Source organism: Chrysemys picta, chromosome 22 (genome assembly GCF_011386835.1).
Source record: "Chrysemys picta bellii isolate R12L10 chromosome 22, ASM1138683v2, whole genome shotgun sequence".
NCBI lineage: Eukaryota > Metazoa > Chordata > Testudines > Emydidae > Chrysemys > Chrysemys picta.
The window spans coordinates 13,920,566-13,990,745 of NC_088812.1; the positions used below are offsets into that span (position 1 = coordinate 13,920,566).

At 54.3% G+C, this 70,180-nt stretch overlaps 2 protein-coding genes and 1 long non-coding RNA gene across 3 annotated transcripts in view; 2 read left to right on the forward strand and 1 right to left on the reverse strand.

Moving 5' to 3' along the window:
* Nucleotides 1–1,211: 1,211 nt before the first annotated feature.
* On the reverse strand, nt 1,212–11,776 carry LOC135977209 (uncharacterized). The gene is made up of 2 exons (XR_010594533.1): nt 8,190–11,776; nt 1,212–3,948 (listed from the first exon to the last, which is right to left on the reverse strand). It is a non-coding gene; the product is annotated as an uncharacterized LOC135977209 (long non-coding RNA).
* A 33,913-nt stretch (nt 11,777–45,689) lies between these two features.
* INHBC (inhibin subunit beta C) lies at nt 45,690–53,414 on the forward strand. Its single transcript, XM_065576616.1, has 2 exons — nt 45,690–46,170; nt 51,672–53,414. Exons 1-2 carry the CDS (start codon nt 45,843–45,845, stop codon nt 52,412–52,414), a joined length of 1,071 nt encoding a protein of 356 aa, XP_065432688.1. The 5' UTR covers nt 45,690–45,842; the 3' UTR covers nt 52,415–53,414.
* A 13,639-nt stretch (nt 53,415–67,053) lies between these two features.
* Nucleotides 67,054–70,180, forward strand: part of LOC101948434 (inhibin beta C chain-like) — a 4,900-nt gene continuing 1,773 nt past the window's right edge. Inside the window, exons 1-2 of the mRNA XM_005282731.5 lie at nt 67,054–68,316; nt 70,024–70,180. The exon at nt 70,024–70,180 is cut by the window's right edge and continues 1,773 nt beyond it. Of these exons, the coding sequence (XP_005282788.3) occupies nt 67,929–68,316; nt 70,024–70,180 (545 nt within the window). The 5' untranslated portion in view covers nt 67,054–67,928. The remainder of the gene's footprint in view (nt 68,317–70,023) is intronic.

Here is a 70,180-nt window from a genome sequence, read left to right on the forward strand (position 1 = left end):
GGGGAGGTTTAGGTTGGATATTAAGAAAAACGTTTTCACTAGGAGAGTGGTGAAGCACTGGAATGGGTTACCTAGGGAGGGGGTGGAATCTCCTTCCTTAGAGGTTTTTAAGGTCAGGCTTGACAAAGCCCTGGCTGGGATGATTTAGTTGGGGATTGGTCCTGCTTTGAGCAGGGGGTTGGACTAGATGATCTCCTGAGGTCCCTTCTAACCCTGAGATTCTATGATTCTAAGTCAAGGGAGAGAATTCTTCCAGGAGTGGGTGGGTCAGGTTTTGTGGCCCGCATCATGCGGGAGGTCAGACTAGATGATCATAATGGTCCCTTCTGACCTTAGAGTCTATGAGTCTATGATTACTTGTTCTGTTCATTCCCTCTGGGGCACGTGGCATTGGCCACTGTTGGAAGACAGGACACTGGGCTAGATGGACCTTTGGTCTGACCCAGTATGGCCGTTCTTATGTGCTTATATTCCAACATACTTGAAGTGGGATGATGAATGACTGTCTTGAGCTACAAAGAAATCTTTTTAAGTAGGTGTTTAAATTTAAGCACATGCTTAAAGCCCCATGCAACTTAAGATGTTTAAAGTGCTTTCCTGAATCAGCACCTTATGGTACGTCTACACTGCAGTTAAAGACCCACGACCGTGTCGCTCAGAGCCCAAGTCAACTGACTCAGGTTCACAGGGCTTGGACTGTGGGCCTCAAACCAGCAGTGTTGATATTCTGTTGGAGTCCGGTCTCTGAAACCCAGCAATGAGGGATGGGGTCTCAAAGTCCTGGCTCCAGCATGAGCCCAAACGTCTACACAGCAATTTGTTAGCCCCACAGCCAGAGTCAACTGACCCGGACTCTGAGACTTGGGGCCACGGGTTTTTCTCTGCAGTGTTGACGTACCTCAGAGCCCACGTGAACAACACCTGAATATTCTTGACCAGCCATTCTTCCCTCTAAAACCTTTCGAGATGTTGGTAATTATAAATAGTCTCCTCACACTCTGCCCGAGGAAACATTTACATCAGAAGCTGCAAAATGGAAAGACACGGATCCATAGAGTATGAGTCCCTTAAATCCACCCCACCCCAATCATTTCAAGACTTTCCCCCATGCCTGACAAGCAACACTGAAGACCAAATGACTTGCTCACATTCACACAGGGAGTCTGAAGCGGAGCAGGGAAATGAATCCCAGCTCTTCTGAAACGGGACCCTTTGCGTAGGCTTGGAAGGATTCGATTTTCATCCATGAATGTCAATGTCATCGTACACACACAAACCAACAACAAAAAATATTTCCACCCAGGATCATCAAAACTTACAGGTAGGCAAAGTAAGAAAAATGCTGCTTGAGAACTCTTCTTAGAGTTTGCTTTAAGGATATTTACTTTGTCCATTCTGATATGTGATGTCGACACCTTTGTGTTTTAAATGGTTATAAATCTTAACTTTTTGAATCTCCACATCTATTGTCATTAAATAATTACTGTCCGACACCCCCCTCATTGTCTGATCCCCCCAGAACTTCCCACAACTGTGAAAATGTCAAATTGACAGAAAGTGGAGAAAAAATGCTTGAAAATAAATATCGATATTCTCAGTCCAAGTTATCATTCTGCCAAGCCTACCCATGTGCCTGGAGTGTGCACTGCCTGCCTAACGTGGGCCCTGATCCTGCGAACGCCCCAGGGAATAACTCGATACACACACCGTCCCCTTGAACTGAATGGACTGGAATTCCTCCTTGAGAAACCAGGGCCTGGGGCTGCACGACTGCGCGGCAGGGGCTGTATATTTCTCTCTGGACTAGAGCCGGTCTCAGCAAAGCTGTGAGGAGTCCGAAGCTAAGGGAGGCGGTGACTGGCTGGCTCTGCAGCAGCGCTCTGCGCAGCTCACCACTAAGCTAGTCTGGCGGTACATGCTCAGTGGCAGAGAGCGTGTGCTCAGAGTGACTCCTGTGGCAACCGAACCCAGCTGAGCCGCAGGGCTCTCGGTGATTAGCCCCAGAACTCACCATCATTTTTTTTTTTTAACTCCCTGGATCTGGGGTTAACCCTGGAGCTCTCCACTCTGGTCCCCTTGCTCCCAGGCAGCATCTTTTGCTCTTCAGGCCAGCAGGACTTCACAGGGCTGCACAGGGTCCAGATTCTTAAGCTGCTCCATGCATGGAGTAGCTACAGAATTGGACAAAGGATTAAGTACTGGGAAAAGTACCAGCAAGCCTTGCGTGTGCCAGGGAGCTTAGCCCAGCACAGAGAAGACCCAGCTAACTGGCCCATCACGCACTCTGCAGGCTTAAGGCTCCTTTGCCATTCCAATGAGTCTCTCCAACCCGTCCCCTCTCTGGCTCAGGGTAGCTTAGCGCAGCCCCTGGCATACCGCAGCTTGTGCAGCATCAAAATTAGCAGTGGGGTAAAAGGAAATCCCTAGCACGCCTCCAGCCCCTCCTGTGCTACCTGGCCTTCCTACCCTCAAGGAACCGCATGCTTCAGAGGGTGTGACCAGGCCTGGCACATGTCCAAGAAAGCTGCAGGGGCCCTTTGGTTTAAACACCACAGCTGGTTATTAAGCCAGACTTAAAGCAGAGAGGAAAGTGCTGCAGACCCTGACCAGCGCCACTTCCTCTCTCAGCACAGCCACCTGCAGGAGGAGAGTCCACAGCCTGCATGTGCTTCTCCCCCGGGACCTTTCAGAGCGCTGCCCTGGGAGGAAGGGGTGCAGATCAGTACAGGCTCATCAGGCCTTTTAAAGATGGCAGCCTAAATACACGCCTCGTTTTCGAGCCAGCAGCGTTTCCCCTTCACGAAACGAACGTGTGTGAGGCTTTCCTCGGCTGCGCCTGTCCCCCAGCTGGGAGGCAGCAAATCCTGGTTGGGAGGAAAAGACAGGGAATCAGCCCCCCTACCCCAGACAGTCTGGATTGCAGCAGGGGGCCGGGTAGGCCCCACATGGAACTTGCCCAGCTCCTGCTTTTCACAGCTGAGCGCCGTTTGCTCAGACCCAGGGTGCGCGCCATGAAATCTAGGTCAGAGACATGGAAGCGCAGGAGAGATGCTGAAGCAAAGGGCATTGTTTGTGCTCTAGACTTGCAAGGAGGCTGCTGGCACGTTGCATGGGAATACGGGGGAACAAGCCAGCAGCATAGGTGCAAAGAGCACCCCCAGGCATGAAGCTTCCCTCCCATGCAAATGCAGATGAAGCCCTTGCAGCCCTCCCCGCTTGTGGCCGAAGGGGTCACCTGGTTATTGACCGTATCCCAAGAGCTGCAATACAAGGTGTTCCCTGGGGTACAGTTTCTAGCTTCGTTTGCACTAGAGAGCACGAAGTTCACACGTCCTGGCACTGAACCGGTGAGACGGCACTGATGCAAACCCCGTTTGGGCAGCCGCGTCCACCCAGCGTGAAGCTGCCGCAGCACGGTGGGTCTGTACGTACGAGGCTAGCTCGGCCCACTGAAACCCTGCAGGAGCTGGGGTGAGGGGCAGTGCTCAGCTATTGATTTCAATGTATTTAAAGGGCACCTTGTGTGACAGTTACTAATCAGCCCTTCCCCCTCCAGCCCAGAAAAGGGCTGGGAACCACGATCCACTGGGGCTCCGAGTTCCAGAGTTGAGGGCCCCTTGCTGACAGCACTCCAGCTGCCAGGTCCCTCCCATCTCGCGTGAGCATCTCAGCTACTCCAGCGTCATGCGAGGAGAGGCAGAGTCCTATGCAGGCAGCACCGTACCTGTGTAAGGACGCTTGGGTTGAAACCAGCTCCTGCAATGCACTGGAAGCCAGCGTAAATCTCAGTGTGCCAGGAGAAGGTGCTCCTGGCACGAACACTGCTCAGCCAGGGGGCGAGCGGAGTCTGCCCGGCAGCACGTCGTATATTCCCGATGGGGCCGAACGGAGCGAGGTGAACAGGAACAGGGCGCCAGACTCGCTAGATCTCCTTTGCAACCTCAGGCCCTGGACACAGAGACATGGATCAGTGTAGCAAAGAGTGAGGTGGTGGGGGAGGGAATAGCCACGTGGGCCAGAGGGCTGGCGGAGGGAGGGGGTCATCAGATCCACACTTACATCGATGCAGTGACACCCCTCCCCGCCCCATGGCAGGTACGGGGGAGCTGTGGTGGTTACTCCAGCCCTATGCCTGCATGAGGAATTCTGTCCCTCAATCTCTTTAGTTCCCTGTGGTTTCTCGGGCTTTGAATGGGGAAGGCGGACCCATGGCCCGCACTTACTTGATCAGACACCTGCCCCACACTGCGGTCTCACTCCTGATCAAGGTAGTTTTCTTCCATAGCGTCAATAAAGGGAAGCAAACATGATCCAAGCAGGAAGCAGCCTCTCCTGTACTGTGGGTTCCCAATGGCAGGTGTATCTTGGGCCCCTGTTGCCGTTGGACCAAAAGCCCATGGATTTGCCATCAGCAGGGATCTAGGAAATCTCCCTGGCGAGATTGTGCTGCTAACTGGGTGAGGTGCTTTAGATAAACATCTCACTTGATACCCCAGAGTCCTGGTGGGGAACACCCGTGGATGCTGGGGAATTGCACTAACTGCTGAACAACCTGCGGCCTGTGCTGTCTTGGCCATTGCCAGCCACGTTCCGATTGCAGCAAACGTATGACCAGCGGGAGGGAAAGAGACAGAGGGGGCAGCGGGACTCCAGGCAGCATGTAGCTACACTGGGATTTGCCCCAATTCCAGCCCTGGGGGTAGGTGCCCCTGTGCAAACGGGCAAAGCCATTATTTGCACTGGGAGAGATTTACTGGACTTCACGCCAGGGACAGCAGCAGCAGCGCGAACTGCAGCGTATCCCTGTTTACAACGATCTACTCCAAGTGGTTATCCAGGTACCGTGACCCTGACGGGGCAAATCTCCAGGGAGGGAGGGGGCCAACACCCTGAGGCCTGGAATCTAGCAGAATTCAAGCAGCCCCTTCCAGCTAGGCTGGGAACGGTGCAGAGGGAGCTGCCTCCAGCTGTCCTTAGCCAGGAAAACCAGGGTGCAGGCATGTGACGGAGTCCCCCACAAACCAGTGTGCCTGTGCCAATGCCACTTGCCGGCCTGCTGCGTGCTTCCAGGACACACGAGAACAGGGACAAAGCCCCAAGCAGGAGCCACATGGGGTGCATGGGAAATTTGAGGGTTCCAAATATCGGGGCCATCCAGGACTCCAGCTCAACAACCTTCGCCTGCACTACCATAAACCGGGAGTTTGATTTGCAGCTGCCCTCAGCTCACCCCCGCCACCAGGAAACACCGGGCCACTGTTGTGCTGCACAAATCCAGAACAAGCGGCAAGCCTCCCTCGCCACCTCTGCGGCGCAAGGCAGCTCAGGGCAATGCCGGGACAGGGCTAGAACCAGAACACCGTATCGCAGCTATCAAATGTAAGCCGGCTCGAGGGAGGCTGGGTTGGCCACGGAGAGTGGGAGAGGAGAATTCTCAAATTAGGTCATAGCGAGAATTAGCACTTTGCTCGTTGGGATCCTATAGGAAAGTGTTTTGCCCTAGATTTGCGTTCCAGTGAACAGAAGTATCAGCTCACCGTGAATCACAGAAGCACTGCAAGGCATCACGTTTGTCTGCTACTCAGAGACTTGATATTAACGGCAGGCTGCGCACGCCGCATTTTGGCAGTGTGCTGCCGGTTATCTTGCTTAACTATTAATGGGGCTGGCCTGCTCTTTCAGCTCACCCCCCCCCCCCCCCCCGCCTCTCTGCTCCCCACCAAGATTTCCAAGGCATAACGACGACGGGAGTGCCGCTAGCGATCAAGCACCCTGGTAGGGACGTGCCTGGCCCATGCCAACGAGAACACGATGCTAAGCAGCCTTCTGGTTCGTAACCGTTTCTGGGTGGACTCCCAGCGGTAGAGGCGGGGTCCAATCTCGGCCTGACACCGAGGACTGGTGCAAATGAAGGGGCTGCCCTGGTTTTCCATTACTGACTACACCCACAATCCACGACACGCCTTAGGGGATGGATCCTGCACCATTAGAGCCAGTGGGGTCTTTCCCTTGGCCTGGAACAGCTCACAGATTTATCCCCCGGAGCACACCTCATACAGAGGGAACGCTGCACTTGATGCATGTTCTCCCTCCACTGCACTACACTCATCTTCTACCTTTTCCTCCGACTCCAGGCCATGTGGCACCTAACAGGGGATTAGACTCACTGTGGAAATCCCAGCTTTCCCTGAAGCGCTGCTTGCCCTTGCTCAGTAGGCTTCTCTCCATGAATTCATCTAGTTCTTTTTTGAACCCTGTTATGGTCTTGGCCTTCACAACATCCTCTGGCAAGGAGTTCCACAGGTTGACTGTGCATTGTGTGAAGATATACTTCCTTTTATTTGTTTTAAACCTGCTGCCTATTAATTTCATTTGGTGACCCATAGTTCTTGTGTTATGAGACGTAGTAAACAACACTTCCTTATCTACTTTCTCCACACCGGTCATGATTTTATAGACCTCAGTCATATCTCCCCTTAGCCGTCTCTTTTCCAAGCTGAAAAGTCCCAGTTTTATTAATCTCTCCTCATACGGAAGCCGTTCCATACCCCTAGTCATTTTTGTTGCCCTTTTCTGAACCTTTTCCAATTCCAATAGATCTTTTTTGAGAAGGGGCGACCACATCTGCACACAGTATTCAAGATGTGGGCGTACCATGGATTTATATAGAGGCAACAGGATATTTTCTGTCCTATTCTCTATCCCTTTCTTAATGATTCCCAGCATTCTGTTCGCTTTTTTGACTGCGGCTGCACATGGAGTGGATGTTTTCAGAGAGCTATCCACAGTGACTCCAAGATCTCCTTCTTGAGTGGTAACAGCTAGGGAGGAGCAAGGCAGGGGCTGCATGCAGCACCAAGGTTACGAAATACTCCTGGCGGACAACCCTGCAGCTGGGACCCCACCTGTGTGCAGCGGCTTCTCTTGCACGCAGTTCCAACCAGCAGCACAGCGCAGTCACTGCCCCTGCTGGGGACGCGGGGAGGAAGGACAGCTGCTGCTGTCTCTCCTCCTCCACCAACGCCTCCCCTAGCAGAGGAGAGAACCTGTGCAGCTCCTTCCCTGCCACTAAGGGACTAACGCAGCAGCATGGACAACCCCCTGCCACCTTGCGGGAGAGGCCAGAAGAAAATAAGAAGGCATGGGGGAGAAGAGAGCATGATAAAAGGAAGCCAACCCCAGCAGGGAATAGGTGCAGAAGGAGGGTACGGGGACAGGAGGAGGAGAAGAGACAGAAGGAGAGGAAATGAAGTGGTGAGAGACGCTCAGGGAAAGAGGGCAGAGGAACTGATCAATTTCAGCAGGTAGCTGGAAAAATCCCTCAGAAATAAAGTCCTTCCCATCCACTCCTTTTAAACACTGACATCCCTTCTCCTTTGGATAAGGGTCTGTATTTGGGGAAGAGGGGAAATATAGAGAAAAAACTGCCGCCCCCCCCAAAAAAACCCAAATGAAATCACACACACACACCAAGGACCCCAAAGCAAGCTTTAGCCGTCACACCCATCTGCATCCCCAACGCAGTGGGGTACTTGACCAAGGGAGAGGCTCCTGGTTCTCCCTCCCTCCCTGAGCTGCAGCCAGAGCAAAGGGCAAGTTGTCAGCAGTCAAAACAGTGAAACTGAACTCCACTGTGAAGGCAAGCCAGAGCCTAGGGCAGCACAGCCGTTCTCCCCTCCCTGCCGCCCTGGCAAAGCCGATACTAACTACAAAAAATCTGAATGATCCCCCGTTAGCACAGGTCGTGGCCAAACTCCCATCATCCCGTGCGGCCCCTTCCGAGCCGGGGCTAGCGTGATTTGACGTGAACCAAATCTGTCAGCGGCTCAAGACAGACACGTGGGCCCCAGCGAGCAGTGGAAAGAACGTACTGCTCCATTCAGCTCCAAACAATGATAAATAATTCAGGAAGAGAAATGCCGCAATAGAGTGCAGCAGGGTTTAAAAATAGAACATACGCCGAAGTCAGGGGAACGGGGAGGAGGGAAAGAGAGAGACAGAGAAAAGATGAGCAGAAAACGGAGCTGCACCGCCGAGACACTGCAGCCAAGCCACCCAAAACTCTGCTTATTGATTGATTAGGAACTCAACAATACAATCGTGATTTGGATTGTGGTAGCATCTAAGAACCAGAGTCCTGGACCAGGACTGTGTGTTGCTACTTAAAAAGGCATCAACATTTGTCCTACCTTTTTCAGAAGAAGGACTGCATTGGCCAGGCAAGTATATCCAAGGGGGGCAGGGGGAGACACCTGAAAGCAAAACGTCTTTTCTTGTTACCTTTTTAGCTAGCCCCATGCTCGCACACGTGGCTGTTACTCAAAAGTGACCCAATAACTAACACGTCCATCTGTGTGTTGGAGGGAACGAGACGGTCAGTAAACATTTCGTTTTCCCAAATATCCCAGGGTTTAGTACAAAAAGTGAGATTTTAAAAATTACGAGGGAAGGGAACTTAACAGGCCACTCAGTGGAAGTGAAAAAAGTCCACTTCTCAGAAATTCAATATTAGTGGAACTCTCCATTGCAACCCAGCCCGCTGCATCTCTTGTTTGCAATGGGCTCCTCTTTGCTAGCTTGCTCAACCGTTAATGCAGTTCTAATGGAAAAAATCACATTCTTAACCTGGCACGTGAACTGCTAATGTAGGGAAGATGTTAAATAAAGAAAAAATACATACACAAATACATGGAACGGTGTTACAATTGACAGGCCCGCGGTTCCATCAATATTTCATTTTGAAATGCCCTCGTGATCTTAGGAAAATCGACTTGTTCTTGAAAAGCTCATGTGTAACAAAACACCCTCGGCTGTCTCCTGCCTGCCAAACTGCCCCTGTGGCGCAGAGCAGCAAGAGAGCCAGGGGGGTTGTATATTTCAGTGCCAGAGCAGCAAGGCTGAGCAAAAGGGACGTTGGGATGCAGGCTCATCCGCAGGCAAACCAAAACACAGCTGCTGAGTGTCTAATTTTAGGTCTTTCCCCGCTTGGCCTCAACCAGACCAGGGATTTTCATGGTATTGTTTACATCTCCTATGACCAGGGGCTACCCATGGCAAGCACTGGGCTGCTATCTGACACCACAGTGTGAAGAAGATATAAAAGCCAAGCACAGAGTGAAGGTGAATTATCTATAGTGATGCTGATGGCGCTTGGCTGCCAGCTGCTATTTCAGGCTTGCAAGTAACATTACTGTAGCAGAAGCAGAGATTACGGAAATAACCCGAGTCCAGTGAACTGGGGTGTTTCTTTCTTTCTTTCTTTTTTTTTTTAATTATTTATTGGAATTTTAAAGAATGAAACATTAATGAGAACAGCCCCCAAATTTTCCAAACGTAACAAAGAGACCAAGCTGTACTGTAAATATCTGTTGAAAGCACATAGTGGGCATCTACAGTTATGAACAAGGATGTTTGCCTATAGATTCATCCTCTAATGGATTCTCTCCTGTTAAAAAGCCAGGTGGATCTCCATCCCTGATTTGAGTAATTCTCTTGCAGATACTCAATGAAGGGAGACAAATCTGAGGGAACTGGACTTATTTAGTCTGCAGAAGAGAAGAGTGAGGGGGGATTTGATAGCAGCCTTCAGCTATCTGAAGGGGGGTTCCAAAGACGATGGATCTAGACCAGTGGTTCCCAAACTGAGGTTCGTGACCCCCTGGGGGTTCGTGAAATGTTACAGGGGGTTCTTGGGAAAAAATCCCCTAATGGTGGACAGAGCTGTCCCTAGGAACTCTGGGCAGCATGGGGTCAGCAGCCCGGAGCCTCTGGACTTCCAAGAGCTAAGCAGATCAAAGCAAGCCTATCTATCACACTGAGGAGATTTAAACTTCAGTGGAAAGGGCGGTGGATATTTTTTGCTGTTTTTAAAATGAAATAGGCAGCTAGCATTGTTTTTAAAATTATTATGAAGAACAAGTTTAAGCTTTGTTGTAACATGTGGTGTTGGCCTGGACTGCTCAAGATCTGAATGCTTGTGTAGGAGGAACTCTTTGAGTTGGCTTCTTAAATACCTTCATACTGTTTCACATCTGATACTCCTTGATGAAACATAGGAGTCTTGTCTTATAACAGGCTTATTCAAATTGATACAAGCTATGAAAGTGAGTTCTTGGAAGAGTGTTGCCATTTTAATAATGTAATAAAAATACTGTTATGATAAATAATTAATAATAAATAGTGTGTAATAAGCATATCATAAAAACAAATTTTATATTTCCCAGATCACGGCTTTTATAATTTATACTCAGGTAAAGCAGAAAATCCCTGGAAATAGTCATTTTTAGGAGGGGGTTCGCGAGACTTGACATTTTAGTGAAAGGGGTTCACAGGTTGTTAAAGTTTGGGAACCACTGATCTAGACTGTTCTCAGTGGTGGCAGATGACAGAACAAGGAGCAATGGTCTCAAGTTGCAGTGGGGGAGGTTTAGGTTGGATATTTGGAAAAACTTTTTCACTAGGAGGGTGGTGAAGCACTGGAATGGGTTACCTAGGGAGGTGGTGGAATCTCCATCCTTAGAGGTTTTTAAGGTCGGGCTTGACAAAGTCCTGGCTGGGATGATTTAGGTGGGGGCTGGTCCTGCTTTAAGCAGGGGGTTGGACTAGATACCTCCTGAGGTCCCTTAAAACCCTGATATTCTAGGAGTCTATGAAATCTAATTGCCAGCAGCCTCTCTTCTTTGCTTTATAGATGGTAGCCTTTTAATCTTGAGTCTCTATCACCATATCTAAACCTATGATCCCCCTGTCAGTTGTTCTAGAAGTCTCCCTAGTAAGATCATTCTGTGTTTTGTAAGCAGAGACACTAGATGTACAAAATGTGCCGAATAAATATAAAATAAATAAATAAATAAATGGAGATATCCTATCTCCTAGAACTGGAAGGGACCTTGAAAGGTCATCGAGTCCAGCCCCCTGTCTTCACTAGCAGGACCAAGTACTGATTTTGCCCCAGATCCCTAAGTGGCCCCCTCAAGGATTGAACTCACAACCCTGGGTTTAGCAGGCCAATGCTCAAACCACTGAGCTATCCCGCCCCCCTATATCTAAAATTACAACAGACAGTAACTGTAGAAAACAGACCTTGGGTTTCCTGGGAGCGATGTGGATTGCATTACTACAGAGATACGTTTTACAGATAAGTTTTACCACTCCATTCCACTAGCTTTTTAACTTTAGGCATGGCTCAACACGTGGAATAAGTGTCTACATGGGGAAATTGTTCTGGAATAAGGTAGATTGGGAATTTAAAGCACAACAGCTATTCTGCAATAACTCCCTGTGTGGACACTCAATCTGGAATAAGAGTGCCTGTTTTCCAGTTTAGCTTAATCCACTTTGGAATCCCCATGGCAGAATAGATATTCCGGTCAATTTCCTCGTGTAAACAAGCCCAAATCTCCTTTCTGGGAATTCCACCCTCGGCAATTTAGGGTTAGGCCTGATTGGAACATGGGGAGCTTGTACTGAGTAGGACCCATTCAGAGCAGAATATTAAAGGTCCCAAACTGGGGTGATCTCTGCTAGGTACCAAGATAGTATGTGTCAGCTTTGAATGCCATGGAGCCTTCATTGGAGAGTCTTCATTATTTAGATTCAAATAATTAGCAAAGACATTCTAGGAAGCCTAACAATCAGGCTCACCGTCAGTGAACAGTGACCACTGTAGAATCGCATCCTGCCTTTGGAATATCCCTGGATACAGACAGGGCCGGCTCCACGGTTTTTGCTGCACCAAGTGGCGGAAAAAAAAAAAAAAGCCGCGATCGCGATCGGCTGTAGCTCCACCGCGCCGCTTTCTTCTTCGGCAGCAGGTCCTTCCCTCCGAGAGGGACCCGCCACCGAATTGCCGCCGAAGAGGCCGACGTGCCGCCCCTTCCCCTTGGCCGCCCCAAGCACCTGCTTGCTCAGCTGGTGCCTGGAGCCGGCCCTGGCTACAGACCCACAAATGCTTGCAGTCCTGCGGGAGAGACAGACTGCCTCTCTATAGGGCTGCAGAAAGGAGGACGCACCTGCCTCAACTGGGCTTTGGCATTACATGAGCCACAATGACCTAGGAGGATTAAGCCAGGCTGGGGAGCAGTTTAAATGCAAAGATGGGTTAAAAAGCCACTCAGCCAAGTGCAATAACCCCCCCTCACCCTCCACAGAAATGAACCAGAGACGCAACCCCTCCCTGGGACAGGTAGCCCAGCTGGTACGCTCTGGTAAGTCTCACACAATGCCAGCTCTGCAACCAAGAACATGGTGCAGTGAAAATGCACTGCCAGAGGTCGAGGTCTCAGAGAAGGACCTGGCGTCACTAAGGCTACGTCTACACTACAGAGCCTCTGCCGGCATAACCTGCTAGAGCAGATGCAGCTCACACTGAGAAGGAATTTTTCTGCTGGTATAGGAACACCCCCTCCCTAAACAACACTAGCCACGCCGACACAAGCACTCGTCTGTCGGCGTAGCTGCTTCCATGCTGGGGGGTTTGCCAGCATAGCTAGGTCACTAGGGCTGTGTTTTTTCACATCCCTGACGGACATCACAGATATCATCATAGGTATCATGGAATCATAAGACTGGAAGAGACTTTGAGAGGTCTTCTAGTCCAGGCCCTTGCACTCAAGGCAGGACTACGTATTTTCTAGACCACAGTATTATCTAGACATAGCTATGCCAATATGTTTTAAGTGCAGACCAGGCCCAACAGAAAACGCTGTAAAACTAGGCCTCCCAGGTGAAATACTAAATATCACACACAACATGCGCTCAGCGGAGAACACTATGGGCCCATTCATTGTACTGGTTGGTTTCTGTGTTCCGAGCCGGTTTACCGCATCCTTCACCCTTCTGGCTAAGGAGGAGGGGATTACTTCTGTCCCCTAATGGGATAAGCCGCATTTGGGACAGGGAGTTTTTGCCAGTGTAATAGGCGGTGTGGTCAGAAAGAACAGGATTAATGACTTCTCAATGTGAACCACACCAGGAAAGTGGAAAAAGCCATAAAAGTGAGTAATTAGCCACTCAAGCGTCAGTCATTCGTGCCAACTGAGCTTGTATTCCTGACGTTTAGCCAAAATCTTAAGGCCTCTTCCCAGCTAAATTTCATGACGCTTCCCCATCAATCTCCATGAAATTCAAATGAGTCAGTCTCACAAAAGTTAAAATATTGGTTGCTTCTGCCAGATGTTAATATATTATAGCCACAGCAGATGTTATTTACAAACAATATTCAGCATCTCCCAGCCCAATGAGTGCGAGTGCGTCAGTGTAGTCTGTCTTTCAACCTTGACTCTGAGATCTAATGACTGAAAGCAGGAGACTGAAACCCAGGACTCCTGGGTTCTTTATTCCAAGCCATGGACGAGGAGTGAGAAAAGGGAACCAGGGAGTCAAGATTTCTGGGTTCTGTTCCACTGACTTGTATGTGACATTTGTCCAAGTCAGTTCATTGTTCTGTGCCTCGGTTTCCCCGTCTTTAAAACATGGACACCACCAGTCATCTTTGTAAAGGGCTCTGAGATGTTCAGACAAAAGGGGCTAGAGAAGAATAAGCCGTTGTTATTCTCTGGCTGATAAACTTTATCCTCATGCCTGGCTTGAGTCCCATAATCAAAGAACCCATGTGACAGTCCTACCACTTCTATTAAAACAAAAGACTTGACACGAGCCAACAAACTGTAACTCATGCTGCTCTAGACAATAGCTAAATGTCTTGAAATGCCTCTGGGGCAGATCTGTGTCAACCGATCCATTGATTTTAAGGCTAGAAGGGACCATTATCATCATTTAATCTGACCTCCTGCCTCACACAGGCCAGAGGCCCTCAGCCAAGACTAATCTGTGCACCAAGCCCATAACTTCTGTTTGAGCGAGAGCAGATCTTTTAGAAAACCCAGTCTGGATTTACAGACTTTAAGTGAGGGAGGATCCATCACATCCCTCCCTAAATTGTTCCAATGGCTAATTAACCTGACGTTCAGAAGATAAGAACAGCCATACTGGGTCAGACCAATGGTCCACCTAGCCCAGTATCCTGTCTTCCGAGAGCGGCCAAAGCCAGGTGTTTCAGAGGGAATGAACGGAACAGGGATTCATCAAGTGATCCATCCCGTCACCCATTCCCAGCTTCTGGCAAACAGAGGCTAGGGACACTTCCAAGCATGGTTTTGCATCCCTGCCCATCCTGGCTAATAGCTATTGATGGACCTATCCTCCATGAACTTATCTAGTTCTTTTTTGAACCCTGTTATAGTCTTGGCCTTCACAATGTCCTTGGGCAAAGAGTTCCACAGGCTGACTGTGCGTTGTGTGAAGAAAACAACCCAAAACCCTGTGCCTTACTTCTAACGAGTTCCCCACCAGCCACAAATCCAGTTCAAGTCTCAAGAGGCTTTAGGAGGTGGGAGGAGCTAGAGCGTCTACCAGAGAAGCAAGTGACGTGGGATACTGGTTTATAACAATAGCAAGTTTCAGTTTTAAACAGGAAAAATAGCAACTCACTTTAATTTGAAAGTGTGACACAACCCCACCCCCCATCGTTTTATTTAAACAGTTAAATTTGCCAGTAGCAGTAACACGCAATTAACCTGACCACCCCTCCCACGGAGCTGTAAAACAAATTTATTAGGTGGAAGAACAGCACTTAACTGGCAACTCAAAAGGCAGCATGATTTTATAAGGTGAGGCAAGAGAGGGGCACCTTTACCCGCCTGGCTGAACAGACGGCCAAAGTACTTCTGCACAAGAGAACTACCCTTTGGTGCACAGCAAAACAGGAAATCCTTCCACCACCCCCAGCCAGCTGGCTGCCAAAGCTGCTGCAAACATGCTCATGTCCAGGCCCCACTGCATCCCCTAAACTATTGCCATCCCCAAGTGTTCAAAAATCATACGCTCACCCAAAAAATTACGAGTGGCTTAAAAATCATGGAGATTAAAATAAACTAAGAGGAATGAATTTTGGTTCTGTTTATTTGCCTTCTAGTTCTGGAGACTTTAGGGTTGGTCTTTTCAAGCTTTTCTCTGCAGCCACAAGGGCTAGACACTTTCTTTTTTTCCCCCTTAAAGGAAGTTGAAATTCTCCCATCATCACCCGACTTCAGGAGCAGGGGCTTTAAGAATATTATAAGCTACTGCAAGAGTTGGCAACTAAGACGACAGACTTTGGCTTGGAGAGGAGCCGAGTGTTTCACAGAGCAGCTCCACTGCATCCATGTCATAATGGCACTGACATGGAGAGAGTTCAGCGACCGAGCTAAACCGACTTCAGACTTGATCGTGGCCACAGGGGTTCACATGTGTTCACACGCGTTCTCCCTGGGAGTCAACATTTTCTCTGCTTGGCTCAGCCCATTGGTATGGCCAGATTTGAGGCCTTTAGCTGTTTGAGTTTTGACAGAGACTGGAGAAACAAAACGTTAAACTAAAAAGACGGGCAGCCTTTCTCTATGGGGGAAGGGGTGCTCATCACTAACTTTGGGGGGATGAAAACTGCTCTACAACAGTGGTTCTCAAACTAGGGCCACCGCTTGTTCAGGGAAAGCCCCGGGAGGGCTGGGCCGGTTTGTTTACCTGCCGCATCCGCAGGTTCGGCCGATCACGGCTCCCACTGGCTGCGGTTCGCCGCTCCAGGCCAACGGGGGCTGCAGGAAGCGGCATGGGCCGAGGGACAGCGGCCCTAGTTTGAGAACCACTGCTCTATAACATTTGAATTGTCAAGTTTGGGGGGGGGGGGGGGGGGAAGGGGGGATGATGATAAACGTCCTGCTTTCAAAGACCCTGAGCACCCTTTTCTCCCATTGACCAACTGGAGCTGGGGTTGCTCAGCATTTCTAAAAGACAGGTCACAAAGTGAGAGCTGCTAACGAACTGGGATAATTCTCTGCTCTGTTCAGAAAGGTTGGGGTGGTGGTTACAGCAGTCTGAGATTCTGGGTTCAATTCCTGGGTCATCACTTACCCTCTCTGTGTCTCAGATCCCCATCTGTAAAACAGGGATAACAGCGCTGCTCTAATTAGGGTGTTGTGAGGCTAAATGCATTAAAGATTGTGAGGTGTTACAGTGATGGGGGAATATAGATTAGTTGGAGATCCTTCTTTTCCTTCATCCTTTCTCTGTCTTGCCGAATAATGCTGCAAGCTCTTTGGGGCAGGGACCATCTCGGGTGTCTGTGTAGTGCCCGGCACAATGGGACCTCGCTCCTGCTTGGTGCCTCCAACTGCTACCATAATACAAACCAAACAACACCACCATTGCCTTTGGGATCTGAGCACACGAAGCCCGTGTTCGATGCATGGACCCATCTCTTTGGGAAAATCCTATGCTCAGATGAGTCAGAGGAGGTGCGGGGGAAAAAGCTGGGTATATTTAGCCAGACGCTGGAGTTGCATCGTTAAGGGACAGAAGCAGAGCAAAGACACATTATCCATGGGGAAGCAGCAACAGCGATAGTTTCCCACCACTGTAACTGACCCATTTCTCTAGCTGAGCCTGTTTCAAATTGATTTGCAAACTTCTAGAAATAGCCAGGCTTTAAATCGAGGCCAGGAAGATGCTGATGGTACTTTTTGGTTTGAGCTTTCGCTTCTCCCATTTTCCATCCAGATTCACTACATCAAGGCCACAACAGGGCAGCCTTCTGTCAAACATGAAGATCAAGGGCCACCGGTGACAGAGGTGGTAGGAAAAATGGGTCCTGGCCCTTGTAAAGAGTTCGAGCATCACAATGTTGCCGGACAGCCAGCAAAGGCGGAGAATACTATGAAGGAAACCACCTTGAGCCTCCTTTGCAAAGAACATGAGATCGTTCGAGACCACAATTAAGGGAGAAATCATAAGAATGGCCATACTGAGTCAGACCAGTGGTCCATCTAGTCCAGTATCCTGTCTTCCGACAGTGGCCAGTACCAGGTGCCCCAGAAGAATGAAAAGAACAGGGCAATTATCAAGTGATCCCTGCCCTGTCACTTATTCCCAGTTTCTGGCAGTCAGAGGTTTAGGGACACCCAGAGCATGGGGTTGCATGGCTGACCATCTTGGCTAATAGCCATTGATGGACCTAGCCTCCGTGAACTGATCATATTCTTTATTGAACCCAGTTCTACTTTTGGCCTTCATGTCGTCACCTGGCAACAAGTTCCATAAGTTGACTGTATGTTGTGTGAAGAAGTACGTCCGTTTGTTTGTTTTAAACCTGCTGCCCATTCCTTTCATTGGCTGACCCCTGGTTCTTGTATCATGTGAAGGAGTAAATAACACTTCCTTATTCACTTTCTCCACACCAGTCATGATTTTATGGACCTCAGTCATATCCTCCCTTAGTCGTCTCTTTTCCAAGCCAAACAGTCCATGTCTATTTAATCTCTCCTCATATGAAAGTTGTTATATACCCCTAATTAGCCCTTCTCTGTACTTTTTCCAACTCCAATATATCTTATTTGAGATGAGGCGACCAGAACTGCACACAGTATTCAAGATATAGGCAAACCACGGATTTATATAGTAGCACTTATGATATTTTCTGTCTTAATATCTATCCCTTTCCTCATGGTTCCTAACATTGTTAGCTTTTTTGACTGCCCACCACACACTGAGCATATGTTTTCAGAGAACTATTCGCAGTTACTCCAAGATCTCTTTCTTGAGTGGTAACAACTAATTCAGACCCCATCATTTTGTATGGGTAGTTGGGATAATATTCTCCAATGTGCATTACTTTGCATATATCAACATTGAATTTCATCTGCTGTTTTTTGCCCACTCACCCAGTTTTAGGAGATAGCTTGTAACTTTTTGCAGTCGGCTTTGGACCGAATTACCTTGAGTAATTGTGTATTGTCTGCAACTTTGCCACCTCAGTGTTTACGCCTTTTCCCAGATCATTTGTTAATATGTTGAACAGCACTGGTCCCAGTACAGATCCTTGGGGGACCCTGCTACTTACCTCTCTCCACTGTGAAAACTGATCATTTATTCTTACTCTTTGTTTCCTAGCTTTTAACCAGTTACTAATCCACGTGAGGACCGCCCCTCTTATCCCATGATTCCTTACTTTGCTTAAGAGCCTTTGGGGAGGGACCTTGTCAAAGGCTTTCTGAAAGTCCAAGTACTCTATATCCATTGGCTCACCCTTTCCCGCATGTTATTTCACACCCTCAAACAATTCCTATAGGTAGGTGAGGCATGAGTTCCCTTTACAAAAGCCATATTGGCTCTTCCTCAACAGATCACGTTCATCTGCGTGTCAGATAATTCTGTTCTTTATTGTAGTTTCAACCAATATGACTGGTACTGAAGAGAGTCTTACCTGCCTGTAATTGCCAGGATAACCTCTGGAGCCTTTTTTAAAAATCAGCATTACTTTAACTATCCTACAGTCAGCTGGTACAGAGGCTCATTTAAGCGATAAGTCACATAGCACCATCTCTATCCATGGAAATCCAGCCAGAAATTATTCAAAGGCAAGGTGCGACTCCGAAAACATCAATGCCCTGAGGTGCAGCAAAAGCAGAAAGCAGGCCAGATATCCAAATCAATGCTACCTTGGCGTCATTTAGGAAGCACTACCCAGTTATTAGCAAATGCACAGACATAGACCACAAGGGACATACCAGTCTGATCCTAGTGGATGATCTGTGTTCAGTGCCCCACTGCAAAGTGGGGAGAAGAAACCAAAGACCACGCCACAGTTTCACTGATTTTGGCAGGGGAGACACGAAGATAGGCGTGGGCCCCAAAACACCTCATGTTTTTAAAATGACTAGATTTCAAGTTGACGGCAGCCCTTTAAACGTTTGGAAAAGGCTACAGAACCGCTGCTGCTGCTAGATACATACACACATGACCCAACTGAGGTTTGACACAGAGTATTCCAGTCGCGACCCTCCCTTTCGGGAGCCCTGGGATTTTTCACTGTTTTCTTGTGTGTTATTGTATACTGGCTCCAGTCTGCTTTTAAGGATCAAACTGGCAAATCCAGTCACTCCTGAGACACAGCGCATCTACTCCATCTAGTCCTTCCAGCAGTTCAAGCCACAGACTGAGACCTATCTTTCAGGCATGAGTATCCTGCAGCATGTGACACAATACAGCTGAGTATATTTAATCTCAAGGCAATTGTTTAATGTTTAGCTGTGAGTTTAGAAACCCTGATATTGGGAGCACCCCTCTTTTCAACAATGCAGGAAGAACCAGGGAACCACTGTATGAGAATGGAGAGACTACTCTTCCGTACCCGAAAACAGGAGATAACAGCAGCCGTTCAGTTATAACCCCCACCACGCTCCTGCATTGCCAACCCATCTTGAAAGGCACTACAGGATGGCCTGACCTAACTGAGCTTAACCTTCGATTGCACTGAGAGGGACAACTGACAATTTAAATACAACAAAAATCACCAGTGGCCCATGTTGTGGGGGGAGGGGTTCAAGGTTTGTGCCTTGGGGGACGGGTCCTTTTTTTGTGCTACTGCAATTTTAAAATAGTCTCCTATTTTACATGAAAAAGTTGGGGCTTTTTTTGGCAAGTCATTAAAAAAAAGAAAGATGTTAAGAGGGAACAGTGATACATTTCACCGGCAGAGCTGTGCCGGGGGAGACGCCTGGCTTGTTCAGAGCCCTGGAGAATTGCTATATATAAAGTAATGAAATATGTATTATGTCTATAGCATTGCTGGGCATTTTGCAGACAAGCCCAGGAGGAAGCCAATACCCCTGCCCTGAAGAGAGGATGGCTGCCAAGCCAGGAAACCTGAACTAAACTAAGGTGCCACAAGGACTCCTCGTTGTTTAAACTCAGAACGTTTTCCCCTCACTTGCTTTACCGTTTAAATAAGACGGGTTCCTTCGGCAGCACAAGACAGCCCCATTCACTAGGCCTGGGAACATTCAGCCATTCTAGCAATCCAAGCGGCTCAGCATCCTTAAATGCTTTACAATAACCACGAGATGCCCCTGGAAGACCTACAGATAAGGCAAGAACCAGCGTTTGTTTCGGGGGAGGGGTTATTTTACAAATCCACCTGTCCACAACCCCAGACAACTAATTACATTGGGCTGTGGAAGTGGGAAAATGCCTCTAGTTGCCTGCAGGACAAGCCTTAAAGATTCTGACCAAGGTTTCCTTTGCATTCCCCACAACCATTATGTCTACAGCATTCATTTTATGACATGTCGAATAGGAAGGAGGGTCTTACAGCAGCTTCCAAACAAGAGCCTCAAAGCACTTTAAAGGCTGCCTACAAACATTTTTTTGATCTGGTATAGGATGACCAGACAGCAAGTGTGAAAAAACAGGACAGGGGGTGGGGAGTAATAGGAGTCTATATAAGAAAAAGACCCACAAATCGGGACTGTTCCTATAAAATCGGGACATCTGGTCACCCTAACCTGGTATAACTAGAACAGTGAGGGGTATGAATTTTTACCAAGATACTGTGGACGCAATTATGCACAGCTTTTGCTGCGTAGACACAGCCTTACAAGGGCCAGCGAGTTTGTCCTGCAATGCCAAATCATTCTGGATGTTGCCAGGTTTGATACAAAGACAACAAGCCACACTTTCAAGCAGGATCAGAAGCACAAAGTCTTCCAAACCAGGTCAGTTTCCGAGCCACAAGGAGATATCTCCCCTAAGAAAGGGGCTCTGGGTCTAAACTCGGCTCAGGAGAAAGGAGGCTCTCAAAGAAAAGGATGTCAAAGCAATCGAAAGATTTTAAAACTTCATTAAAAAATATATAAGAGGGCTGGTCTAATGAGTAGGTGCATCTGCCCACACTCAATAATCAGGAGGGGGAATTCAATGGGAGTGACTCAGTCTGCAGTGCACAAACCCAGTATGCGCTCCCAATACATAATGAAATTGGGCTGTCTACAGAAGAAGACATCAGCATGTGCCCTATTGACAAGCCGCATACACGGGAATCCCAGCATTCTGACACTGCAACCCTCTTGGAAATCTGATCAATGCTTCTGCGGCTGCGACCCACACTCAGGTTCAGCAGGAGAAATCCTCACTTTTGCTTACGAACTCAAAAGCCAGAAGTAGGTCAGGTTGTCTTTTAATCGGGTTCACTAGGGCTTAGAGAACAGGAGAAGGTGCAGGGGATTGAGAAAACGGACATTCTGAACCAAGACAAGAGATTTCCCCCCACACCTTTCTCGGGCACAGTCAGAGAAGCCAGGTCACAGATGGGAGGTTTCCAAAGAGAATGCGGAGTTGCTTATGATAAACAGCAACCCCAACATCACTTTGAAAGGCATCTGACATGGTTCCTTTCCTCCAGATAGAGGAAGAAACCTTCCTTAGCCAATATTCAAAGGGAGAGCTACCCGAGACACTGTCGGGAGTGCTCTAATTTGGGGGAGGTTCTGCGTTAAGTCCCTCACCAGGACTTCTGCCCCAGACACACTGCAGTGGCCTAAGAGGTGCCATTCTGCCAATAAGGCGCCACCCCGAGGGCCTACCTGCTTTTCTCCGGCTGCTCCTGTCTAGGGAAGGAGCTAAAGATGCGTTACAGAGGGAGTTACTTTCATTTACACCTTCTTAGATGTCACATAGATCTACTGCCACAAAACCCCACAGGCAAGTTCTTCAGGAGCATAGTGAGGTGCCTGTCTCCCACTGTCCGGGGTGTCTCTCTCTCTCTCTGTTTTTGATGTTACTGAACCAGGTGCTAACGATTGGGAAATCTCAAGTTCTATCTAGGAATTTATAGGCCCCTCCCCTCCCCATTCACTGCAGCATCTAAGCACCTTACAAACATTAACAAGTCCAACATTCCCCTGAGATGAGTCAGTAGCATGTTCCCACTTATGCAGATGAGGAAATGAGCAAAGAGAGGGGAAGTGATTTGCCCAAGGACATAGAATCATAGAAATGTCCAGCTGGAAGGGACCTCGAGAGTTTATCCAGTCCAGCCCCCTGTGCTGAGGCAGGACCAAGTAAACCTAGATAAGTCCTGACAGGTGTTTCTCCAACCTGCTCTTAAAAACCTCCAACAATGGGGATCTCACAACCTCCCTCGGAAGCCTGTTCCAGTACTTAACTACCCTTAGAGTTAGCAAGTTTTTCCTAATCTCCCTTGCTGCAGATGAAACCCACCATGTCTTGTCCCACCTTCAGTGGACACTGAGAACAACTGATCATCGTCCTCTTTATAATAGCCCTGAACATATTTGAAGACTTATCACGTCACCTGCTCAGTCTTCTTTTCTCAAGATTTTAGCCTTTCCTCATTGGCCAGGTTTTCTCAACCTTTGACAATTTTTGTTGCTCTCTTCTGGAATCTCTCCAATTTGTCTGCATCTTTCCTAAAGGTCATCTAGGGCAGAGCTGGGAATTGGATCTAGACTTCCTGATTCCCAGGCTGGGGATAAACACACAAAACCCATCCGTCCTGAAAGCCAGAAGTCTAAGGTGAGGTTCTGACAACCACACACACCTTAGATTACAGGCAGAGAAACATATATATTTTTTAAATCACCATCAGATTAAAGTCTTGTTTTTAAAAAATAAGTTTCCTTACCAACATAATCTTAGCGCATTGAAACTGGACAAGTTTTGTTTTCTGCACCTCCCTCGGCTTAGACAATGAAACTAGACTAGTCGTTATTAATAGCCATCATGTTTATTACGATGGTGCCTAAGGACCAACCGAGAATAGGGCCCCATTTTATCATGTGTGTGTCGGATAAGCACTGTGCACATTACAACACTGCAGAAATAAATAATTCCTCTTTTAATTAGTGCTTAAAGTGTGTGAGAGGAAGTGGCCAGAGACCCACTCAGAGAAACAGAATTCAAAAGCGAGGCACACACTTTAAGCACTGGTTACCAAAGCTGCTGCTCCCAGATTCTGATAGCCCCCCATCCTCTCAGAAACACTTTTTTTCAGACCACTTTAAAGCCGTGCCTATAATAGTTCATTTCACTAGGGCTACAATGTTTGGGCTGAAATTGCCAGAGGAGAATGGGTACAGCCAAACAGCAACAACTTTTCACTGAGAACTTTAAAAGTTCATGCAGACACTTGTATTTATCTTAGGTTTTATAATCACTTACCTCTACATTCTAATCCAACCGACACGACATTGTCCCTTTAAATGCCACACTGGGGGGAAGGAAAGTGTCTATTCCACCCCCTGCTCTACGGCAGAAAACTAAACCTATGCATGTCTCTATTAAACTGCTACCTACCAAGGACGGATTAATCATGTTTCCAGCATAACACTTCATGGAGACTGTCTATAACCGATGTAATTCCCCGCCACCCAAACACAGCAGGAAATTGCCAAGTAGGGATTTGCTACAGATTGCATTGTTCGCTCCCATACCTGGGCTTTCATTTCACTTACTGAACATGAAGTTCCTTCAACTCAAAGTTTTAACCACGGCCTCGAGTTTGGGGTTCTCAACTTCTGACACCCCAAGGCTGGCTCTCAGAGGTGCTGAGCGCCCCCAAACTCCAGTGGATGGTCGTGGGAACGGTGGGTGCTCAGCAATTCTGAAAAAATTAGGCCCCCAAGGGCACCTCAAACTGGGTTCCTGGAATCAGAGGCCACTTTGGCACATTTGGTAGCAACTTTTCTAGTTGCAGCCACCTCCTTCAGGCTGGCAACGCTTCGGCTCGGCACCGGGCATCAGCCTGTCAGGGAGAAGCCGGGCACCTGGGTTCCATCCACAGCCTCACTGCGTGACCTTGGGCAGGCCACTTCCCCTCTCTGTGCCTCAGATTATCCACCTGTAAAACAGGGATAACGCTCACCTATTACAGTGGGGGTAGGAGGATTAGTACATTAATGCTGCAAAAGCCCTTTTCAAATCCTTCAGTGAAAGGTGCCAGAAAAGAGGAAAGTATTATCATTATTCCCCACCACAGCCACTGCACCACGGGCCGCTCTGACTCATGCTGGTTCCCCAGCTCCAAGTTTTAGTGCTTTAAAACCAGCTTCGCCCATCAAGACCCAGCCGAGGGCTTCAGCATTCCTAGGGTTCAGAGAGCTACCTGCCGCACTGCACAAAACAGGAACTCCCTCGGAGCAGCGGAGCTGCCTGAAAACAACGAGCTTTCTAAGGCTTTGGCTACATGGGAATGTTAGACCTGTTATCCAGGTATGACCTCCCACCCACACCCCCCACATGGACACACTTATTCCAGTATAAGAATGTCCATAGGGGTGTTTATACTTGTATAACTGATAAAAAATATTCCCCATGTACAGAATACTGTGAGCCCTTTGGGGCAGAAACAGTCTTTTCATCCTGTGTTTATACAGCACCTAGCATCACAGAGTCCTGACCCACAGCTGGGGCTGCTAGGTAACAGACAAGGCCTAATTCACTGCTGTACAGACTGTGCAACGTATAAAAACATAACAACGGCCGTACTGGGTCAGACCAAAGATCCATCCAGCCCAGTATCCTGTCTGCCGACAGTGGCCAATGCCACGTGCCCCAGAGGGAGTGAACCTAACAGGTAATGATCAAGTGATCTCTCTCCTGGCATCCATCTCCACCCTCTGACAGACAGAGGCTAGGGACACCATTCCTTACCCATCCTGGCTACTAGCCATTAATGGACTTAACCTCCATGAATTTATCCAGTTCTCTTTTAAACCCTGTTATAGTCCTAGCCTTCACAACCTCCTCAGGCAAGGAGTTCCACAGGTTGACTGTGCACTGTGTGAAGAACATCCTTTTATTAGTTTTAAACCTGCTGCACATTAATTTAATTTGGTGGGCCCTAGTTCTTCTATTATGGGAACAAGTAAATAACTTTTCCTTATTCACTTTCTCCACACCACTCATGATTTTATATACCTCTATCCTATCCCCCCCTTAGTCTCTTTTCCAAGCAGAAAAGTCCTAGCCTCTTTAATCTCTCCTCATATGGGACCCGTTCCAAACCCCTAATCATTTTAGTTGCCCTTCTCTGAACCTTTTCTAATGCCAATATATCTTTTTTGAGATGAGGAGACCACATCTGTACGCCGTATTCAAGATGTGGGCGTACCATGGATTTATATAAGGGCAATAAGATATTCTCTGTCTTATTCTCTATCCCTTTTTTAATGATTCCTAACATCCTGTTTGCTTTTTTGACTGCCTCTGCACTTTGCGTGGATGTCTTCAGAAAACTATCCACGATGACTCCAAGATCTCGTTCCTGATTAGTTGTAGCTAAATTAGCCCCCATCATATTGTATGTATAGTTGGGTCATTTTTGCCAATGTGCATTACTTTACATTTATCCACATTACATTTCATTTGCCATTTTGTTGCCCAATCACTGAGTTTTGTGAGATCATTTTGAAATTCTTCACAGTCTGCTTTGGTCTTAACTATCTTCAACAGTTTAGTATCATCTGCAAACTTTGCCACCTCACTGTTTACCCCTTTCTCCAGATCATTTATGAACGAGTTGAATAGGGTTAGTGCTAGGACTGACCCTTGGGGAACACCACTAGTTACCCATTTCCATTCTGAAAATTTACCATTTATTCCTACCCTTTGTTCCCTGTTTTTTAACCAGTTCTCAATCCATGAAAGGATCTTCCCTCTTATCCCATGACAACTTAATTTACGTAAGAGCCTTTGGTGAGGGACCTTGTCAAAGGCTTTCTGGAAATCTAAGTACATTATGTCCACTGGATCTCCCTTGTCCACATGTTTGTTGACCACTTCAAAGAACTCAAATAGATTAGTAAGACATGATTTCCCTTTACAGAAACCATGTTGACTTTTGCCCAACAATTTATGTTCTTCTATGTGTCTGACAATTTTATTCATAGATTCTAGGACTGGAAGGGACCTCGAGAGGTCATCGAGTCCAGTCCCCTGCCCGCATGGCAGGACCATTCTTTACTATTGTTTCAACTAATTTTCCCGGTACTGACGTTAGACTTACCGGTCTGTAATTGCCGGGATCACCTCGAGCCCTTTTTAAATATTGGTGTTACATTAGCTACCTTCCAGTCATTGGGTACAGAAGCCGATTTAAAGGACAGGTTACAAACCATAGTTAATAGTTCCACAATTCACATTTGAGTTCTTTCAGAGCTCTTGGGTGAATATTATCTGGTCCCAGTGATTTGTTACTGTTAAGTTCATCAATTAATTCCCAAACCTCCTTTAGTGACACTTCAATCTGTGACAATTCCTCAGATTTGTGACTTACAAAGGACGGCTCAGGTTTGGGAATCTCCCTAACATCCTCAGCCGTGAAGACTGAAGCAAAGAATCCATTTAGTTTCTCTGCAATGACTTTATCATCTTTAAGCGCTCCTTTTGTATCTCGATCGTCCAGGGGGCCCACTGGTTGTTTAGCAGGCTTCCTGCTTCTGATGGGTACTTTAAAAAACTTCAAACTCCTTTTCGGCTTTTCTTATTACATTTTTACACTTAATTTGGCAGTGTTTATGCTCCTTTCTATTTACCTCAGTAGGATTTGACTTCCACTTTTTAAAAGATGCCTTTTTATCTCTCACTGCTGCTTTCACATGCCACTGGCAAGTTCACTCTCGATCTATTTTCTCCAGTTGAACACAGGTTTTGGCCATTATTTTGTTTCCAGGGATAACTGCAGCCAATTCCTCGGGGTATGTCTTCACTACCCGCCGGATCGGCGGGTAGCAATCGATCTATCGGGGATCAATTTATCGCATCTCATCTAGACGTGATAAATCGATCCCCGAACATGCTCCCCGTCGAGTCTGGAACTCCACCAGGGTGAGAGGCGGAAGCGGAATCGACGGGGGAGCCGCGGCCATCAATCCTGTGCAGTGAGGATGGGAGGTAAGTCGATCTAAGATACATCGACTTCAGCTACACTATTCTCATAGCTGAAGTTGCATATCTTAGATCGATCCCCCCCAGTGTAGACCAGCCCTCAGAGTCGGGGATCTTTCAACCTTCAATTTGTAAAGTGCCAGGTATAGATCTGGAGCCATAACCCACTAACAGAAACCACATTTTTTTTCAGGATTTAAAATAAAAATTGGGCCATTTTGGCTAAAGTTTTCAAAAATGCCAAGTCCCATTTTCACAAGGGACTTAAACACCCTAATAACTGTGGCTCCAAGCGCCTAAAGATGCAGATCGGCACCTAGTAGGATTGTCCAAGCACCCAAATCCCACTGATTTCAGGAGGAGTTAGGTGCCCAGGCATTTCTGAAACTCCCACTAAGTGCCTAGCGACACCTTTAGACCCCTAAATACCTTGTAAATCTGGTCCTAAGTCCCTGTTGAAAGTTTTAGCCTTTAAAATTAAATTTTAGTTCAGTTTAATACAGGCAAAGTAGCTTAAATAACAAGCTACATAGCATTTTTATAGCACCTTTCACAGTAGGATCTCAAAGCTCCTGTACAAACATTAAGCCTCCAAACTCCCTTGTGAAGGAGGAACATTTTATTACACCCATAGCACAGATTGCATAACTGAAGAGACAGGTGAAGTGACTTGCCCAAAGTTACCCTACCAATCATTGACAGAGGCAAGACTAGAAGCCAGGTGTTCAGGCTCCTGTTCCCCTCTCTAACTGTACCGAACACCACTTTGGCTTAAAGACACGCAGCAGACAGCAGCAAGACACTGCAAGGACGGAAAACTCAACTGCTCTAATCAAACAAGCTGCCAAGTGCAAAACTCATCCGCTGAGCAGCCAGTCAGCATCCCCCAGAGATCCGAAAGCAGAGCAAGGAGACGCTCTGAGCTCGGCAACTTGGGGGCGAGCGGACAGAAAGCCTGGGATGCTGAGGAATTTTGACAGGACATGATTTAGGAGAGGGAAGTCAGGCTGGATCATTAATCCAATCTGTCCCCAAGCCACAGCTATCATGAGGTTTGCATTATCAGCTTTGTGAATGAGCACGCGTGTTGCTCTGACTTTCCGTAGGACCTGGGTTTAATAAAGTAACTGTGATGACAGATGCAAAAAGCTAATTTGAGGCTACTTTTCTTCTCTGCTGCTCCAGGAGTCTGGCTGTTATCTGCCTTGACTCTTATTAAAATCCCCAGAGGTCTCAATTCTGCAGCAGCACTAGTTAGTCTAAATTTAGCAAGGTAATGGAAAGAGTTGGAAGGCATGCAATTCATTTTAATATCTGCACCTTTAAAATCACTCGGAAATTAGCTGCCTGGCAACATAAAGCAGTCATCCAGAACGAGAAAAATAATCAAGATATACGCTAGATTATCAATTGATACAGATGCTAATGATCTTAATTAGGATACTCACTTCAAGAGCCTACAATGGCCAAATCTTTGAAAAAAATGCTTGCCTGCCAAAGCGTGTAGGGAAAACGGCAGCGTTCAGGACATTTTAATAACGTGGTGTTAAATTATGGCGCGAGACTGTATCAGCAGCCCTTCTGCCAGTGTTTTCACATGTCACACAAAGTAAAGGTACGCCGATAATCACGTTTATTTGGGTTCCTTATGGACACTGGCCATATACTGGGAAGTCATGTGGCAGGTCTCTCAATGAAAGAATCAACTGGTCCAGTCATTACAACTGGGTTAACCTGCCTGACTCCCACGGAACTCTTGCTACACCAAAGTTATATGCAAAAACAGTTCTCTTACCTTTCATCACATGCAATATACGGACACCCAAAACAGATGGCCTTTCAGTACGAAAGTGAAGACACACACAGAGGTCGTTGCTCCTCTCACCTGACTGGTAACCGGACCCAATTCACAAGAGGGCTACCGCACGGAGCGGGAAATGCAAGTAGGGCTCTTCCAAGTCACGTCCAGGGGGGCTGCTTGGCTCTTCATTAGACTCCGGCTATTAAAGGGAAAGCTCGCTCTAATAACCCACTGCTGAAACATAAGGCTGTCAGACACTCTGAAAAGGGCCCAGCAAAATCTCTACTTCAACTGTAAGCTCTTTGAGGCAGGGACCCTCGTTTTGTTCTGTGTTTGTACAGCGCCTAGCGCAAAGGGATCCTGGCCTGTGACTTAGGGCTCCTAAGCGCCATACAACACACACGTAATAAGAGGTTACAGACATACCTCCCAAAAGGCTCTGCAGTTCATCAGCATCTCGCAGCCAGGCGCCAGAAAGGCAGCCAATAGTCACCACCCCACGTTGCTTGCTGGAAACAAGCACTGGCACTTCAGAGTCTGCCAGTTTGCTGCCACAGCGCCAACTCTTTTGTGATATGGTTGTATCTTATTTTAAAGCAGAAAGCGTCCAAGGGCCAAACTCGAGTAACTCCCTCCTCCTTCCCTCCTCATCAGAGCAAGAAACACTGATGGGAAACGTGAAGACCGCAGTGTCTGGCAACTCCAAACAATAACGGCAGGCACTTACACGGTGCCCCTTCCTGCAGTGTGCTCTAATGCCGGCAACGTACGGCAAAGTCCAAAGTATAGCAAAGCACAAAGTACGGAGGCCCTATAGCACCTGCCAGCGAAGGGGTCACAATAAATCATCTAGGGTATAAAATTTAAGTAGTTAGCGTCTTTTCAAAGCTGCTCTCCTCCTTTTTGCTTACTGCTTGTTTGTCGAAGTTTATACAGTAAACAGCACTTGCCCTCTAAAAACATACTGGACATGCCAGGCTTATCTAAGTCAATGTGGACACCAGAAATAAGAGGTCCTAATACTGAGTCGAACTGTCAGAGCAGGACATTGAGAGTCAGGACTCTTGGGTTCTTTTCCCAGCTCTGTTCCTTGGCACTTTGGCCAAGTCCCTTCCCCTCTAGGGGCTTCAGACTCTCGGTCTGTGATAGAAGGTTCCTGCTTCCCTACCTCACAGGCCTACTAGGAGATTCATTGTTCTTAAGAGCTTTGAGATCCGCAGAGGAAAGAATCTAGAGGAGATGTTTCAGAACGGGTTTGGTAAACACCTGCTGGGGGTGGTCTAGGCATGTGTGGTCCTGCCTCAGGGCAGGGACTGGAGTAGACGACCTCTCGAGGGCCCTTCCAGCCCTGCCTTTCTAGGATTAGAAACTAGCATTCTGCAGATTGGAAAGCGCTTTAAGACAGAAGTAACTACTTGACTCTTCATGAATTACGCTTAAACAGCGAAGCTTAAACCACTTCACGACAGGTGGAAAGTGTGCTCCAAGGTCCCTTCTCTCTCTACAGACCTTAATGCCACCACATCAGAGGCCTGGTGCTCCCATTTCATTCCCAATATAACGCAAACCTTCAGCACACCACACCGAGCTGCCGCAGTACGTCACGGATGAACTTCTTACATTTTTATTTTTAAAAAGGCTTGGGCCGACACAAAGGTTAAACACTGCTGGCATTGACAGAGCGTACTTCCAGCCAAGATGAAAATCCACTTCTGGGACTGTGCAAGCAAGCAGAGAAATCGGAACGTCTTCTGTCTTTTGATTAGCTTTGGGCTCTGAAGCCAGGTTATAGGGTCTGACCCTGCGGCCACTGGGGAGCTGTCTCTTGATTTCAACAGGCACCGGATCAGACCCATGCGGATTAAAGCTTCGGCCCCCAGAGAACAAAAATAAACCTTTCTTTGGTAGAATCATTTCTAGCTCAAGATTTTAGCTCCCCCAGGAAACAATGATCTGCCTAGCTATGGAACTCTAACATGGATCAAGTCTTTTATCAACAGCTATGGTCATTCAAAAAAAAAAAATGTAGAATGAACAATTCTCTACTCTTCCCAGTTTTGACCGGGATACTGCACCAAGTGAATCAGCAGAATGACAGAAATGGATTTAAAATAAATAGAAATCCCGGAGCTGCCCTTTCACTGATGGGTGCACTTAGCATATTCTATAATAAACAGGTAAAAATTACAACATTAAGCTATACGGTGTTCATTAATATTTTCCACTCTTCTTTTGGACTAATATAAAATATTGAATACAGCCCCAAAATCTAATGAAAACAACTTCCCCGACTGAGCGACCACATTCAGGATCAGCGGAGTTATCCGTTACCGCTGAGCCATGGCTGTTCTCAGCAAACGTGTCCAGACTGCTTCTCAAAACATCAAACACTAGGCCAAGATTTACAGAAGAGACTAGTTATTCTGGGAACACAACTTGATACCCCTTAAAGAAAGTGATGGAGGGGGAAAGGTGGAACGGGAGTGCCTGCGCCAAAGAGATGATGGCATCAGGAGAGTATAAAAGTTGAAAGGGGGGGAACACACTCCCCACATCCTCCCCAGTGGTTTTGCCTACAGATTGCCTCCCTAAGAACCCTTCTTTCTCGGTCTCTTTAGGCTACAAATGTAAAAGTTTTCTAGCAAGCTTTCAAACATTGCAGAGTGCACAATTTTACGCTAATGCAAGAACAGAAACATATCGTCTGAAACTTTGCAGTAAGAGCTTTCCTGTGCTTCTAGTCCAGGTGAACAAGTCCCATGTGCTTGAAGCTGGGAGGTGTATCAGACAGAAAGGAGGACGCTCGAAGGAGATGAAATTTCACATCGCTGATACTCAATAGGCGACACTTCAGGTATGGCGTGAATGGAGCAATCCAGAGTCTTGTAAGAGAAATTCTAGTCACTGCATCTAACTACAGATCACTAGAAACAACCAGTATGTGCCAAACAGAAGTAAGAATAATTATCGAGCGGGAACCCCTGTCTCAGCAATCTGATCGCACTGTCGTGTGGTTACAGCACTGGACTGAAACTCATGGGATCTGGAGTCAGATCATGACTCTGCTGCAAATTCCTGTATGAACACGGGCGGCTCATTTAGTTTTTCCTGGCCTCAGTTTCCCTTTTGTAACAGAAGCCAAACAAATTCTCCTCTCGTCCTCTCGCTGTAAACCCCAAAAAGGCTCCTGCCTTCAAATGCCAAACTGCATCTCCTGCCTCTAAAACTGCATCACCCGATTGGACTTCCTGCTGGGAAATACCACGAAAGACAGACCACAGCCAGTCGCACTGAAGGAGGTATTCAAAAGAACGACAGGTCGTTTTAGAAACTCTTCTGAGACACCATTTTTAATGCATAACCTCTTTTTCAGTAACCGCTCAATTACAGTTCCATGGAAACTCTTGCACAATGTTAAAAGTGCCAGGTAACATTTAAAACGTTATGTTGCTGTGGCTCGCCATTCGCAAATTGAAACTTACAAGAAATCTTGATCTCTGAAACCCAATGCTTCAGCCAGTTTAATTTCTGTTAGTCCCCCCTGCATTAGGGATTGCAATGAAAATTGACAAGGAGCACAAACTCAGAAGCTGCTTGTTTGGAGAACATAATCTTATCACATTTTACTTTGCTGTTAGAGGAAACAGAATACAGCGAGAGTGGTAATGGTGGGGGGCGGGGAACCACAAGGGGGAGTTGGGAGACAGAGAGAAAGGCAGAGCAGAGAACAGAAGGGCTGGTTTATAACATTTTTGTACCAATATAGCTAAATCAGTACAGAAACTGTGAGTAGAGAAAGGGAGAAAGAGACAGAAGTCTGGTCTACGTGGTTTGAACTTACCCATCGCAAGAGGCTGTGTGGACACTGATTTCAGTATGAGTGGCTTATTTCAGTTTCGTTTTTGTCAAGGTCTTCACTGGAACAAAACAGGTATGTTTTACATCGACCTTAACTAGCTACATCAAGGTAAAAACTGTCTTGGCTCCACTGGGATTTTACAGCAAGTTAGCAATCTCAATGTAAAAACATGTGTTTTTTTTTACAGTGAAGACAGAGTCTTGATCAATTAGGAACAGGTTTAACTAAGCCAAATAAGTCGCTCTTACACTGAATTAGGAACATTCACACAGCCTTCTGCACCAGATTAACTACACCAACATACACTAAACCAGTGCAATTATCTCATGTTAACAAGCCCTTAGTTAAACTGGTGGCAAAATCCCTTATTCCAGTTTATCTTAAGCCCCCTTCCTAACGGACTTAAGCTAAACAGCAATAAGCCTGTCTTAAAGTAAATGAATGTCCAGTGTCCTTTGCATTAGTTTAACTGAACAGGTGTAAAATCATGTTAAAACTTGTGCAACTTTCATGTGTAGACATGCCCAGAGGAGGTGTAAGAATGAGCAAAGAGGAGGAAGCCAAAAAAAGGAATTCTGATGAAGAAAAATAGAGTTTCTTAAAATGCATATTGAACTATTCAAAGTTTGTGATTAAATAATGAGAATTCGGTCATTAAATACTGCAGGCGCACACACAAGCCCTTGACCTGTGAGCCTCTGGTCCATCATATTAAGAGAGCCAAAAATATTAGAAAAAGGGAACAGAATTTTAGAAGCTGCTAGATGAAAGCCTGACTCTACTGAAGATAATGGCAAAGCTGCCATCAGTGGCCAGGATCACACTTGTAAAATAATATAAAAACAAACTTCAGAGCTGAACGTACGCTCCCAGGCTGAATACAACTGCACAGCCAGATTTCTGTTAATGGTTGAATTATGAACCTCCCCCTGAAAAGAGGGTCTTATAATGGAAGTGATGACACAACCTTAAATATAGCAGCACAAATGGCATCGCTATTATAAGGGGAACTAAAAGCATCTGCATGCAGACGAGGGGATTTGGATATCATGGAGAGAAGCCAGAGGCGGTAGGGAACGTGACAGTCAGTGGGGGCTAAAGACAGAGACAGACGGTCTCTGAGCCACCATCCCTCTGCTTTGCCAGCAGGGCCAGCCCCAACCAACTTGGTCTGCTTCTCCCACAAACCTCTCCACACTCTCTTGCGCTTTGCCTTTACTCCCTGAACTGACCCATAGGTCTGCTGCCCTCTGCTCCTTCCAATCCCTCCTCAAGACACGGCTGCTGCAACACCTTGGCGTACCTCTCAACAGTCCCAGGTCTCACGGGACTGTCCCACCATGATTCCCAAACCCCCTATCCCAGCTGAAGTCGCTCCTGTTGCACGGGGCTGGCTGGGCTGGGCTCCCTGTTCCCAGTGCTGCAATCTGCTCACCGGCGCCCCAGGGTCACAGCACTGCTCAGGTTTGGCCCAGCCCCTCTTCACAGGGGGGCAGCCCCCCTGAATATGAGTAAGTGGCATTGCCACCTTACACACAGGGTCACTCGTTCACAGTTGGCCTGGCCACCCCCACCCCCCATTGGGGAGATGGGCCAAACCTGAGTGGCACTGTGACCCTGTGTGCCAGGGGCCCGCGGAGAACAGAGCCCAGCCAGCCCCACAGGACAGGAGCCACAAGTTCCAACGCAGCCATCACTGTAGGGAGAGTGTGGGGTGGGTTCACTCTGCGACCCCCCAACCCCCCGGGCTTCCAGCACTCAGCCTCCCCTCCGCCCAAGGGCAGGACACATCCCTCTTTAGCCATGGTTGGGGGGTGGGGGGAAGCCTTGAGAACATCAGCCAACTCATGGTGGCTCGATTTGGAGGGCCTCCAACAACAGACATTTGTTTAATTTATACTGAATTTGAAGCAATACTGTTGCTCCTTCTTCAGGCACCCCCCCACCCCACCCCTGCTGGCCAGCAGCAGAATTCCAGAGCCTTGCAGGCTGGCTGCCCAAGGAGGAGAAATCGGTCATGCCAGGTCCAGGTACATCCTCAGTGTAACTTGCTTTATTTACACTACCTACGCCGACACCCTCTTCTCCAGTAAAACAGAGCAAGACATGCAAAGCTGCACCAGTTTAACTAAAGGGATGGGACCACACCCCTTTTAACTAAACCAGTGCAATGTATTGGCACTGCACCGGCTTAAACCTAGCGTGCCACCAATCGCCTCAGCACCCCATGGCGTCAGGGTGTGGCATTGCAGAGGTCTTCCCCTCTAGCTTCCCCTGGAGATCGCACCTCTGACCCTGCGATGTCCTGTCTCTGTCCAGGACTTAGCCCTTTGGCTAAGTTACGTCAAGTCTGGACGCCTTACAGGGTAACAAAAGTCCAAATAAAAGTTCACACAAAAAGGGTGGTTCTGTCATGCTTGGGCTCCTCTCCAGCCTGCCCCCCTCCAGCACCTTCTGGGCTGCCTTTCAATCTCTCTCTGACTCTGGGATAGAGCCCTGACTTCCCAGGCTCCTTCACCGTCTCAGCCCCTCTCCCAGACCCCACTACAGGGCCTTCCACAGAAGCACAGCTTGCTTCCTGGAGCTACTCCTGCAACAATCTTCTCAGTCCTTTTGTGGGGCCCAGGTGTTTCAGGCAGAGCCCCAGCCCCACTCTGTTCCGCCCCCTCTGGCTAAGATGCAGTTACTTATAGCACAAGTGGGCGGATTGAACAGAGCTGGCTAGCCCCAGGCCTCCTGGCCCTTAAAGGGACAAGCCACCCTGGGTACATCTACACTGGAATAAAGACCCACCACACAGCTGCAGCTGGCCTGGGTCGGCTGATTCGGGCTCGCAGCACTTGGGCTGCAGGGATAAAAATTGCTGTGTAGACATTCAGGCCTGGGCTGGAGCCCAAGCTCTGGGACCCCCACCTGAGCCTGAATGTCGACCCGGCAATATTACAGCCCCGCAGTCTGAGGCCAGAACAGCTGACCCAGGCCAGCTGCAGCTGTTTAACTGCTGTGTAGACGTCCCCCTTTACACAGGGTCAGCTCACATCTCTTAAGGTAAAGTGAGACAGGTTTAAGTCAATGGAGACCACACACGGCAAATCGGGTGCAACATCACACCTCTAGCTAAACTGGGACAAATGCGTGTGCAGACAAAGGCCTGCATCTCTGCTGACCTGGCAGCAAAGGAAAAGTCAAATATGTGAGCCAACCAATCCAGAGACGCTGAAGCAGAGAGAAGACAGCAGAGACCCTGGACGAAAACGTTGGTGAGGCAGGAAGGGCCTCATTCAGCTCAGTGAGGGATGGACTCAAGATGCCCAGTGAAGACCATTTCATTGCCAACACAGGTAACTCTTCCATTCCTCATGTAAGCAAGACAAGGGAGACCCCCTCAGCTACACCATTTGCTGCGAGCAGCATCTCAGGGTACGTCTTCGATTTATCCGGGATCGCTATATCGCGTCTCGTTAAGACGCGATATATCGATCCCCGAACGCGCTCACCATCAACTCCGGAACTCCACCAGCGCGAGCGGCGGTAGCACAGTCGACGGGGGAGCCGCGGCCGTCGATCCCGCGCCGTGTGGACCCCAGGTAATTCGATCCAAGATACTTCGACTTCAGCTACGCTCTTTGCGTAGCTGAAGTCGTTGCGTATCTTGGATCGATCCCCCACCCAGTGTAGACCAGCCCTCAGTTTGGTGCATCCACCACTTATTTTTCTTCCACCCTCAAGAAGGAGCCATGCACCAGGAACATAGCAACCCGACGGGGACACTCCAGCCCAGCCAGGAGCCCAGCCGAGATCGGAGAGCTGCACGCTCAGATTTTGAACATCTGCACAACCTGCTGTGAGCGGCAACTCCCCTGGGGGAGCTTGGAAGAGCGTGGCGGTGTCGGGGTGTCACGCACAACGGAGCTCCTGGATGTTACCACAGTACAAATAAATCATTCATAATAGGGGAGAGCCTCCCGAGTAAATGCTGGTAGATTGACCCAATTTTATCTTATTATCGGGATTAAAAAAATATATTGAGCTTTCTGGTCCTGAACTGGTTTCTCTGCTGCCTCATTCCACTACAGGGCCCCAAGAGTGGGATGGCAGAGCTGGGCTTGTATCTTTAATCACGTCCATCTTTGCTCACCGGGCAAGAGTCAAGAATGTCTCCCTGGAACGACGGAAACCTCAGCCAGCAAGCACACTGTGCATCTGATAATCAGCCAGGTGATCAATCGAGAAGAGGAAAATGGGAGTGGATATTCCCCTGGAATAACACAGCTACGCTGGGGGACAAGGGGATAGGCTGGGTGCCACAGGATTCCAGCCATTCATTCCAAACTTCAGACCTCAACGAGATATTAGTGCAGGGGTGGCTACCTGAGAAGGAGCCAGAATTTACCAATGTGCATTGCCAAAGAGCCACAGGAATATGTCAGCAGCCCCCCGTCAGTTTCCCCCGGCTCCCAGCACCTTCCACCCATCGGCAGCCCGCCGATCAGCACCTCCCTCTCCCTCCCCCACCTTTTCGTGGCTTGCAGGAGGCTCAGGGGGCGGAGGGGGATGGAGCAAGGGCACCGCAGGCTCAGGGGAGGGGTGGAGTGGGGGCAGGGCCTGTGGCAGGGCCAGGGGTTGAGCAGTGAGCACCTCCCGGCACATTGGAAAGTTGGTGCCTGTAGCTCCAGCCCCAGAGTCGGTGCCTATACAAGGAGCCACATATTAACTTCTGAAGAGCCGCATGTGGCTCCGGAGCCAGATGTTGGCCACCCCTGTATTAGTGAATAAAACTTACTAAGACCCCAGCTGGGAGGACAGCAGTTTACTGAACTAAATAGCTCCGCATTTTGACTCAGTGTTCATGCAGCACATGGAACGGACGAATACAACAGCAGTAGCAACATCTGATGATGAGGGGAGGGGACAGACGGCGGATAGGGATAAGCTCCATACGCTACTCACCTCTAGGGCACCTGTTCCAACCCAGCCCCAGGTCTTGGCTGGGGAGCGGAAGCAGCCCGGGAATGGGATTCAGCCCTTTTCACGGCTAGGGAACCAAATCCAAGGTGTGGCATGTTTTCTTTTCTAATGTCCATTTGGTGGCCTGCCTGGAAGGAGCTGGAGGATTTCAATGCAACCCTAGAGGGACAGGCGCCCCCACCACAGAAATCTACCATCACAACTAGCAGTCTCAGATAAGCCAGTGGCTGAACTGGCCAGGAGAATGACCCCCCCCCTAACTCCTACAGGCCCCCTAAATCTGGAGTCATGGTTTACTGGTGGGTGACGCTGCTACTCAAATACACCTAGGCTATGCCAGTTCAGTAGCCAGAGTAAATCAGTCTCCAGAGCTATCAACCTAGCACCTTTCATCAGCATCTAAATTCTCTTCCATTAAAAAAGAGAGAGAACATTTGAAAGCTGCCAGGGCTTTAGATCCAGATGGAATCCACCCTTGCATTCCAAAGGAGGCCGGGAAATCTTCAGCAAATACATTTCACAGCTCTTTGAAAATACAGGAGGCACAGACAGAGTGCTGAGACACTGAAAGAACATCTGTATTTAACAAAGGATTTAGGCAAATAGGCTGCAAACTACCAAATTGCTACCTTTGCTCTGAAGGAAAGTACTGGGGACATTCACAGCTATGACTTAATTAAGGATTGCCAACATGAATTTAAGAGGAGAGGCAGGGAAGTTATGCCATTCATACTTGATAGAACTTAGGCAGAAAAAACAGAATGGATCTGGGGGGAGTGAATAAAGCAGTGAGGGATCTTAACTATTCTAAATGGTTCGAGAAAGCAGGCCTGAGTGTTCAAAGGGAGACTGAAAATGTAGGCTGAATTCCCAGCCGTGAAGGCAACAGGTGCAACAAGACCACTTCAGCTGGCGTCAGAGACAAGGAGGATTGAACCAAGGCCAGCCACTGGTGGAATTTCTTTACACGGAGAACGGTTAAAGGAGCATGAAGGCTGGGAGGCCTAAAAGTAGCTCGGCCAGCTGTGTTTTGATTTGCAGACACACACGTGTGCTCGTCCGTTTCATTTCTGGCAAATGGGCTGGGGACTGAAACACACCAACGCTGCTCCCCAGAGTGACGGAAGAGAAGAATTCCCGTGTGCATCGGTCCCGTACGGGACCTTCGCAGGCAGGAAAAAGTCACATTCTCACAAACATGGGAGCAACCTGGGGGTGGTTACTAAAGGTTTTGCTCTGCAGCCTTTATTCAATTCTCCCCCTTGTTTCCCAGGTGCTGCTCCCCTTCTAGGAACGCCAGAGTCAGTCTGCAGGGAAATATGTCCCCGTTGGTGGCTGCTCCTTGGATCCCAAGGAAAGATCCTGCTCTTCCAAAGAACTCCCCTGTCCTCCAATACCAAACCACTTGGTTAAGCCCTGGGGATCCGATGTCTTAAGAATGATGGAAGCTTCCTTTGGAGGAACGAGATAACTCGCAGGGCCATGCGCCTTCCGTTGCTCCTGCTTCCCAGCAAGCTCGTGTGAAGAGTTGTGACCAGCCACGCGGAGGAGGAAAGAACCCAGGTCTGTGGCAGAGCCCACAGTGGAAGACACTGCTCCTGCCCCCACCACAAAAGAGTAACACAAAGTGCAGTTGAGTCACCCTGCCTCCCAAGGAGGTCATGACCTTGGACCCCTCCGTGGGAAGCAGGCAGGGAAAGATGAAGCAAGAAAGAGACCGCACCAAGCAGTCCGGGAACAGTAGGATGAGGGGGAGAGGCTGGGACTGCAAGCTGCTACACTAGACTAGATATAGCCTCAAAGAGCTGACAGCGACACAAAGGGCGCTGGGGGGATCCCATCCCCATGCAACTTCCTTGGAAATGGTGGCATTTTTCCCACCCCACCCCGAGAAGTTAGGGAGCAGCCAGCTAAAAGTATGCTCTGAGTTCAGGCATTTAACATTTAAGTTAATGAGAAATTTACAATTACAAAGCTCCTTTCATATACTGAGGCTATGTCTCCACTTAAAACACTACAGCCATAGCGCTTCCGTGTAGACCCGTGGTTCTCAACCCGCCACCCAATCAGCACACAGTTGCGGCTCACGTGACCTCCTCAGGGCCATACAGGTAGTATATATGTTATGTGGATGCGGCCCACATAACACGGAGAGCTTCATATGCGGTCCACAATGGTAAATAGGTTGAGAACCACTGGTGTAGACACTCACTACAGTAGGGTGACCAGACAGCAAGTGTGAAAAATCAGGACAGGGGGTGGGGGGTAATAGGAGCCTATATAAGAAAAAGATCCAAAAATCAGGACTGTCCCAATAAAATCGGGACATCTTGTCACCCTACACTACAGCGATGGGAGGGGTTCTCCCGTCACTGTAGTTAATCCACCTTCCCGAGGGGCAGTAGCTACGCCAGTGACACCAGAGGTTAGGTCGGCGTAGCTACGTCTCTCAGGCACGTGGATTTTTCACACTCCTGAGACACTGAGCTCTGCCAATGCCAGTTTTCAGTATAGTCCAGCCCTTAGATCAAACACTAAGCTAAGCATAAATACCAACAGAAGTGGGAGCGCGCTACAGAAGGCCTTGAGATCAGACAGGTGGTTTGCATGCTGGTATAACAAAGGGATCACTTCACCCCCCCACTGAAATGCAGCCACCTCGGGGACCAAACACAGCACCCATTTAACAGCGCACAGCAATGGTACAAGGCAGTTTAGGCCAGGAAGTGAACGAGAATCAAGTCTAATTACCTGTGCTGGAATCTGGTCAAGACGCAGAGTTGAATACCCCATATTCGGGGGGCAGGGGGGGTGCCATGCCAACCACGGGAGTTCTGAAGGCCACAAATGGCCGTGGCCAAGCTTTTCAGAAGTAACAATGATTATGGCCTTAATTTCTGGGAGCCCAACTTGAAACGCCTCAAAGGGAGCTGATTATCGGAAAGTCCTAAGCACCCACTCCCTGGAAGTCAGGCCCCTTTGAAGTGCCTGTCTCAAGCCAGACAGCCAAAAATATTAGTCACTTCTGAAAATCTTAACGGGGGTTTTAGTTTCATAGTCCCTTCAGCAGCTCCCCAGCACCAGGCAGGGGCACTGGTCCAGGACCAATTTGGAGGGAAAAGTACATCTAACAATCATGCCTCTGCGGGTTCTCCCAGGCACTGGCCAAGCCCTATTTCACTTGCAAACCACGAGGGGATGCCAGCGCGAGGTGTTCTCGATCCCAGCACAAGGTGTTCTGGCTGCAGCTAGGCGAACCACAGGTATGCATATGGTAAGACAGGCGTCTCCTGACACAGAACTAGAGGAGAGGAGGCCTCATGACTGGAGCTACCCCAGGGCACAGAAGGTGTAATAAAGCTACAGGTCAGACACAGAGCACAAAATGCAGGCCCGGACACCACTCAGATAGAAGAGAAGCTGCTAAGGGCTTTATGTACAAGTTTATGTTGTATCCTCAGCTCAGGAGCCGCTAGGCTAGCTGCCTGCATTAAGGTACAATACAGGAGAAATAAAGGAAAGGGGAGGAGGCATAAATCAAATCTACCCCGTGTCGTGAAGAGACTGCAATCCTGTGGCAATAGTCCAGCCATGGTATGACTAGAGCCTGGCCCACCATTCCAGCAGCCAGCATGACACTCACCGCAAATTGAGCATGGGCACTCTTTGGACAGCCCAGGGCAACTGGCCTTCTACAAGAAATTTGTAGGTTGGAGATGGCTGAGATCACATAAAACCATAGAGAGTGGCTCAGCGGGTGTGGGCCTCAGATCTCCAGGCTCAGTTTTGGTGACCCTATCTCAAAATAGGCATGGGAGCAGTTCAGAGAGAGGCATCAAAAACAACCAGATGCCTGGGAAGACTTCCACAGAAGATGGGGACTGTTCAAGAGGTGACAGGACAGAAGAGGGTGTGATAGAGGTTCATAAAATAACTCATGATACAGGGGCTCCTATCTACCCTCTCCTAACATGAGATCACAGGGACACAGCCAATGAAACTGATCAAATGAAAATGTTTATACACCACCTGCAAAACTCACTGCCAAAAGAGATCTTCACAGCAGGATTCAGAGGACGGGCTATGATAGTGAAAATAGCAAGTTACATTAAACATGATATTAAACAAATACTGTAAGGGATAAAAACGTGACACAGGGCATAAGACAATGGCTGACTGACAGTGGTTTGGATGAAACATCCCTTTTGAGCACCTTATTCCATAATTAAGGGGCTTCTTGCAACTTTCCCTGAAGCATCGACAGATGGTCAGACAGAGGACAGTGAACTATATAATATAGACCACTGGCCCGGCCTGCTCTCCAGCCTTATGGCAAACAAGCCAAGTCCCAGGAAGTTCACTGTGTTTGTATTTTTCAGAGGAGCTCTTAAAAGCAAAGGCCCTGTTCTGTAAGGATATTAAAGGTCCCATCATGCTTTTCAAAAGAGCAGGGTGTTTGCTCCCGTTTCCAGGCCAGAATTCCTCTCCCCATATCCCCAGCTGCTGCCCTCCAGTCCAGAGGTGGCTGCTAGTTGCCTTTCGTAAGTGCTGCGTGCAGGTAGTTTGTGAGTAACAATAAACAACAGTAATTTCTCTCTCTTACAGAGCGCTCTTCATCAATAGATCTATCTCATAACACGTCACAATCTTTAATCTCTCTCTTTGAGATGAAAGAGGCCACAGACACCCCCACCCCCACCCACGTGTTATCACAAACTTTGGGCCTTTCAAATGCCCTCAGATCCCATCCGGACACGTCCCTTTACCTCTGACTCCCAGAGACACTGGTCACAGAATACCACTGGCGTATGCAGGTGGCCAGTTACAAGCTCCCCGACATGCTGACACCACAGGAAGCTTTTCAAGCCTCTTGCTGGTTCCTGGCTCCTGCAGAAGTTGCAGGTGGCCAGAGAAGCAAGAGACCCAACCGTCCGGCACTCGCCTGGGACGTTCAAAGCAAAGGGGGACCCTCAGGAAGCTGGCAGATGAGAACCCCCCCTCCCCAATTTCGCCCTTCGCTCCCGCACAAGAATCTCAGCAGAGAACCTGGGGGCCGCTCTGGGCCCCCAACCCCCCTAGGCAGAGAAATGCAAAGCAGCAGGGCCTTTGCGCACGCACCTGCAGTCTCACCTGCCCCTGGTCCCAGGGCTGGGGCTCCCCCAGGTCCCACCCTGAGCTGGGGGGGGGGGGGGGGCTGGAAGGGGGGAGGGCGCCGTTGCCATCCATCCCAAGCCAGGGAAGGGGGCTGGGGTAATTCCTGACACCTCCCCCCACCCCCCTCTGGGTACAAACTTCTCAACTCCAAATGGGGGGGGGAAGCCCCTCGCCTCCCTTCCAAGCACCAAACTGAGGGGGCTGCTAAACCCCCCCCCCCCCGCAACCCTGGGGGAGGGTCTAGCCCCCTCCCAGCCCCTGAGGGGAGGGGTCATGACCCCCCACCCAGGAGACCCCCCCGGGGGCAGAAGGTGGGGGCGGGGAGTTGTACTTACCCTGGGGGTCTGCCCCCCCTCCCTCTCTGGTCTCCGCTGCCGCCCCCGGGGAGGGGGGTTCAGCCGAGCGGGGCCGGGCCCCTCCTCTGGAGCGAAGGGGGGTGGGAGCGGGGAGGGGGGGCTGGCGGGGGGGCCGGGCTGGGGGGGTCGGAGCGGGGGGGGCCGGGGGCGGGCGGAGAAAAGAAAAGAAGGAAAAAAACCGAAAAGGAGGAAAAGAAAAAAAAAGAAAGAAAAAAAAAAGGAAAGAAGCTGCTGGCCCCTCCCCCAGCCGGCGTGCGCGCTGCGTCACCGCTACGTGCGGCCCCGCGTCAACGCGCCGCGCCGCGCCCCGGGGCCCAGCCCGCCTACCCCGGCCGCGTTGCCAGGGGCAACAGGGAGACGCGCCCCGCCGGGCCCCGCAGCGGCCCCTGCCGGCCTGGAGGGGCGGAGCCCGCCGGCCCCGCGCTACCTTAAAGGGGGCGGGGGCAGTTCCCCAGCTCGCCGAGCGCTCGCAGTGCCCATGCGCGGGGGAGGCTCCGCCCCCGAGCGCCCCCCCCTCCGCCAAGGCCTGACCCGACCCGTGTTTTGGTTCCGCCCACTACTGCTCCAGCCCCCCCCCGCCGTCCCAGCCCCCCCTGCTCCCCCAGCCCCCCACTGCACCTCCCCCGCCGTCCCAGCCCCCCCTGCTCCAGCCCCCCCCACTGCACCTCACCCGCTCCAGGTCCCCCCTGCTGCACCCCCCCTCCCACACCACTCCAGCAAACCCCCCCCGCCGTCCCAGCCCCCCCTGCTCCCCCAGCCCCCCACTGCACCTCCCCTGCTCTCCCAGCCCACCCTGCTCCAGCCCCCCACTGCACCTCCCCCGCCCTCCCAGCCCCCCTACTCCCCAACCTGCTCCAGCCCCCCACTGCACCTCCCCCGCCCTCCCAGCCCCCCTACTCCCCACCCTGCTCCAGCCTCCCCTGCTCCTCCAGCCCCCCTGCTCCCCCGCTGCTCCTCCAGCCCCCCCTGCTCCTCCAGCCCCCCACTGCACCTCCCCTGCTCTCCCAGCCCACCCTGCTCCCCACCCTGCTCCAGCCCCCCCCGCCCTCCGAGCCCCCCTGCTCCAGCCCCCCACTGCACCTCCCCTGCCCTCCCAGCCCCCCTACTCCCCACCCTGCTCCAGCCCCCCCGCCCCAACCCCCCACTGCACCTCACCCGCTCCAGGTCCCCCCCTGCTGTACCCCACCCCTCCCACCCCACTCCAGCAGACCCCCCCGCCCTAGATCCCCCTCTGCTCCAGCTCCCCCACCCCCTTGCTGCACCCCCCCTGTTCCCCCACCCTGCTCCAGGTCCCACACTGTTCCACCACCCCCTGCTCTCTTAGCCCCCCACTTTTCCACCTCTGGTGCCCTCCACGCTCACTGATCCAACCCCTCACTGTTGTATCCAGCCAGTTCTCCCCACCCCCACTACTTTTGCCCCACTTCTCCAGCCCCCCATTCCCACAGCCCCCCCACTGTTACACCCCCTTCTGCACCCCCCAATGTTTGACCCCACACACTCTTCCACCTCCCACTGCTCCAGCTCCCCATCCCCCACTGTTCCACACCACCTGCTGCCCCAGCCCCCGTTTCCATTTTTTTCCCCCAACAAAAAAACCCAAGAGCATTTTTAACCAAAATGCAAAATTTGAATTTTGGTCAAAAAGTTGTTTTTTGTCAGAAGTGTGTTTTGATAGAAAAAAAATCCACCGGCTCTATACGGGCCCTTCCCTGCCCCAGGCCAGCTGGGTAAAACTGGTTGATTTTTTTTAATTTTTTTTTCACCATCAAAATGGTTTTTTTTGGCATCCGCCTCAAATCCTCTGCCCTGGCTGGTCCCAGCGGCAGCAGTCTGAGGCCTAGGCCTGGTTTACCACACAGCTACAGCGCTCAGGGGGTGAAAGCGTTACACCCTTGAGTGCCGTAGCAATGCTAATCTAACCCCCAGTGTAGACAGCCAGGTCGAGGCTGCCTATGACAGAAGAACCCGCTGCATGGTTGTAGGAAGCATCTACACCCCTCCACCACCACCCCTCGGGCACGACAGCAATATAGCTCCAGCGCCAGAGATGTGTAGATATGGCCCTACGCTAGGAGTGCTTTGCTAGTCTATCTATCCCAGCATACTGTCCTGGCAAAGCGCTCCTAGTGTGGACGTGGCTTCTACCCTTATCAGTCTAGCCACCTGCGTCTACACTAGGAGCTTTTGGCAACACAGCTCTGTCGGCCACAGATCACAACCCCATCCCGCCCCGACCGAGGTCGCCGTGCCAGCAACAGTCTGTAAAGCAGACCCGGACTGAGATTTGGGAATACCTCTCCTCCAGCTCTGTCTCTGCTACAGCCACTCGCTCTCCTATGCTGGGAGCAGCTGTCTGCTAATTACTCTTTGGCATACACAGACTGCAAGCTCTTTGGGGCAGGGACAGGCTGTGTGAATTTGTCCAGCGCCTGACACAATGGGGCCCTGACCTGACTCACACCTGTAGTCGCTATCCCAATACAAATGTAATAGTCACGCACCGACTCCTGTGTTCGGTCCCAAATCAGCCATGTTTTCAGCCTTTTTTTTTTTTAATTGATCTTAGCTACTAAGTCACAAAACCCAGCCAGATCCAGCAGGACCCCAAACACACCTCTCCCCCAGGTCTACCTTAACACCTCCAAAATCTGTGTCCTACAGAAACGTTCTTGCGGGATCAGAGGGGCGTTTATCTGCACTGGGATCAGCCAATATTTGCGTCAGAGGCAGTGAAACGAGACTTCCCGGTAATCCAGGAGCGGGAAATCAGCTCACAGAAGTGCAAGCTCCACATTGGCTTTTAGTTTTACCCTCCCGGCACTGACTTTGTGGGGCTCCTTTTCCAGACGGGAACCCAGCTCCGTTGCTGTGGTGGTCCCAGACCTTGTGCTGTTTGAGAAAATCTGCCTGCGGGGATCAGAAAGAGATGGCCACCGGACAAGCCCTCCTGCTTTTAATACTCATCGGAGTAGCCGAGCCCGGGGCAGGTCGATGCCCTGCCTGCGAGACGGCAGCCCTGGCCCCAGACGTGCAGAAGACGTTCCTCATTGAGCTAGCAAAACGGAGTATTCTCTCCAAGCTGCACTTGAAGGAGCGACCCAATGTGACCCAGCCAGTCTTCAGCGCGGGCCTCCTGACAGCTCTGGGGAGGCTCCGTGTCGGGCGCACGAACCCGAGCGTCACGTTGGAGATGCCGAGCCAGAGCCCCAAGACCGATGAGCAAGACTATGAGATTCTCAGCTTTGCTGAGCCAGGTCTGTAAGGTCTCACGGGGTGTCTCAAGGGGTGCTGCAGGGGCATATCGTGGGAAAGAGACATCCCCCAAGAGGGGCCTCTGCAAGGGGGCATTTTACCCCATTGCAACCCCAAAAGGGTACAGGAACATAAATCACTCCCCCAAGCACTTACGTCCAACCTTACACCGCAAGGAAATAAACACATAAGAGTAGTTCACTGTCAACTGGGGGAGAGGGTTTAGCGGGGTCCTTCAGGGGTAAGCCCTGGGTCTGGCACTATTCAATATTTTCATCAGCGACTTGGGTAGTGGAGTGGGGGGAATGCTTCTACAACTTGTGGATGACATCAAGGTGGAGGGGTAGCAAGTTTTGGCGTTCAGGTTTAGAATTCAAAATGACCTTGACGAATCAGAGCTTTGATCTGAAATCAACAAGATGTAATTCAATAAAGACAGAGGGCAAAGTACTTCACCGAGGAAGGAAAAATCAAACGCACAACTACATGTTGGTTGCGGGGAGGGGAACTGGCGAGGTGGCCGTACTGCTGAAAAGGGTCGCGGGGGAGGGAGAGTGGATCACAAATTGCCGATGAGTCAACAACGGGACGCAGTTGCGAAAAAGGCTCCTGTCATTTGGAGATGTATTAACAGGAGTGTCGGATGTAAGACACGCGGCGGGGGATCAGCGGGCGTGTTGTGACCAGCTCTGCGCACCGCACTTTAGGAAAGATGGGGACAAACTGGAGAGAGTCCAGAGGAGAGCAGCAAAAAATGATCAAAGGTTTAGAAAACCTGACCTCTGAGGAAAGGTTAAAATAATTGGGCAGTCTAGAAGACTGAGGGGGGACCTAATAACACTCTTCCAGTGTGTTAAGGGCTGTTATAAAGAGGCTTGTGATAAATTGTTCTCTGTATCCACTGAAGGTGGAACAAGAAGCAATGGGCTTCATCAGCAGCAAGGGAGATTTAGGTTTGATATGAGGAAAATCTTTCTAACTATGAGACTAATTAAGCTCTGGGATCAGCTCAAGGGAGGTGGTGGGATCCCCCTCGCTGGAGGTTTTTAAGAGCAGGTTGGAAAAACACCTGTCAGGACTTATCTAGGTTTACTTGGTCCTGCCTCAGCACAGGGGGCTGGACTGGATAAACCCTCGAGGTCCCTTCCAGCCCATGGCTACAATTCCATAAGGCCAAGTTCTCTGCGGGCGTAGAGGGGTGAAACACCATTGAAGTCAGCGGGGCAGGTCTCATTCACAGCAGCAGAGATTTCAGCCGTGGAGCAGAATTAGCTAGCCCCCAGTGAAGGCAGCGGTAGATGGCTGGCTGGCTGGTTAGCCCCCGGTGAAGGCAGCGGTAGATGGCTGGCTGGCTGGTTAGCCCCCGGTGAAGGCAGCGGTAGATGGCTGGCTGGCTGGCTAGCCCCCGGTGAAGGCAGCGGTAAATGGCTGGCTGGCTGGCTAGCCCCCGGTGAAGGCAGCGGTAGATGGCTGGCTGGCTGGTTAGCCCCCGGTGAAGGCAGCGGTAGATGGCTGGCTGGCTGGCTAGCTCCCGGTGAAGGCAGCGGTAGATGGCTGGCTGGCTGGCTAGCTCCCGGTGAAGGCAGCGGTAGATGGCTGGCTGGCTGGCTAGCCCCCAGTGAAGGCAGCGGTAGATGGCTGGTTGGCTGGCTAGCCCCCGGTGAAGGCAGCTGTAGATGGCTGGCTGGCTGGGTAGCCCCCGGTGAAGGCAGCGGTAGATGGCTGGCTGGCTGGCTAGCCCCCGGTGAAGGCAGCAGTAGATGGCTGGCTGGCTAGCCCCCGGTGAAGGCAGCTGTAGATGGCTGGCTGGCTAATTCCCGGTGAAGGCAGCGGTAGATGGCTGGCTGGCTAACTCCCGGTGAAGGCAGCGGTAGATGGCTGGCTGGCTGGCTAGCCCCCGGTGAAGGCAGCTGTAGATGGCTGGCTGGCTGGCTAGCTCCCGGTGAAGGCAGCGGTAAATGGCTGGCTGGCTGGCTAGCCCCCGGTGAAGGCAGCGGTAGATGGCTGGCTGGCTGGCTGGCTAGCCCCCGGTGAAGGCAGCGGTAGATGGCTGGCTGGCTGGCTGGCTAGCCCCCGGTGAAGGCAACGGTAGATGGCTGACTAGCCCCCGGTGAAGGCAGTGGTAGATGGCTGGCTGGCTGGCTAGCCCCCGGTGAAGGCAGTGGTAGATGGCAGCGGTAAACGTGGCCTTTTGCTTAGTTTAATTTTTGTTCCACTGGCTTCATGGTACTGTACTTGAAAACCCTTCTGACTCGTTAGCTCAAAGCTAGACGGGAGAGGATCTAATGTAACTCTGTGGAGAGAGTCCAGGGGGCGCTAGATGGTTGGGGAGTGCTGTTGTCGAACAGCTGCCGTGTTCCGCCCCAGATGCAGCTCCATGTTCAGAGGGCATTGCTGAGTGCATGTAGCTTGTAAAATGCTATGGGATCCTTCACTATCCCAGTTTAAACAGGATTAATTTCTCCTTCCCTGGAAATTCAGCCGCCTCTGGGGTGGAACGTAGCCCCGACTCTCCCTCAGCAGCACTAAACCCACTGGAGGCGAAGATCAACGTATCCAGCTGAAATACCAGGTGCTTGGGATAAAAAGCGACTTCCCGATGCGGAATTTAGCCAGCGCCCCGGGGCTGACACCCCCAGCCTCACATCCTATCCTGTCATTATATAAAAAAGCCCTGTCAGCTCTTTGGCGCCGATGGCGATGAAGACGGTGTTTCCGGTGAAAGCCAGCACCGCGCCCCCTAGCACTCTGCCAAGGGCCCGCTTGGGCCAGACTGAGAAGACCACCAAAGCGCTGGGCTTTCCTTGGCAGGCTCCAACCCACGAGTCACTAGCACCCGCCTGCTTAGCTCACCAGCGAGCTGCCCAGGGTGGCCCGGGCTGGCAAGTGCAGAAGTCTCTTGGTAATGGTTTTGGCTGGGCACAGAGTTGTCTGAAGTGCAGCCAGCAAGACGATTGCTGGGCCAGGCCCTTGTGTGTATTTTTCCATGGATGTCACTTTGCCTGTGGAAGGAGCTGTCGGCCAGGGAGCCTCCGTGGTATATTGTGTCTGGACACCCACAGAGGCAGGTCTGGACACCCCGTGCCACGTCACAGGCCTGTGTGGGATAGGCCAGCCCATTGGCCAAAGGAATGACACACTATGTTCTTAAAACATCCCAGAACAGTGCTCCTCCGTAATACGTTGTAGCCCGATCCGGGCCTGCACAGAGAATCTCTTAGCACAAAGATGTGGCTGCAGGGAGTCAATGAACATGCATCATGGCCCAGCCCATCAATCCACCCTCTAGAGCAGGGGTGGGCAAACTTTTTGGCCCGAGAGCCACATCGGGGTTCCAAAACTGTACGGAGAGCCAGGCAGGGAAGGGCGTGCTGCCCCCAACAACCTGGCCCCCGCCTCCTATCCGCCCCCACACACTTCCTGCCCCCTGACTGCCCCCCTCAGAACCCCCGACCCATCCAACCCCCTCTGCTCCTTGTCCCCGACTGCCCCACCCCCTATCCATGCACCCGGCCCTTGACAGGCCCCCCAGGACTCCCACGCCTATCTAACCTCCCATCCCCTGACCGCGCCCCCCCCCCCCCCGGAACCTCCGCCCCATCCAACCGCCCCCTGCTCCCTGTCCCCTGATTGCCCTCCGGGACTCCCTGCCCCTTATCCAACCCCCCTGCCCCTGACCACCACCCCCCAGAACCTCCGCCCCATCCAACTGCCCCCTGCTCCCTGTCCCCTGACTGCCCCCCAGGACCGCTGCCTCTTATCCAACCTCCCCTCCCCCTTACCATGCCACTCAGAACAGCAGGACAGGCAGCCCCACCGCCCAGAGCGCAGGGGAGGGGGGACAGCAGGGGAGGGTGTCACAGAGTGTGGGGGGACACAAGGCCCTGTACCCCCGGCTTTCTGCGATTTACCATGACTCTTAGCCAGCCAGTAAAGCAGAAGGTTTATTTAGACGACAGGAACACAGTCCAAGACAGGTCTTGCAGGTACAGACAACAGGAACCACTAGTGTGCCAGCCCTTTTTTAGGTTACAACCTCTTTGCCAGGGTCGAGCTGCAGACTCCTCCGTCTCTGGGACCGCTCGCTGCGATCCCCCGGAGGACCCTGTCACTGCAAAAGTCCTTCTCCCTGGTCACACACTCCCAGGGTTTAATCGCCCCCTGAAATCGTTTTTTTTTTTTTTTACTTTTTAGCACACCTGGTCCCCGTCAAACCCCCTTCATTTTACTGCTCCCCAATCACTTACTGCAGGAAGCGCCGTCCACGGGGTGCAGTAGATCCCGCCGCTGCCACCAGTTGTCACGGAGTGTGGGGGGACACCAGGCCCTGCACCCCCGGCTTCCTGTGATTTACCATGACTCTCAGCCAGCCAGTAAAGCAGAAGGTTTATTTAGACGACAGGAACACAGTCCAAGACAGTCTTGCAGGTACAGACAACAGGACCCCTTTAGTTTGGTTCATCTAGGGGCCCCAAGGACACCACAGCCCTGGGGGGGGCAGAGCCCCGTCTGGGCCCCACTCCATTTCACCAGCCATCTCCAAAACTCTAACTCCCTCCAGCGTCTCTCATTCAGCCTTTTGTCCATTTCCTGGGCAGAGGTGTCACCTGGCCTCCAACCCCCTTTCTGGATTCTCATGTTACATGCTCAGGTATTGTCCCTTAAGGCCAGTCTCCCATCCCCCAATGCAGACCGTCCCAGCTAAACTTCCCCCTCAGCATTCAAAGACCACATTAAGAACAGTCCCAGTTCGTCACAGAGGGGGCGGGAGCTAGCCTCCCCGGCAGGGAGCTTAAGGGTCGGGCAGGATGGTCCCACAGGCCGCATGTGGCCCGCGGGCCATAGTTTGCCCACCTCTGCTCTAGATGCAGATGCAAAGAAAGGGATTTTTCTTTTCGTATTTAGATCTGTAATGCCGGGAGAACAATGATCTTACATTTATAGGCGGCGTCTCCTAAGGGATCTGGGAACAGCGGCTATACGCGAGGATCACATTATCCCCTGCTGAAATGCAGCTGCCTCTGGGGTGGGATAAAACAGCACAGAAACACCGCACAGTGATTTAAGCAGCCGGAAGTGGAAAATGGGCCAGATTCTCAGCTGGTGTCAGTGTCGCTTCATTAAAGTCAATGAGGATTGTCACCAGCTGAAGATCTGGCCCCATATCTTTCTCCAGCTTTACTAGCAAAGGGAATTTAGGAAAGGACACCAGAATTCCCAGCCTAGCCTAGATTCTGCTGCGCGCCATTGGAGTAAGTCTGGAGGTGAAGGAAAACAGGGCCACCCCAGCCGTGGCATATCATGGTCGGTGGAGTCCTGCGCCATGGCCCCAGGGCTGTGCTTAGCATTTAATGCAGTGGTCTCCTGTTCCCTCTCGTCTAGTTCCCCCCATCCCCAATAGAAAGGGCACTCCTGACCCGCCCCAATGCCAGCCTAGCCCAGCGTCAACGTGGAGACCTCACTGCTTCCTTTCCTAATGCCCCCCTTGCTGCTTTGTCTGCAGGGCCCTCCGCTCCCAACAGGACACGTCTGCACTTCCACTTCACCCAGGATGCCGGGAGAAGCGTGCAAATCCTCCATGCCGACATGTACGTGTTCCTGGCAGCCCCCAGCGGCCCCGCGCGCAGGGTCACGGCAAAGCTGCTGTTGTCCGAGCCGGGCGATGCAAACCCGACGCTGGTCGGCAGGAGGCAGCTGGAGGTGAAGCGGGGAGGCTGGGCCGCGGTGGAGGTGAGGACAGCTGTCCAGAGCTTCTTCAGCAAAGGCGGCCAGAGACTAACGGCGGAGCTGGAGTTTGAAGGAAGCCCGGAGCCTGCCCTGCTTCTCAGCAGCAGCGACTCTCACCGGCCGTTCATGGTGGCCAAGGCCCGGGCCAGGCCCCGACACCGGATTCGCCGCCGGGCCGTCGAGTGCAATAGCAAGTCCAGGACGTGCTGCAGAAAGCAGTTCTTCGTTGACTTCAAGGAGATCGGCTGGGAGGACTGGATCATCCAGCCGGAGGGCTACCGCATGAACTACTGCACGGGGCCCTGCCCCACCCACGTGGCCGGCATGCCCGGCCTGGCCTCCTCCTTCCACACAGCCATCCTGAATCTCATCAAGGCCAATGACGCGCACGCCGCCTTCAGCTCCTGCTGCGTCCCCACGCGCCGCCGGCCCCTCTCTCTGCTCTACTACGACCAGGACAGCAACGTCGTCAAGACCGACATCCCCGACATGATCGTGGAGGCCTGCGGCTGCACCTAACCCGCTGCCTGGCGCGCACACAGCTGCCTTTGCACTGAGCGATTCCTCCCTCGAACCGGGACAGGACAGAGATTCCCACGCCGAGGCCCCGTTCCCACTGGTCCTGCTGTTGGAATTCACGTCCTTCACGTACATGACTGATTGTGCCGCTGAACCGTGCTGTGTCAAGCACCTTCTCTCCGGAAGACGGGTACTGGAATCTCACCCCCAGCCAACGGCCTCCCTCCGCCCTTTCCCGAGCCGTCCTGCGGACCCCAGCCAGGGCCCCTTTGCAGCAGTGGGTTCTGCCATATGAAGACCCACTCTGCAGGGAAATTGGACCGAGCCCCCCAGACCTCAGAGACCGCCAGAGGGAGATGCTGGGTAGGGTCAGAGAGGAGGTCAGTGCTGCCTAGACAAATTCAGATGGGAGGAAAGAAGGCGTAAATTCTTGCTGGGGAGAGTAACTACCCACGGGCACAATTTACCGAGGGCCGGGGCGGCTTCGCCATCACGGACCATTTTGCAATGGGGACTGGATGATTTTCCAAAAGCTCTGCTCTAGGTGGGGATGCTACCCAGGGACTCAGACGAGACAGTCAGAAGGGGCCTTGGGATCTCTGAGTCTGCGGCTGAGCGGGGCGGGGAACAGGGGGCCACAGCACGTCACTTGGCACTAGAGTGACCAGATAGCAAGTGTGAAAAATCGCGACTGGGGGTGGGGGGTAATAGGTCCCTATGTAAGAAAAAGCCCTGAATATCGGGACTGTCCCTATAAAATCGGGACATCTGGTCACCCTACGTGGCACCGAATCAGAGTTGCAGCCTGGGACATCAGCTGGCGCGCGCCGAGTCCTGTGGAACCAGGAGAGTGGTTTGGGGAGAGGGGCGCGCTGGTCCCGACGGGAGGGACGCGGCCCGGCTTCTCTGTCCGTAAGGCGCCCGCAGCCCTTTAAGATGTCTGTTCCTCCCTCCCTGAGCCGCCTCTGTCCGGTGCCCTCAATAAAACGCTGTATCTGTGTGCGCGTGACCTCAGTCAGCTAGCAAGTCCCTCCCCATCCCCACACGCGGATCCCAGTCCTGCCCCAGCCGGTGCCAGGAGCCACCACGCAGCTGCCACGGCTAGCACCGCGCAGCGCCCAGCGGGCACCGGGAGCTGAGCTTGGGGCGGGCCTGCCCTCACCAAACAGTCATTCCCCATCAGGGGCCAGGCTGGCTCGGCCTCGCACGCCAAGGCCTGCCCTGCTTCCAGGGGCCACTCAAGAGGCTGCTGCCAGCTCCCCAAGCCGCAGGTGGCCTGGGACTTGCTAGCCCCTGCCGCAGGCTCTTGCTGTCTGCTCCTGGGGGTCGCCTCCTGGGGGGGCAGCGCTCGGGACCGTGGGACTGTGAATCCTGGCTCTCTGCAGCCGGCCCGCTGGGGGCGGAGAGGGGGCGTAGCAGGGCTGGTCGGAGCTGTTGCCAATCGCTGCTTGCTCAACTTGCGTCCACGCACCCAAACAGCACGCTGAGGGGTGCCAAGCCAGCGGGGGGGCAAAAGTCCTCCCCCGTCTGAGCAAACATGCTCCTTCAATCAGATCTTTTTTCTTTTTTCGGCGAGACGGGGTCTGATCCAACAGCCAAGGCTCCTGAGGGCAGCACGCAGCTGGCTCAGGGACGCTCGGCTCTGGGTCTGACACTCGCACCCGGTCCCCAAGTGGGGACAACCGGACTGGTCCCCTGCCGAGCTTCCGGCTTGGGGGCCTCTCAGCGTGGCTTGGCTCCGGGCTCCCCACCTCGGCCCCCAGCTCTCAGATGGATTTGCCTTCTCCTGGCCGCAGCCCAGCACCGCTCCTGGGGTAGGGGCTGGAGGGTCGAGGGCTCGGAGGGCAGGGGGCAGGACAGCCGGCAGCTCGGGTGTCTAAATCGGGCCGGTCCTCCCACTGGGAAACCGGGGGTGACCCTGCGTCGACTCCCAAAGCCAAGGCTGAGCTCCGTGCGGAGAACCTCGCTGCCCCCTGGGGCGTGGGCCCCAGCAGATGTAGCTAGGGAAGCGGGGTCTGAGGGCAGCACCACGGGACCGACACCAGCGTACGGGGCTGCGTTCCGCTCTCCCCTGCGGTTTCCAATGCGACAGGGCTAGGATATAAGCCACCTTCCGCTCCACCTCGTCCAGATCCTGCTCTTACAGCAGCCTCGGGGCTGCTCTAATTTCTGCCCTGCCCCCGCCCGCTCTGGAACAAAGAATACCCATAATTCAGTGCGTTGCAGCCCTGCCCCTGATCCACCCCATACACCAGGAGCAAGGTTGGTGCAGGGATCTTATGCCGGCTCCACACTGATTCTTAGGGGTCATTTCCCCTCTGTTAAGGCCCCTTTACAGTGCTGGAGCAGGACAAAGATTCCTGGATACAATGGAGAATCCAAGCCCCTCGCTGTATTGGAGTCACTCCAGATTTGCACCAGTGTGAATGAGATGTTATCAGTGTAGCAGCAATTCATCCTGGCGAAAGGGGCTGGATGGCAGCTCCTGCTAACATCCCTGGTCATCCAGAGACCCCTGCAAGGCCAGGATGGAGAACATGGACATTTCTTTACTATTATTACGGGAGGGGGGGGGCGGCAATGCATGACTCAGTTTCCCCACTCCCTTTGGATTGTCGGCCCCAGGGAAGGAAGGGGTTAATTCCTCCTCGCGGCCAGGATGGGCTGCTCGTCCAGGTGGCTGTCTGGGCTGGTCTGACTGAAGAAGAACTGGCCCCACGTGCATGATGGCCCGGACAATAATTGTTAAGGACCGGCCATCAAGGTAGGGTTGCCAACTTTCTAATTGCGCAAAACCGAACACCCTTGCCCCGCCCCTGCCCTGAGGCCGCACCCCCACTCACTCCAGCCCCCCCTCCCTTCCTCACTTGCTCTCCACCGCCCCTCACTCACTTTTACTGTGCTGAGGCAGGGGTTTGGGATGTGGGAGGGGGTGAGGGCTCCAGCTAGGGTTGCAGGCTCCAGGGTGGGGCCAGAAATGAGGGGTTCAGTGTGCGGGAGGGGGCTCTGGGCTGGGGCAGGGAGTTAGGGTGCGGGAGAGGGTGCGGGGTCTGGGAGGGAGTTCCGACATGGGGGTGGGGTGCAGGGTCTGGGAGAGAGTTAGGGTGCAGGAGGGGGTTCCGACCTGGGACAGGGGGGTTGGGATGCAGGTCGGGGTGCGGGCTCTGGGAGGGAGTTAGGGTGCAGGAGGGGGTTCAGATCTGGGGCATGGGGCTGGGGTGCGGGGTCTCGGAGAGAGTTAGGGTGCAGGAGGGGGTTCCGACCTGGGGCATGGGGTTCGTGTGGGGGGGTGGGGTCTGGGAGGGAGTTAGTATGCAAGAGAGGGTTCCGACCTGGGACAGGGGGTTTGGGGTGCAGGTGGGGGTGCGGGGTCTGGGAGGGAGTTAGGGTGCAGGAGGGGGGTCCGACCTGGGACAGGGGGTTTGGGGTACAGGTGGGGGTGCGGGGTCTGGGCGGGAGTTAGGGTGCAGGAGGGGGTTCAGATCCGGGGCATGGGGCTGGGGTGCAGGTGGGGGTGCGGGGTCTGGGGGGGAGTTAGGGTAGAGGAGGGGGTTCTGACCTGGGGCATGGGGTTCGGGTGGGAGTGCGGGGTCCGGGAGGGAGTTAGGGTGCAGGAGTGGGTTCTGACATGGGGCATGGGGCTGGGGTGCAGGTGGGGGTGTGGGGTCTGGGAGACAGTTAGGGTGTAGGAGGGGGGTCCGACCTGGGACAGGGGATTCGGGGTGCAGGTGCAGGTTGGGGTGCGGGGTCTGGGAGACAGGGTGCAGGAGGGGGTTCCGACCTGGGACAGGGGGTTCGGGGTGCAGGTGGGGGTGTGGGCTCTGGGAGGGAGTTAGGGTGCAGGAGGGGGTTCCGACCTGGGACAGGGGGTTCGGGGTGCAGGTGGGGGTGCGGGCTCTGGGAGGGAGTTAGGGTGCAGGAGGGGGTTCCGACCTGGGACAGGGGGTTCGGGGTGTGGGCTCCAGCACCGAGAGGGAGATGAATGCTGGAGGTTTGGCTCAGGGGGGCCGGTGATGCTCCCAGAGCAGACTCTTTGTCCAGCTCTGCTCTGACCAGAGAGCCCCTGAAGGCTGAATTCCAGCTGACCAGCTGCAGGTCTCTCCCCCGGGTCTGGGCCCATCTGGGCTCCCCGGAGAGCCAGGAACCCCAGGTGCGAGAGCCCGAGGGCCCCATCTCAGGGCGGTGGAGCTGCGAGGCTCAGCTTTGTAAAAAGTGGAAGATCCAGAACACTCGGTGTCCGGACATGTGTCCCCTGGACGGGGAGAGGGGAGGCGCATGACCCCTTCAGCCCCAAGCCTCTCCGCTGGGGCGCTCCTTTGGGCCACGGCTGGCTGGGCGAGCCCAAGAAAGCCCAGTTCCCAGCTGCGGCCAGGGGCAGCTTCTGGCCTCTGACAAGCGGGCTGGGGTCTCCGCCCGGGGTCTGAAGAGGTGACAGCTGGCTCGGGGAAAAGCCGCCTCGGGGGGAAGTGCCGCTGTGGACGGAGCACTTTCGAAGTGGGGTGTTTCCTTCCCACTTTCCCGGGTTCACCATCACCGCAATGAAACATTCCAACCCCCCGCCCCAAATTTCCACTCCGTGGACGTTTCAACTCTTCATCCCCATTCGAGCCGAAAACTAATTTCGGACGTTGGGATCTCCCACGGGCTGGACTTCCCAGCTTCTGACCCATCCCGGCCACCAGCATCGGTGCGTATGGACCCCATCCCTGGTGCCCCCCGGCCCCCAGGCCATGCCAATGTTCCGCAGTTCACTCCCCTAGCGAGAGCTGCGGCCAGCTGCGCCCACAGCCCATGGCAGCCAATCGAAGCCAGATTCCACAATGTTTCCCCCCTTATCTTGCTGGGCCAGGGGCAGGCTGACTTGATAAGGGGGGATGTGTCTGTGCGTGGCGGGTGGGGGGGGGCAAAGGTTCCTCCGGCCAGTCGGACACATGGGACCCGTTATGTAATCTTATGGGCTTCCATCCTGGCAGCTTGGCTGTCACTTATACCTGTGTGCTGGGGCCCCTGCCCTGGGGACTCCACACAGCAGCTGACCTGGTGCAAAGGTGCTACAGGAGGAGGTGTCCCCCCTACCTCCGGGAAAAAAACCCACACGGAGGGCCCTGCCCTGCCTCCACAGCAGGAAGTGCTGGGGGCAGGGTATGGAGAGGCTGGGGGCAGGGCAAGGGCAGGAGGAGGCGTGACTGGACCTGCACCCCAAGCAGGGGCCACAATTTATGGCAAAGTTGGCCAGCACCGGGGCCATACCAGCCCCTGAACGGGCAAGGCACAAGCCGGTCCCTGCGCAGGGAGAAAGCTACGGCTTTGAGTCCGTCCCCCATCCCCGCGGACACCCCGATGCAAAGTCCCGGGGAGCAGCTATGCCGTGCCACTGGGCCCCTGCCCGCTTGCAGGGGGGAAGTTAAAGGGAGTCCAGACGAAGTCAGTAGTGTTCTGCACGTCCACCCAAAGCAGAGGCCAGAGAAGAGATGGCTGCATCTCAGCACCAGAGACAGAACTGCCTTCCCATCGCTCCCAGCAGGGAACGCTGGAAGGGGACAACAAGTGGGGGGAGATCACCCCCCCCCCCAGGCTGTACCTGCACGAGGATATGCAGATTAGTCAGGCTGAGATGCTGAGACCTGGGTGCTGCATAGCCCAGCCTCAGTCCCTGGGGGCAGCCAGTCCAGCCCCCTTTGCCACCCACATCTTTTTAACCAGCGTTCGAATGCCTCTTCCCTTCCTGGAGTCAATGGGCTGGGAGTCAGGATGCCCTGGGTTCTATCCCTGGCTCTGCCGCTGACCTCGGCCAAATCACTCCCTTGCCCAGTGCCTCAGTTTCCTCCTACTGACCTTCCTTCGGAAAGTGCTCTGGGTGAGAAGTGCAGCGTAAGGGGTGGGTGTCAGGGCGCCAGCCAGAGCGGATAGAAATAGACAGTGGGAAGTGACCGGACCTCGAAATAGGATTCCCACTGGGGAAGAGGAAGCGGCTACCATCCCTCTCCCCGCATCCAGAGTCTCCTCTCTCCGCTGGACCTTCCTCGGCCTCCTTCCTAGATGCCCGAAGCGGCGCTCGACATGGGGTCCTGGCGTGCGTTCTGCAGCCCACCCAGGGAGCCAGGGCGCGCACAGGCCCCGCGGCCAGGAGTATTTATAGCTCTCGCACGCTTCCTGTGCAGAGTGATTCAGAACCAAAGGGGCTGCGTTTGGCTTTACGTGCGAACGAGGAGCTAGAAAGGAAGCCGAAAGCCAGCAGGACGCGGGGATGTTCTGCGTGGGCAGAATCAGTTACAGCAGCAACAGCCATCTCTGTTTCTGGAGCGCGATCCTGAGGTGTTTTACACACCGGGATAACCCACCCACCACCAAAAGGCAGCCACTTCTGGGGTTGGGCCTGGCAGCTGTTTGCACCGGGATCCCTCGCCCGGCGCTGAGATGCAGCCACCTCTGGGGTGAGACACAGCAGCTGTTTGTAGAGCTGTTCCACTCCCCGTTGAAATGCAGCTGCCTCTGGGGTGGGGTACAGCAGCCGTTTAAAAGCCTCATACCACCACCCTACAACAGCTTTGGATGAGAAGTGAAGGCAATGCCCATCTCCTGCAGCGGAGGGTACGGTGTGGCAGCCAGAGCTACTCTCTGCCAAAGGGACCCTGGGGTCTCTAATAACCAAAGGTTATTCCCTCTTCTCTGCCATTCGGCACGTGCGACTACACAGCGCCCCCTTGGGGCAGTGCGCTCCTGGTGGGAAGTGCTATATTTTAAGCCCGTTTTCATTGGGTTCTCAGTAGCAATTTCCCATGTGCAATGTTCCTGGGGCGCCGTTAAAAGTCTGGTTGGCAGCACAGCGGGGCTAAGCCAGGCTGCCTGCCCTGGCTCCGTACGGCTCCCGGAAGCGGCTGGCGTGTCCCTGCGGCCCCTAGGCACGGGGGTGATCAGGGAAGCTCTGTGCGCTGCCCCTGCCCCCAGTGCTGGCTCCGCAGCCCCCATTAGCCAGGAACGGTGGCCAATCCGAGCTGTGGGGGCGGCGTGCAGAGCCCCCGGCCCCTGCGCCTAGAGCCTGCCTTAGCCCTGCTGTGCCACCAACTGGGAGCTGCCCGAGGTAAGCGCTGCCTAGCTGGAGCCCGAACCGCCTCCCACACCCCAACCCCCTGCCCCAGGTCAGAACCTCCTCCCACACCCTAACTCCCTCCCGGAGCCTGCACCCCAACCCCCTGCCCCAGGTCAGAACCCCCTCCCACACCCTAACTCCCTCCCGGAGCCTGCACCCCAACCCCCTGCCCCAGGTCAGAACCCCCTCCCACACCCTAACTCCCTCCCGGAGCCTGCACCCCAACCCCCTGTCCCAGGTCAGAACCCCCTCCCACACCCTAACTCCCTCCCGGAGCCTGCACCCCAACCCCCTGCCCCAGGTCAGAACCTCCTCCCACACCCTAACTCCCTCCCGGAGCCTGCACCCCAACCCCCTGCTGCCCCAGGTCAGAACCCCCTCCCACACCCTAACTCCCTCCCGGAGCCTGCACCCCAACCCCCTGCCCCAGGTCAGAACCTCCTCCCACACCCTAACTCCCTCCCGGAGCCTGCACCCCAACCCCCTGCCCCAGGTCAGAACCCTCTCCCACACCCTAACTCGCTCCCGGAGCCTGCACCCCAACCCCCTGCCCCAGGTCAGAACCCTCTCCCACACCCTAACTCGCTCCCGGAGCCTGCACCCCAACCCCCTGCCCCAGGTCAGAACCTCCTCCCACACCCTAACTCCCTCCCGGAGCCTGCACCCCAACCCCCTGCCCCAGGTCAGAACCCCCTCCCACACCCTAACTCCCTCCCGGAGCCTGCACCCCAACCCCCTGCCCCAGGTCAGAACCCCCTCCCACACCCTAACTCCCTCCCGGAGCCTGCACCCCAACCCCCTGCCCCAGGTCAGAACCCCCTCCCACACCCTAACTCCCTCCCGGAGCCTGCACCCCAACCCCCTGCCCCAGGTCAGAACCCACTCCCACACCCTAACTCCCTCCCGGAGCCTGCACCCCAACCCCCTGCCCCAGGTCAGAACCCCCTCCCACACCCTAACTCCCTCCCGGAGCCTGCACCCCAACCCCCTGCCCCAGGTCAGAACCCCCTCCCACACCCTAACTCCCTCCCGGAGCCTGCACCCCAACCCCCTGCCCCAGGTCAGAACCTCCTCCCACACCCTAACTCGCTCCCGGAGCCTGCACCCCAACCCCCTGCCCCAGTCCTGCGCCCCCTCCTGGAGTCCGCATCCCTCACCTCCTCCCGCACCCAACCTCCTACCCCAGCCCTGAGCCCCCTCCTGCACCCCAAAATCTGGCTTCTATGGGCTGAGCCCTGGCGGGAGATTCCTGGCCCAGCTCGGCTTGGCTCAGTCCAGATCCTAGGCCCAGCCCTGGGGGGAGATGTCTCGGAGTCCCCAGGCGATGCTCTGGAACTGCTCCCCACAAAGCCAGTCAGGACTTTGGGGAGCCTCCTCTCCCTCGGAGCAGACTGTCTTCAGGGCAAGAAGACGTGTGTCTTCGCCTCCTGGGTCTGACCTGGGAGCATTCAGCATATGCCCCTCCATGCGCTTCCCACAGCGAGTCCGCCCAGGCGGGGTCCTGGGGAAGCCAGAGGTCCTGCACCCCCACTTCACAGTCAGACGTGACTCTCAGCCAGACAGTAAAACAGAGGTTTATTAGATGACAGGAACACGGTCTAAAACGGAGCTTGTAGGTCCAGCGAACGGGACCCCTCAGCCGGGTCCATTCTGGGGTCCAGCGAGCCAGACACCCACATCTGCCCTCACTTCCCGTCCCCAGCCAGCCCCAAACTGAAACCCCCTCTAGCCCCTCCTTTCTGGCCTTTGTCTCTTTCCCGGGTCAGGAGGTCTCCTGATCTCTTTGTTCACCTTTAGCTATTCCCTTGCAGGGGGGAAGCGCCCCGGCCATTTGTTGCCAGGATACAGAGTGTCGGCCATTTATGCGCACTGGAGACTTAAGAAATGCATAGGGGAAACTGAGGCACCCACTCAGTATTCAGAGGAAACATTCAGAACAGTCCCACTTCGTCACAGGAGACTCCTGGCCCAGCTCGGCTCGGCTCAGCCTGGCTTCTACTGGCCCAGCCCTGAGTCAATGAGCCAAACTGCGACAGGGGACTCGGCTGTCGGTGATCGGCTGATCCAGCCTCCTGGGGGGGGTCGGAACCAACCCCGAGCAAGACCCAGGGGAGGCTGCAGGGCTGATATGGCTTTGGGGGTGGGGTGGAAATAAACCAGGCTGGGGCCAAACGTCCCCCTGGACTCTGCACTTGGATCCGCGGGGCCGCCACTGGCCTCTCCCCTCTGCCGGGATCTAGACGCTGCCCGTCGCTCCTGAAGGAGCCTGTGCCAAGATCAACAGGCGCACTGCGAAGGTCCAAGGGCGCCCGGTGCCAGCGGCTGGAGCGGGGTCTCCACGCAGCGCTGACTTCAGGGGGCGGGGTGGGAATTCCTCACAGCGGCCCGTTTCTACCAGGAAAAGGGCTCGGCTCTAGGCTGGCGTCTCGGGGCGATTTCTCACCGTGGGCTGTGGGGGCGGCCGGTCTGGCCCTGGCCACCTGTGCAAAGCGACCGGGCGCTGGAGCCATTATACCCGGAGAGGACAATCCCCAGAGCCCAGCTCCTGGTCCTTCCTGCCTGGGGCCTTTCAGACGAGGCTCCGCGGGGACATTCCTGGCCCCAGGGGGATTTTCCGAAGACGGGGGGAGGGGCAGAGTTCTCAGCCAAAATCTCCCCTCCTTTGCTCCTGCCCACCCCTGGGGCCTGGCTGGCCAGGTGGGGACAGGGAGGGCGCACCTGGGGCAATGTCATGGGCTGCCCAGGAGTTCGAAGCCAAGAACCGGCTTTGCATGAGAGGGGTGGCACAGAGACTGTCCCTGCACGGCCTCTTGGGCCTGGATGTGACAATGCGGCCGCTCTGCCTCAGTTTCCCCACCACCATCTTTGGCGTGCTCCAGCATCGAGGTGATCGGGGCCTTCCAGCTGAGCCTTCTGGGGTAAGAGCTAATCAACACACCGAGCAAAAGACTCTCGGTCCGGCCGGACTTCGCCTCCAGCCCCCTCCCAGCTCGTCCTCTGCCTCACAACTCTCTCCAGGGCTCCACGGCCAGGCCACGCCTCTCCTCCGCTCAAGGGCTCCAGCAGGCCCCAGTCCGCCTATGGTCCTTGGTCCAAGCTGGGCTCTTTGCCCCACATGGGCACGCCCAGACCTCCGTCTGCTCTCAGTCCCTCTCTGCCGCTGTCCACTGGGCTTGATACCAAGCCAGAGGGAGCAAACGACAGACCTGGGAATAGAACCCAGGAGTCCTGACTCCCAGACCCCTCCCCTCCAGATGCCACTCCCTTCCTCAGGTGGGGTCTGTCTAATGGGGGGAGGGGCTACAACTAGCCCCGCCCACTCAGGGCCAGCACTTCCTTTTAGGCCACCTAGGCAGTCACCTGGGGCAGCAGGATTTGGGGGGGCGGCATTTTGCCACCCTCGGCGGCAATTCTGTGGCAGGGGGTCCTTCCGCGCTCCGGGACCCACCGCCAAAGTGCCCCGAAGACTGGGAGCGCGGAAGGACCCCCGCCTAGGGCGGCAAAAACCCTGGTGCCGCTCTGGTGCCCATCTGGTACCCATCCTTTGCAGCAACAATCTTCTCAGCCCGGCCCCCTCGGGGAGGGAGTGGCTGCATCCCGACACTGGTGGGATATCAGGGCGCAGCCGGGGCTCTGGGCACCCGCCCCACAGGGTGCCCAGCGTGGGAGCTGCCGGAGCCGGAGCCGGAGCCGGAGCCGGAGCCTGGCATGCTGGGGACACAGAGGAGGCGAAATGGGGATCTCCGATGGGCTTGATCCAGCGGGCTCAGGTCCCCAGTGGCTCCCAGTCCGTGACCAGCTGCCCCAGAGACCCAGCTCCGACGCCGGCTGGCCGAGGTGCCCTGCAAGGCGCGGGGTGTGGCTCCTTGCCAAATCCAGCAGTGGGGAAGCAGGTCCGTAAAATGGGGTTTCATGTGACACCCCCCTGTCCCCAGGGCAGGTCGTTGGGATCCTTCAGACCTAGCTCCGTTAGCTCGACGGCTGCACAGACCCAAAGCCACGCATGGCGCAGCCACTAGAGGGGGACACTGAGCCAACGCTCCGTGGGCTGCCGGGACGTGGCCTCCAGCAGGGGGTGCAATAGAAGGGACCCCAAGGGAGCAGAACGGGGGGCAGCCGGTAAAGCCCCAGAGGAGGGGGGCAGAGACCCGCGCGGGACACGAGGCCCAGAGCAGAGAGCTTCGCCCAGGGCCGGGGAGGCTCCCCAGGAGATGGCTACGCCCCCTTGCCTCTGCCCTGCTTCTAATACTGGGCAAGCCCCACACCCACGGGGTCCCTCCGAGGGTAGAGCAGCCCCTGTGGGCGCTAGACGCTGCCATGCTGGGGCCAGCCAGAGAGAGGGGACATGGAGGGCAGAGGTTTCCCTATGGCTGGGCTCTAGGAGGCTACGCCGGGGATCGAACCGGGGATCGGCAGAGTTAGACGCACAAGCTGCTGCAGCTTGGATCCTATGGGGGCCCGGCAAAGGCACCCAGTGGGTCCCAGCATGTGCGACACCCCCCACTACTGCTAGGTGGCGCTAGCGCCCCAGGAGACGTGCAGGCCCCCTGGTACCTCCGAGCCAGCCATGGGCACCGGGGAGCAGGGGGGAGGAGGGTGTGCGGAGCCAGAGGCCGAGGGCTCCATCCTGGTACAAGTGGGCGAGGGGCGAGGGGCGACCCTGCGTGGCTCATGCCCCATGGGTGCCAGATGTGGGGCCCAGGGGAGCATCACAGCCTGGACGGGGGCCGGAGCGGGACGGCCCGGTGGCGGGTGGTCTCCTCTTGCAGCGACCAGGAGGGCAAAGGAAGACGGGGCGCTGACCTTGCCGGTTTTATCTGCTCTGGCACTGGGCTAGCTCCCCACGCCGCTCCCTGGGGGGGCGCGACCTGGTCTGTGACCAGATCGAACGGTTCTTGGGTGCGTTCGTTCACAGCACCAGGCCCCAAGGCTCTGGGGGGTTTTAGCACCAAGACCCCCCCTAGGATGGACCAGGACTCAGGCCCGGGAGCTCCCCACCCCTTGCCCGGTTTCCGGTGACCTCCCCTCCCACCATGCGTTGTACGGTACTGTAGCCCCCAGCCGGGCCTGCGTCCCATCCCTGTGCACTGGGCTCCCGGACGGCCTGGCACTCGGCGATGGGTGCCCTGGGAGGCAGAGCGTGGCCCTGGTTGGCAGCACCCTCTGTGCCCTCTGCTCTTGCAGGCAAATCCCCGCCTGTCAGGGGCTCCGGCAGGGCCCTGAATGCAGGGAAGCCAGATGCGTGTTTACCATCAGAGAAAGCTGCCAGCCCTGGGGGGGTCTGTCTCTCCCCAGCCCAGCAGCGATGGGAGGGTGGCGCTCAGCTCTGAGGGACCCCTGGGGAACGTGGGGGGCTAGGAGCATCTTGCAGGGACGGGGGTTGCCCCGCGCGCCCAGGAGGGAAAATGCCCTGCTGTGCTCGCCTCCACGAAGCCATGGCGATGGGCACAGCGGAGCTAACGAGACCGGCTGACCAGGGCGCAGTCGGGCTCCCTCGTTCAAGCCACACGGGGCCCAACGGCAGCGTCGCCTCTGGGATGGGGCCTGCGTGTGCCCGTTGCGGGGCGAACCGGGGGGGGCTCACTCCTCGGCCCGGCTCCCTGCCTCCTGGCCCCGCAGGACGCGGTCCCGAGGGCCGGGAACCGCGAGGGGCGGCCTGTGCCCTGCATGCCCCATTGTGGTGCCGGGCGGGGCCGCGGGTTTTGTTTTCTTGGAACAGTTTAATAAACAACAACCCTTATGCAACGTGAGCGCCGCGCTCAAAATACTGTACCGACCCTTGCCCTACATTCCCCCCTGCCCTTTGGCAAGGCAGGGCCGCGTGGCTGGGGGGGGCACCCCTGGAGCCAGTTGACCCAGCTCAAGGCCGGCGGGGCCTGGTGCAGACTGGCAGCCCGAGGGCGTGATGACGCCGGAGTCCCAAGGCAGGGGAGGGGGTTAGCGCTGGCAACAGGGAGCAGAAACGGGGAGACTGGCGCTGGCCTCGCCACTCCGAGAGGGCGAGGAGCTTTCATCTCAGCCAGGCGCCCCCTGGCCCTGCAGCCGGACCCCGCTCTCACCCTGCAGTGAGGGGGGGAAGGCAGCAGAGGGCACCCTGCCGGGCGGTGCCGTGGCATTCCCCGCTGCCCCCAATTCTGGTGCACAGAGGGTGCGAAACTCTCCCGGGCCAGCCTGTAACCGCTTCCACCTGCCGGGCCCCCAGGCTGCTGGCCGCCGGGGTCCGGGCCTGGCCTCAGAGCTCACCGGGAAACGCCTTCTTCCTCCTTCCCCAGACTGCGCCTGGGCAGAGCCCAGAGCCAACTGCAGCCTGTGGCGCCAATATGCAGCCCCCGCCCCTGCTCTCCGCTGGCACCAAGCGCATCCGTCCCGTACCGCGCGCTCTGTGCCAAGGCGGCTTTCCCCACGTGCCACGTGCCGGCTTCAGACCCAGCCCCCTCGGGAGGAAGGCCTCGCGCTTTGGCTGGCACCCATCGGTAGCTCGTTAGCGCTGGCTGAGCTTAACGACAGCTTGGCAGCGCCCTGCCCCGGCCCGCTGCTCACTGCCCCCCGATACCACCTCGCAGGAAGCCGTGATTGTCCCAGCTGGAGGGCTTTGCTGCCCTGGGAGTCACCCCCTCGCACTGGGACAACGCACACGTGCAAATTGCATTTTCCTGGTGGCTGGAGCCCCCCAAAGCACCAACTCTGTGTGTGTGTGTGTGTGTGTCCCTGTATGCACGGGGGCGGGCGTGTGTCCGTGTGCGCTGCACCAGTTACGAGACACCCCCACACACACAGGAGCCAGGCAGCAGCGGCAGCCCAGTGCCAAGGGCAGCACGCATGCCCCGGTGGCAGCGCCGTGCCAGGCCTCATTACTCACTGTTGACATTCCTGAGCTATTCTGGGAGCACGGCCCCGGCCTGCCGCAGACTTCGGCCCCGGCCCCGCGGTTGTGTCATGCCACGTGGGTGCTTTTTCCCAGACGGCCTGGTGAACCTGCCGTGTTTACCCTCTGCCCCCGGAGCTTTGTTTCCGAGACTTTGGATGCCAGCGCGTCCCAGTTCGACGGGCAGTGGGGATCAGTCAGGGTCAGTGCGCCTGCCCCTCCTCCTCAGACACCTGCGCTTGGGATACCCCCAAACCCAGCATGTGGAGCAAGGAGAGAAGACGTGATCTCACTCTGCAGTGCCCCCGCTGGGAGGTGCCCAAGACCGCCCCACCCCAGCCGGCGTGGCAGGAAGGGGGCACTGTACCTGCCGGTTACCTCCCAGGCCTAGCAGCCTGACTGGGGGAGCAGAAATGGACCCCAAACCCCAGCCGGGCCTGCGCTGAGCCAGGACTCGGGCGTGGCGGGGCCGAGCGGGAGTGAGCGGCCTGGCCTCGGATGGTGCAGCCATTCTCTGCAGCTTTCACACGCCGGCAGCTGCCCCCAACCCCTGACAGCTGCCCCCAGCTCCCCACGGCGTCAGGACCGAGCAAAGGCCACGTGGCAGCTGCAAGGGGCCTCGGCTGCTGCGCATAGCTCCCGGTGTCAGGCCCCGGTGCTGGTAACGTGGCACGTGCCAGCATCAGCGCCCGGAGAGGGAAAGTTACCGCTAATGGGGCAGCGTATCTGGGACTGAGCCGTTTGGTGATAAGGGGGCTCGGGCAGGCAATCCTGCTGGGGGGTGGGCAGGGCCCAAGCCCCAGCTCCTCCGCCCTCCCCCTCCTCTGCCCCCCACTTGGTCTGTTGGGGGGGGGCCCCGTGGCTCGAGGGGTGGGGGCTGGCTAGTGAGCAGTGGCCGCTGCTGACCCCCCCAGGCTGCAGGAGGCAGGCGGAGAAAGGAGAAGCCTGGGAAAGAAGTGTTAATCCCTGTGCCCTCTGCCCCCTCAGTGCCTGGGCAAAGAACAGCAGCACCAGCTGGCACCGGGCAATGTCCCCAGCCCCTGGAGGAAACACCCAGGGGCGTCGGTGAGCTGCGACGGAACCAGGGGGCCCTTCTCAAAGGTGCCTGCTCTGTGCCCCCCAGCACCTCCCGACTGCCTGGGCAGCGCAACCTTCTCCATTCTTGCATCATGCCCCTTGCCGGGAGCCCTCAGCACCTGTTCCCGGCCGGGGGAGGCAGCACCCCCCAATCTCCCCCAGCCAGCACCCTCCCCCGGGGCCCCAGGTGCCGGCCAATCACAGCAGGCAGGAGGGCAGGGCCTGCCCCCATGACTGACAAGTGCCTGGAGCCTGGACGGGCAGCACCTCAAGCCAAGCCCTGAGTCAGGCTCCCTCGGGCGAGCAGCACCCATCTCAGCCCCTGGCACCGGGCAGCGGCTGTGGCGAGCAGCTCCTCGCATGGCAGGGCGACGCGGGGCAGCCCGGGTGTGACAGCAGGAGGCAGACTGGCTGGGCAGAGCTCGGAGACAGATCCTGAGGGCCTGGCACCGTCCCTACCCCCCTGCCGCCCTCGGTTCTAGATGGCGCCTGGCTCCGGCGCACAGCGGGAGAGGAGCGGGCAGCCCCCAGGGGGTTGGCTACCCCTGGCCGCCCTGGCCTTGCTGTGGGGATCCTCGGTCCAGGGAGGAGGGAAGCCAGGGTGCCCCTCGTGCGGGATGCCCACCCTGGAGCCGGGCACGGAGAGGCGCTTCCTGCTCGAGCTGGCCCAGCGGCAGATCCTGGAGAAGCTGCACCTGAGCGAGAGGCCCAACGTCACCCAGCCGGTGCCCCGCGGAGCCGTCGCCAACGCCCTGCGGCACCTGCATGCGGGCAAAGCCCGGCGGGACGGGCAGCCGGGGCCCTTCGCCCGCTGGGACGGCCCCGACGCCAACGAGCTGGGCTATGAGATGATCAGTTTTGCCAAGACAGGTGGGTGCCGCCGACGGGGAACCGAGGCTTGGGGGCAGGGGCGGGGCTGGGGGTGAGCCAGGAGCAGGGGTGGGAACAGGCGGGGACGGGGAGCGGGACGGAGCCAGCGGCTCTGCCCCACCAAAGGGAACTTTTCTGATTGCAGGTGGGAAAACCCGGGGTCCGGAGAGCAGAGAAGGGGGTGAGTGGGGAGACAGGGGGGCGGCCCAGGCTGCTCTCAGGACAGACCATGCAGGGGGTGGGGGCAGAGGCACCCCTCACCCGGCTACGAGGACCCCACAGGTTAACGGAGCCCTTCCCTAGGGCTAGATAGTGCCACAGCATCACTCCTGGGTTCTGTCCCCAGTTCTGGGAGGGGAGTGGGTCTAGTGGCTATAGTCAGGGGGGTGGCTGGGAGCCAGGACTCCTGGGTTCTGTCCCCAGTTCTGGGAGGGGAACAGGGTCTAGTGGGTTAAGACCAAGGCGGGGGTCAGGACTCCTGGGTTCTATCCCCAGTTCTGGGAGGGAAGTGGGGTGTGGTGGTTAGCAGCGGTGGCTCCAGGCACCAGCGCTCCAAGCGCGTCCCTGGGGCGGCAAGCCGCCTTCAGCGGCGTGCCTGCAGGAGGTCCGCCGGTCCTGCGGATTCGGCGGCAATTCGGCGGCGGGTACGCCGAAGCCGCGGGACCAGCGGACCTCCCGCAGGCACGCCGCTGAATCCGCGGGACCGGGAACCTCCCGCAGGTGCACCGCTGAAGGCTGCCTGCCTGCCATGCTTAGGGCAGCAAAAAAGCTAAAGCCACCCCTGGTGGTTAGAGCAGGGGGGCTGGGAGTCAGGGGGGCTGGGAGTCAGGACTCCTGGGTTCTAGCCCCAGCTATGGGAGGGGAGGGGAGTGGGGTGTAGTGGTTAGAGCAGGGGGGCTGTCTGTCAGGGGGGCTGGGAGCCGGGACTCCTGGGTTCTCTCCCTGGCTCTGAGAGGGAAGTGGGGTGTAGTGGTTAGAGCCGGGGCTGGGAGCCGGGACTCCTGGGTTCAAAGCCCAGCTCTTCAGTGACTCACTTTCCCCAGCGGAGGAACTGGCTCCCCGAGGCCGGGATGGTCCGTGGATCTCTGACCGGGGCGGGGGGTGTGTGTGTCTCTGAACCAGGGTGCACTCTGGGCCTGGCAGCTTGGGGGGTAAGGGAGAGATCTGGGCACTGGGACCCCCCCCCCAGTGCTGGCAGGACTGCTGGCATCCCACTGCTCCTGACACGCAAGGGAGGGGGCCTCTGGGGCTGGATGGGGGACAAACAGTACCCCACTGGAATCTATTTCCCAGGGGATCAGCCCCCCACCCCATGTTTGGGGGGCTGGAGTCATCTGCAAACCCCTCCCCCTATGGGCCTCTGCTGCCCACCCCCCCACGGGAGGTCCCCAGGGCAGAGACGGGACCCAGCAGTGTCTCCCAATGCCCCCAGCCCCTTGGAGCTGAACCGGTGTGGGAGTCCTTGCTGTCACTGCCGGGTTCTCCTATGGGCGGCGCTAGAACGCCGCCTCCAGGGAAGGGACACGCCAGAGCTCGGTGGGGGCAGCGGGTCAGAGACAGCGCCCCTCAGTGGACCGGCCGCCCAGGGGTGCCTGGGTCTTGGGGGACTTGGCTGGGTGGAGCAGGGAGCCTGGTGCCAGCTGCGAAGATGGGCATTCCCCGCCTGGCACCGCCCCCCCCGTTCTCACAGCCCCGCTCTCCCCACAGAGTTCTCCTCGCCCTCCAGCACGGGCCTGCGTTTCCGGTTCAGCCGGGGCAGGGGCCAGGATGTCCACATCTTGCAGGCCCAGCTGTGGCTCTACGTCCGGGCCCCCCGGAGCGGGCTCTCCCCGGTCACGCTGCGGGTTTCCCTGGCGGGGGCGCT

What these genes read in the sequence shown, in the direction of transcription:
- INHBC (XM_065576616.1), top strand. Translation starts at nt 45,843, where the DNA reads ATGGCCACCGGACAAGCCCTCCTGCTTTTAATACTCATCGGAGTAGCC. An exon ending in TCTCAGCTTTGCTGAGCCAG is followed by an intron (nt 46,171 to 51,671) that starts GTCTGTAAGGTC and finishes CTTTGTCTGCAG; the next exon opens with GGCCCTCCGCTCCCAACAGG.